Raw genomic sequence first — 56,674 nt, 5'->3', positions numbered from 1 at the left:
TAATGTGGGGTGAATTTGCCCCCTACTCGGTTAGTAGTATGCTCTCCTCACAAATGATGCCATTACCTAGAATAATTTAGTTGCTTAGCACATTTTGTCTTTTACCGTAGTCTTCTAAAACTCAGTCAGGAGTAGTATGGCTGATGCAAGTTCTTGAGCTCCTAGTAGCATTTTCTGAGGAGCATTGTAATTTAGTTGCTAAGCTAAGGGAAGTAATGTGGGGTGAATTTGCCCCCCTATTCAAATTAGCTTGGTTGATGGGCTGAAAAGAAAGGGACAAGCATGATTCACTTAAAGGCAGCTAACGATAATTTATATTAGCTGATTTTCTGAGGAGCATTGTAACTTAGTTGCTTAGCTGAGGGAAGTAATGTGGGGTGAAATTGCCCCTATTCAAATTAGCTTGGTTGCAGTGCAAAATCTTAAATACAGCTCAATCTATTCTCAACCAGATTAAGCATTCTTTTGTTTCTTCAAGTGGTTCCCACCACTATGATGGCATGGAAGTCTAAGTTCATCCTATGCTTTTGAACTAGTGGCTCTACTTTAAAATATGTTCAGATAAGGTGATATATTTGGCTCTTACAAAGTTATTCCGTTCTGTGATTGATATATGCTTCCCATCCGCATCTTAATAAATGGCCTGAACACGTTGTTCCAAACATGTAACTTAGGACTAATTAATTGAAAGGGGCCTTTATTTTTCACCGAGAAATCCAATTGATTTGCTACATGGAGATATTGCAATTAAGCTAAGGTTCAAGGTAGAATTTTGAACCCGAGAGAGAATGCTAGGCCAGTTAAGCTACGGTCTAAGGGAGAACTTTAAATTTCATGAAAACAGGGTTAGAGCTCTGCCCACGTAGAGGGTCTTTGCATTGTAATATAACGTTTTATAGAAGGGATTTAAATTCATACCCTCATGAATAAGAGAAGGGAACCTGAACCTCCTATGTACACAACATAGATCTTGCATCATAGACCAACATCCTCATTATTCACTCTTTACAACCCTTGTCATTGCCACCCTTATTGACTCTAGTTTATTCAACATACACCTCAATTAAATGAAGTAAACTGGCTACACCTTATTGGGCCCCAATTAAGGAAGGCCCTACAAGTCAATTATTAAGACCCATCCTATTTTATACCGTTTATTGTAAATGAGTCCTTTTTTAGGGTGCCCAGCTTTGTGAACCTAAGGTCAAGGTGGACAAATTTAGTTGTCTAAAATTTTCTTGGGTGATGTATGCTCGAGGAGCCATTGATCATGGCTTTAATTTTGCAGCCTTTGAAAGTCCTGCACAAGTCCTACTTAATCTATTATCAACTATATTGAGCCTCCTTTCCATAATCCTGTGGTTTTTTCATGTAATTACCAATCGTGGATGTGTAATTTGGTTCTACTTTTCTTTACTTGATTGCTCAGCTTTATCCCATATATTGGTGAAGCTATGTTACATGGCCTTATTTTTCTTAGGGCCTCGAGTTGAGCCATTGATCATTGCCTTTATCGTAGTCCTTGAAAGTCATAAGTTACACACGTTTAGGATTTGAATCAATCTATGCATGAGCACACCTACAAGCACCCCGTACATTCAGTATCATAGACTTGCTCCAAAATGGTAAGGGCCAAGAGATGTTCTCCATTTGTGTTGTGTTGCATAGGCATCTTTGTTATAGTGCCAATGGAGGAGGGAAGGTCCCCTCTTCCTCGTGGTTGCTTGCCTTGCTAGACCAATTGAGTTGTGAACCCAATTTGTTCCTCAAAGCAATTGTTATCTTTCTATCTCGAAAATGCAATTTAGAGGTGGATCCATAGTTCTCTTTCTAAATTCATATGAACAATTTGCACCAATAAGTTAGGCCCCTTCTAGAGCCACTTTGCCCCAGTAGAGCCTTTGCCTTCATTTCTTAGGTCAAGGAAGTAAGATCCCCTTATTCCCTGGACTATGGATCCATGCTTGAGGATGCTATGGATCTTAAGAAATTCCCTCTGTTATCTATCCATCTAATCCAATCTTCTATTTGTTGTTCTAAATGCTACATATATATACATAAAAAGCTAGACTATGTAATTTATTACCTAGAACAATAGTTCATCTTTCTTCGGACTTTGTGTCAAGAACTCGTTCAAATTGTTTTGTTCACCCTATTCCAACAAGTAAGTCAAGGCACCTAAAGATGGCACCTTTCTCAATTCAAATGATGCCAAGCTTATTGATCCACTTTGGTGTAGACTTTTGAGACAATTAGACCACATATCACATTTGTTATGGGACATACAAGAAATAATTTGTTATGGGGACATACTAGCTCAACTTAACCTCATTCCTATTTGTTTTGGTCCAGGGAGGCTAATTAACCTATGTTTGTGCATGGTTTAATATATTTTATGCATAGGTTAATCTTTTAAGCTTATGTCTAAGAGGGGTGCACACTATAGCAAGACGGGATTTAAACCCATAATCTTTTATTTCACACATTGGCTCTACCAGGAAGCTATATAGTAGAACATCCTTAAAGATAAATACAAAATTGTAAATGGTGCCTCCTTCCCGTCCATGTGCCTTCCTCTTCAATGCCCCCTTCATAAGTGGTCCCTCTCCCCCTCTTCAATCTCAACTCACATCCTTCTTTAATGCCCCCTAACTCCTTTATTCTTTAATCGACGCTCACTTATCCCTTGGTTTAATCATAGCCTTGCCATCTTCCTTTTCACCCCTCTTCTTTTTCCCACAACGAATTAATAGGAAATTTCATTTTTTCAATGTTATGGGGACATACTGGCATTAAAGTTGAGTCTCTTATTCATAACAAAGTGTTGGAACCATTACCAAACATGTGGGCTACAAAGTATGTACCAGATGACAGCTTAAGGCCTGTGATCTCAAGGGAAATTCAATGTGCAAACTTGCCTTCTATTTCAAAGTGGGAGATAATGCACCTTGTCTTACAAAGGTATATTTTTGTATCAACTTATTGAATTTAAACGACAAAAATACGAATTTGTACGATATATATCTTCTAGTCTTACAGAAGTGTACAATTATGTAAAATCTTGATAATTTTGTGTCCCCAAAAAGAAAGAAAAGGAAAGGGAGCTACTAGCACTTCTACTGGCTTAAGTAACCCTTATATAGTTATGTATTTTCACAGCTATTTAAATTATGTGGATATTAGTCTATTGGAACAAAACATAGCATAGTCATTGAAAGATGACTCATGGATATACTTTCAAGCTTCCTCCATAAGCTATTTGGTCTAATGGACTCATGGGACTCCCATCTCCTTTCTTTTTACCCATAGCTTTTTGATCTAATGGGACCTATGAAACTTACAACAAATGGCATTTCATAAAAAGTGATAGGATCCTTAATCTATACACATCCATATAGTTCTTATACATCCAACCATCCAAGAAATTGGAAGTTTAAAGAATCCACAAGTTCTAAAGGTTCAAAATCATGTCTTTAAAGATCTCTAGTCTAGCCACCATGGCTAAAGTCAACTCTAGGGTGGTAAAACATGATATAGCTTCCCTAATGGGGCACTTATATCTACGAATGATATGCCCATAGAGGAATTAAGCCGTGATCCTAGCTGAGTTATCTCATCAAGCCTTAACCTTTCGCACTTACTATTTATTCATACCTAAATGAATAGATACCCGAGTCCTTAGATTTGAGACACCTCCCGTGGTCATAGAACCCGAGATGGCAACATCCCTACCTTGTAAACCACTTCTTTTAACATTGTAACATCTAATTAAGGAATTGTAACCTCAAAATTCCCATGTGAATTTTACATATTTTACAAAAAGACGCTTGTTTTTCATAAGGCCTTTTGACAAAATACAAAAGAACCATGAATTTTGGAAAATTTTGTCACGAAAAAGAGGCATCATTAAATTTCCATGGAATTGGAAAATCGTAAAAAATACAACAATTTCACAAAACCATTACAATATAGACCTATGCATCCAATGCAAATAAAAGGGCCATGTCATAGCACATATCAAAATAGTTTTATATTGCTTCACATAACACACATATCAATGATCCTACGAAGAGTACTACTCATCCTTGGATCCTAGACCTTCAAATGCACTAGAGCCAAAGCTTTGTGAGGTAGAAGGTATAGATCCTTCCTCCTCCAAGCTATCCATAGGAACATTCTCTGAGTCAACCTGTGTAAGTTGATTTGTCTCACCCTTTCTTGCACTTTGATTCTTATTATCCCTTGATGAATTATGAACTTGGATGTACAAAACTTTGGAAAGACATTTCATGTGAATATTTAATGCACTATTTAAAACTAAAACTATATGATTAGGATTACTTCTTACATTTGGTGTTGTCAAAGAAACCTTGGGATCAGTTCATCATGATAGATCATGTAGCTAACATGCACTATTGTTGCCGATCGCTCCATCGCGCACTAGGCATTGTCTGAAGCCACTTAAGGGCTTGGTGATCTGTCTTAACCATGAAAGTCCATCCCTATAGGAAAGGCTTCCAATGGCTTAATGTTTGGATGACACCAAGGAGCTCTCTATCATAACTAAATAGTTCTTTTCGGCATCGTTAAACTTTCTGTTGTAATATGCCATGACCTATCTTCTTGCTATAAAACTACCCCGATGGCGACATTGCTAGCATCTGTGATTACCAGAAATGGACCATCCCGAGAGAGAGAGAGAGAGAGAGAGAGAGAGAGAGGGGGGGACGGAGGGAGGGGGGGGATTTAGAAAAAGGGGAAAAAATTAGGGGAAACCTATGAAGAAAGGGGGGCAAATTAGGAAAAATGGGGGGGAATAAGGGGAATAGGGGGAAAATAGAGGGGAATAGGGGGACATAGGGGAAAAAAAAGGTGGGAAATAGGGGAAATTAGGGTGAAATAGGTGGAAAAGGTAAGAAGGGAAAATTAGAGAAAAATTAGGGAAAATTGGGGAAGAAATAGGGGAAAACATAGGGAGAATTAGGGAGAACTAGGAAAAAAGAGGGAGGGGAGGATTAGGGAAAATTAGGAAAGAAGGGAAATTAGGAAAATTAGGAAAATTTTAGAAAAAATTAGGAGAAGTAGGGAGAAATAGGAAAATATTAGGGAAAATTAGGAGATCATGGAAAGAATTTTTTTTGGGGGAAAATAGGAGAAAGTGGGAAAATTAGGAAAAATTAGGAGAAAGAATTAGAAAGAAAATTAGGAAAAAAATAGGAAGAAGATAGGGAGAAAATTAGGCAAATTTGGGAGAGAAGGTGTACAATAGAGAGAGGGAATACAAGACAGGCCAGGGATAAGGTCAAAAAAACATTTTTCAAGAAGGTAAACAAAGTTAATTGCGTAAATGCAAAAGGGCTGAAAAGATTGTGTGCACATGCGTGCATGCGTGCGCACACGTGCGCGTGCGTGTGTGTACCCACCTTTACCTCAGTAAGATACATCACACTAGGTAAGGCAGTAGGTCATCACCTCATGTGATGACCTACTGTCTACCTGAAAGGGATTAAAGGACCTTTAAGTCCAAATTAAGGGTTGAGAGAGAGAAATGAGGCAGAAGTGAGAGTTTTAATAGTAAAAGTAAATGACTCAGAGTGAAGATTTAATGATAGAAATGCCAAGGAAGGGAAAGGAAAGAAGGGAGGGAAGGAAACAGAGGAAGTAGGCTGAATTGAGAATTGTTTGTTTTTGAAGAGGTGAAAGTCGTATAGTTTAGTGCGAGGGATAGTATTGCTCAAGCAATGAAGTGAGTCGAGGAAAAAAGAGCCATAATGACTTAAATGTACTATGTGCAACCATCTAGAGTTGCATGGAAAACATGACTATTTGTTTGAAGACTCGATGAAACCCTGTTTCATAGTGAAGTGAAAACAATTTTGGTAATGGAGACAAAAGAGTAAACCACTATAATTTTGGTAATGGACACAAAAGAGTAAACCACTATAATTTAACAAAATTCTCTCAACATGTAGGTGAAACCTTACAAAAAAACCAAGAGGGGAAATTTTCAAAAGATTTGTAGAATGTACAAACAAGTTTTGCTTTGATAAGTCGTAGTAGCAAGAATCACTTGTATTGAAGAGGGGAGTCTGCATACCTGCCACCATCCAACAAAAAAATGTGGTGAGAACCCACTTAAACCTTAGTTGGGAAGACATGTGTCATTAACAGCCCTCCCTTATTATTGGGGTTATAGCAGAAATAGAAGCTAAACTACAAACTTAATAAGCTCGATGTGTATTTATGATTGAAAGAAGATGAGTTAATTTGGAGTTAATATGGAGGGGAGGGGATTTGTAAAGGGTAGGTTAAAAAATGGAAAAGGGAGATATAAAATAGATAAGTGAGTGGGAGATATGTAATGAGAAAAAAAGGGGAATTTAGACAAGAACATGTGCATTTCCAAGTAATTAAAGGGATGAAGGGAAATTCAATTTTAATCATGAGAACATATGGGAGGGTATTTAATTTTTAGAACTTAATAAATAAATAAAAGGTTAGAGAGGAAAAATAGAACTAATAAATAAACGTTAGAGCTAATAAGAAAAAATTTAGTGGAATACAGAGGAAAAAGTATGTAAGTTTTAGAATTAATTAAAAAGAGCTACTAAAAAAGGACTAATAAAAAAAGGATGAGGTTAAAAAGAACTAATAAGAAAGGGCAAGAGCTTTAAAGAACTAACAAAAAAGTTAAAACTAATAAATAAAAGGTTAGTGGAAGAAGAGAGGGGGTTAGTGGAAGATGAGAGAAAAAAAATTAAAAAGGGGTGAAAGAAAGGGAGTTAAAACGGTAAAATTGTTTGGGAAAAAAATTAGTTGATTGTGAAAAAAGACAAATAGAAAGGAAAAAAAAAAGGGAGGGGGGGGGGAGAAACAACCTCCGAGTCAAAGATGAGTAGGTACAGGGTATGTGTGAAGGTCGAGGAGGTATGTGCGAAGTCCAAGGATGGAAGGCGGGATCCGCAATGAACTAGAGCTCAAGGTAGAAGGTGGATGAGAGGGTTGCAGCAGAGGTGTGGTAGTCTAAGACAATGCGATAGTTGACAATTGTCAGCAAAGGCATGGTTAGCAAGCAGACAACGTTAGTGAACAGAGGGAGCAGCATGCAAACGGCGTTATCGAACAAGTGAGAGTAGGGGCAGGGTGAGGGGATTTAAATAGGTGGGTGGGTAGCAGTATTGATAGTTGGTTCGGAGTGGGAGGGGTCAACCGAGAGTGGGAGGAAGTCAGTCGGTTGGGGTTAGAATTAGAGGCTGAAGGATGGGGGGTAGTTAGCAAGATTACTATACATAGATGGTTAGTTAGGGAAGGGGAGTTTTAAGTACATTTGGTTGGGGGGGGAGTTAGGGAGTCGGGGTCTTAGTCAGGAGGAAAGGTAAGGAAAGTCGAAGTTAGCTAGGTAGTCGGGGTTAGTTAGGGAGTAGCTTAGGGAGAGTGTAAATTAGGGAAGTAGCTGTGGGGGGGGGGGGGGGGGGAGAGGAGTAGAGAGAGAGAGAGGGGGTGAAGAGGGAAGAGTAGGAGGGGGGAGAGAAGAGTAGAGAGAGAGAGAGAGGGGGGGGGGGGAGAGGGGAATTTAGAAAAAAGGGGAAGAAATTAGGGGAAAACTAGGAAAAAAGGGGGGGGGGTTAGGAAACATAGGGGAAAAAGAAGGGGGAAATAGGGGAAATTAGAGTGAAATAGGGAAAAAAGGAAAGAAGGGAAAAATAGGGAGAAATAGGAAAAACTAAGGGGAAGAGAATTAGGGAAATTTGGAAAATAAGGATAAATTAAGAAAAAAACTAGGAAATTTTTAGAAAAAATTAAGAGTAATAGGGATGAAAAGAAAATCATTAGGGAAAATTAGGAGATTAGGAAAATAAAGAAAATTAGGGAAAAATAGGAGAAAATGGGTAAAGTTAATTTCGTAAGCATAAAAGCGCCAAAAGGGTTGTGTGTGTGTGTGTGTGTTTTATATTTAATAGTCCCATCAATAAATGAGCCATACAATTAATTCCATCATTTGCATGAAAAGTTATATATGAGACAAGGACAAAAATATTTGAGACATCTAAGATGAGAATTGCCACAGATTGAGAGTTTGCAACAATTCAAACAAAATGGAGAATTTATAATAATATTGAATTTAAAAAAGGAACACAAGATTGGATCAATGTTTTTGAATCCCATTAGGTAGTCTAAGTTTCAGGAAGACAGGTAACACCTATGCTCCTTGGCTTGTTATCACTTTACCTAGGAACAAGGACTTCCCTACAGATTCTATGAATGAATAAACAAAAAATTAATTAATGAGGGGTATCCACGTCCCTAATTTGTTTAAAAATTTTGAATTAGAGAACAAGAAAAAAAAGGGGGTCCTCCACAACTTATACTAAGGCATTAATAATGAGTAAATGAGTAAAAAAAAATAAAGCGATAATTGAAGATAGAAGGAAAATTTGAGAGCCTAAAAAATTACCCCAAAAAAGGGAAAACTTATAAAAACATGTGTACACACACATACACACGCACGCACACACGCATGCACACACACACACACACACACATGCACGCACGCACATATAATCGCATAAAAATTAAGAAGAAAGTAGGGGAGTAAAGGGTTAAGATCATTAAAATGCCTAAGAAAGTTAAAAAAGCATCAAATTATAAACATTTCTATGTGTAGATGGAAAACAACTAGATTTTAATAGAGGAACAAAAAGATAGACCTAATTAGAAAGGGAGTAACTATATATATATATATATATATATAAAAGAGAGCATGACAACATGAGAGTCAATAAGAAGAGGGTAGGCAAAACAAGTATAGAATAAGCATACGTATAATTGAATAAACTTAAAGATAAATATTTGATGATATATACAAAAATGAATATGTATACATGTTTATGCTTGTGTGTAAGTCCATACAAACTTATAAAAAATATATTAAAAGTGCATAAAAGGATAGGGTACGTGGTCAGATCCACACTTGAGAGTGCCATGCAAGGATAGCCTGAGTAGAGCATTGAGAAGGAGCCTGCCGACACGGAGTAGGCTAGCCAAGGAACAAACTAGGCACAAGATCACAAAGTGCAAATAGGATCTATACTTGGGGGAATACTGAAGTAGGGAGAGCACATGTAGAACCAAGGACACAATGAAGCAAGTTAGCACATGAAGTGCTGCTCGTGAAGAAATGAAAATTCCACGACAAAACTCACAGCAGCAAGGGCCGCTAAGGCAATACGGAAAGCTATGATCAAGGCAAAGCTAGTAGCTAGGATTGCGATGAGTCACACACAAAGAGAGGAGAAGAGAGTTAACATCAAGGTTGAAGAAGGTGGTTGTGAGAATGGAGAAAGAGGATACGAAGGAGGTCGTGAGACATTAGGAAAAAAGGGAGCTCATTTTGGGACCCTGTAAGAAACTTGTTAGCATATGCGAAGCAATATGATTCAAAAGATTTCTATCAAATATAAAAATTCCTTTCTATGATTAGACTTTATGCCAACACTATGAGCAACATCCAACTGGACAAGGATCTACATAGCCCTCAATTCATTTGTTAGTTATTCATTCCTACTCCAAGGACCCAGTGTTACAATGCAAAAACAAAGCACATTGAGGTGCACTAGCATTTCTTCAGATAGTCATAGTCTTCAATGGTAAGATAGATCATGTTCATGTTCCAACATAAGAACAAGTTGCATATATCTTCGCCAAACCAATTTCCCTTGACATTATTCTAAATTGTTTGCATCAGAATCAACTACATCTTAAGATGGTTATATACGTACAAACTTCCACTATATATATGCACGTACTTCAATTTTCTTCATCATTGTCTTAGTGGCCATAACCCAACACATTTATTCCTTAAACAATCCTAGAATATCTTTGTAGATTGCACTTTACTTATCTAGTGCAATTAAGAGGGGGTGTTGGAGATATTGTCAATTGCATAGCGCATAGAGGACTATGGAACAAACCCTAATTCTAACCTCTTAGGGTATGATGTTATATATTCTCATTGCTTGCATTTGGAATGTAGTGTATAGTTGGCTATACTATGGTGTGGACTCCTCTCTTGCTATAGGTCAAAATTTTCTCTTCACAAAAGGTCCTTAAAGAAGATATTTTAGCGGGGTTAAATTTTTTGAGCATCTTAAACATGACATTAAGGGATGTAACTTAACTAGACCCCCTTGAATTCTCATTGGAATGCACTCTTCCATATACAAATTACTATGGTCTAAATTATTTAAATTATTTAACGTTTAGTAATTACAAGAAATTATTATGTTTAAGATATTTAATCTTGAATTAATTACTTCTATGTGATTACACGCATATTAGTCGATGAAAGGAAATTTTAATAGGGAAAAAGAGAATTCACTCTATTGGCCTCCCATCAATGTACACTTGGGTACAACCTGATGGTCCAAAGCTATGCACCTTGATGAACGATGGATTGCCTTAGCATTTCAAATATTAGTACACAAATCTTAAATAGCAAGACTTACTTTTGTTAGCAAAACACCTAAATATATTTGTATCAATTGGCTAGGTAGCATTTTTCCATAACTCCTAGCCTTTTAAGGTTTGACTAGTAGAAGTCCCTTTGTCAATGTCTCTTCATGTAGAGTGGTGCTTCCTAGATGTAACATATGTATGATGACAAAACGTGAACTCCTTGATACAGAACTATTGCCAAGATTAATACTAGTAGAAACGTGAGTAAATTGGACATGGGAAAGAAAACAAATTGTTTCTAAAAGGTTTGGAATGGTTTGGACTTAACTAGAATGGTTTTTGTTTGAACACGTTTTGCTTTTATGAAAAGGGTTTAGGGTTTGACAAGTAACATGCACCTTAATCCAATTTCGATGTCAGACGAGTTGTAACGCATGTGACATGAAGTCACACATTGTATGTTCCCATGTACCAAGTATCAAGTATCATGTCATGTCACGTTAGTATGGGACAGTGAGACTTTTATACTACTAATACGTGAAACTTTTGCATTATGTGTAAAACATCATTTTATTCGATTGGTCAATATGGTTGGCCTTTGCACACTGACTTGAAGAGCCATTGGTGAACCAAGCCCAAGTCCTTAATAAAGCCAAAAAATAAGGACCTCTTTATTGTAGAAGAAACTATAACTATATTTGCCCTTAGGTTCCCTTCAGAGCGTATCAAGATCTTTCATTCCACCAAACTAACCACTCGTGTTGCTTGGAATATTAGCATACAATATATTGAATGTTCCACACCATTTAGAACATCCCAAAAACAAGGACAAGGGGAGGAAGGGGTGGGGATCCAACAAGCTGAATCCTTTGACACAAAGGAATCAGCAATGTATTCGGAAAAGGCAAACGCACATTCACCCTTCCCTAAATTGTGAGATTATATTATTTGACTTTAAGAGGACTTGTAACATCTTAACAAAGCCTCTTCATGCCTTTGGATTTAGGCTACGTTATATTGAAACAAAAGGACTCCTTGAATGCATCCGAAAGTGTTGACATACAAGAACAAACCTTACTAAGTCAACTTGCATATAAGGGCATCTAAGGCATTAAACGACGGCATTTCTAGCACATGATAATACGTAGAAAGCTCCACCTCGTTAGCAAACCTCCAAAATATCAAAGGCATATTATCAATTGTCCAACATTACTCATTTTGAGTACAATCATACAATCAAGTCCTAAAAGTGATACTAATGGAGCATCTCAACAGTCTTGTGAAGTGTATGATTTATTGGCAAGATAGTACAAGAAGAGCGCCAAGTGCTATAATAATGGAGCGAAAAATCTCCAAATGTAGAAAATATTACCTAGAGATCCTGAATAACAAGAGCAACAAAACTTGACAATCAGGTAATCTGTCACAATATTGAATAGCTCCAGTAGTTTCTGTGAAAAATTTTGCACAAATTTTGAAGGGAGAACCCTGACAGGTGTACAAAATCAGAAAACCAGCCCAAATTTAATGTTCTAGTCAATTCACTATTTGATCAGGTTGAAATTTGTAAGGGCGCGTATAAGCATGCATGTTACTGGTACAAGTTGCTGTAGAAAGGAGGGAAAGAGAGAGAGAGAGAGAGACACAGGATATTGAGTAATGTTCTGGAGATTCATCCCACACCTTGAAAGAGACAATATTAAAAATGTTCACTAGACCAGCTTTTCCCATAAGTTGGTATATCAAAATATTCTATGGTTTGACCCACTAAATTTATTTCACATTTACTGCCGACTCAAGTACAAGATCAAAGTACTTTGTCTTCCATATGGCTTCATACCTACAATGCCCCCTGTTCCCCTTAATGGCCCCTTCTCCAAAAACAAAACAAAACAAGACACGAGATGAAAAAAAGAGAAAAAGGACAATGTCTGGTTGGAATTAAAAAAGAGGCTAAATTGAATAGCCAACAATTTGGTAGCACAAATTGATTTGTATTCCCTGCTCGGCTCCAATGCAGTTCTTAATCGCCTTCCTCCGTCTCTTTCAGACAATTAATCTAGTACAATACAAATCTTGTAATGATGTACAAACACATGTTGCCATGTGATTTAAAATAGTGTGTTTGGTTCTGTTACCAAAAAGTGCCAGCTCACTGAGACTAGTCCATAATACACTCTGAAGAATTTACCCTGAAGCATTAGCTTCTGATGTCAAAGGAAAAAATGAGATTACTATTGACCTGAAGCATGGAGATGATCCTTTTGGGGCAAAGGTAAGGGTTTCACATTTGCAGATCCTTGAGATTCACTGTATGCAGAGCTACCTTTTTCAAGGGATACTGGTGCAGACTGTTCTACTCTCTTCTTAACATTGGAATGATTTTCAAATGAAGTGGACTCAGAATGTGATTTAGGTGGAAACATCTTCTCCAACTTCCTCAAAATTAATTCATAACTAGTAAATGTAATCACAGCAGCAGGAGTTGTCCTCATTAGGTTAGTTGCACAGCCACTGTAGAAGCCTGCAATGCCTTCTGCCCTGTAAATCTTCTTAATACAATCAATAACACCTTTGTATCGAACTTCTGCATACTTGGAATGGCTTTGTTCTTGCAATCTTGACCGTACCACCTGTAATTAAAGGACAGCCCGCTTCAGGGGCTTTCTCACAAACTCACTATTTAATAGGAATGATGAAAGACTGGGAGCAAGAATTCATATATTTACCTCATGAGGGTACGTTAATGTCGATGCTATGACCTTTGACAAGGAGGATGCAATAGCAACATCTCCCGTACCTAGCTTGTCTGGACTAGTTCGCTCTGTTTCCAAAAATACATGGTTTAGAGTTATTTTAAAGCGTATACAATTTTTGCATAGATATGCAAACCACCAGCAGATTTCACTTCCAAAACCTTAGTCACTGGGGATGCATACTAATTATACCTTAGCATTGCAAGTGCATATGCAAACACTTTTTTCTCTGCGCCAGAAATTCTGCTCAGGATTGCAAGAATTTATGCAAACACTTTTTCCCTGCGCCAGAAATTCTGCTAGAGTCGGTTTTGAGGACGCCTAACTACTCAAAGAGCTTCACTACACTTTCCAGGAAAGAGTATTCGCAAAAACATCAGTTGTAATATTACATAACACTAGCAGCTGTTAGATATAAAAGGAAAAAAAAAGAGAGAATATTCCCAACCGTAAAGGACTTAAAAATGCAGTCTTGCCAACTATCCCTGATTGTTGTAAGGATTACTAAGATTAAAGTGAATCTCCAAGTAACCAAACACTTGGACCAACGTGACACAAGATACACACATTCCACACTCCTCTTCAAAAGACTTTCTAAGGAATTTACTTGGAGGCTACTTTAACTGAAAAACTGCAATGAAGCCCAAGGAACAAACCTTCCTTGTTAAATTCCATGTTAATCCCTGTATAGTCTTGGCCCAGAAATAAACCAGTTGGTAGAAATCACTTCATCAACATCTCTATTTCAAATAGCTCATTGTCCGTTATTTGGAACGGTATGCTTTCGCAGTATCAGGGTCAAACACTTCGTGCAGATAGGTTAGGACCTAGGTGCACCTATATTAATTAGTTAGGTCTGATATGAGTAATTCATAACACGATGTTAATTTTAATGGAATCACACTTTTGCCACAATACGATGGCCACTCGTATGGGACATTTATGGACAAAATTACAGGTAGATAACAAAAGTCATATGTTTGTGTCCCTGGGATGCTACAAAAGCTTTTCAAAAGCTATGGAGTATGCCTTGGAGGCTCCCCTTTAAGCATCTGGATGATAAAAGCCTTGTATCAATGGACACGGGGAATTGATATTGTAAATCTTACAAAGAGTTCGTCACAGTTACCCAAGTTTTAGGAGACTTGAACTTACAATGGCTGGCCCAAAGCGAAGAACTCTGTTTGCTGGATTGATGATATAAAAAGTAGAATCGTTGCGCAAACAAACTATATGCTATATACCTAGATGAATACAGGAACATTCTCAAACTCATCCTCTAAAAACACAACATAGTGCAGGTCACAATTTCAATCACCAAGACACGTTTAGGACAGTCACAATTTTAATCACACTGGGATGGTTTAGGACACTATCATAGTTTCAACCACCGGGATGGTTTAGCCCGATGGTCTCAACTTCACATATTAGACAATAACAAGTATATTGCTTTTCATTTTTGAATTCCACAATTTAATAGCGGTATATGACCCGAATAGCAAGAAATTAAAATTAACAAATTTAAGTACTAAGAAACACAATAATTTCAACCAGCCCGCACAATTTAATAGCGGTATATGACCCGAATAGCAAGAAATTAAAATTAACAAATTTAAGTACTAAGAAACACAATAATTTCAACCACCGGGCTGGTCAATAACTAATGTCTATTCAACCACGCTGGTTCAGGACAATCACATAACTGGTGATTGAGCTGAAGCAGCCATGGTTGCATGATGTTCCAACCATTGGGCTGGTTTAGTAAAATAACAATATATTGGGTAAGGAAGAATCTGAGTATCCTATGATCTATTTTCACCTTAATTTTACTTCCGTACAGATAGTAGTGCCATTTCTTGAAAGCATGATAGATAGCCAGCATCTCCTGATCATTAACATCGAAATTTAGTCTCTAGCATCAAACTTCCTGCTTATTACCCCGTGTTCCTGCCTCAGAACAGCCCCCAATCCTTTGCCACTGGCATCTTCCTCCACAATGAAAGGACACGAAAAATTAGGGCATACCAAGACAGGTGCATGAGTGAGCGCAAATTTCAGATCTTCAAAGCTGCGTTGTGCTTCCCTTGACCACCCAAAAGCATCCTTCTTTAAGAGGTCAATAAGAGGAGCTTCCCTCTTGGAAAATTTGCGAATAAAGCGCTTGTAGGAGGAAGCAAGATCTAAAAATCCTCTCAACTGAGTGGGATTTTGTGGTTGTGGCCAATCTTTGATGCATTTCACCTTTGCACATAAAAGTGCATTTGCTGGCTTTTGCATAAAGCTGATGCATCCTCAAAATTTCCAGCACTTGCTTCACAGGCTTAATGTGCTCTTGTCTATCTTGCTGTAAGTGAGGATATCATCAAAGAAAACCAGCACGCCTCTGAAAAGAAGTGGCTGCAATATCTTGTTCATTAGTGCCTGGAAGGTGGCTGGTGCATTAGTCAATCCAAAAGGCATCACCTTGAATTCATACAAGCCCCATTCTGTGCAGCAGGCCGTCTTGTGCTCATCTCCTTCTTTCATGCTGATTTGATGGTAAGCAGACCTCAAATCTATCTTCGTGAAAAACTGAGCGCCCTTAAGTTCATCCAACAGGTCATCTATCCTGGGGATTGGAAACCTATTCTTGATAGTGGCCTTATTTAGATCCCTATAATCAATGCACATGCGGTATGATCCATCCTCCTCCTTCACCAAAAGAACCGAGGAGGCAAAAGGAGAAGTGCTACAAGAGATGAAGTTCTTCTCAAGCAATTCCCGCACCTGTACTGCCACTTCCTCTCACTCAACCTTAGAGAGACAATATGGGGCTTTGTTTATGGGCTTACTGCCAAGCTCTAGAATAATGGCATGATCCACATCCCTCTTGGGAGGCAATTGGGATGGCATACCAGCAAATACATCAGCAAACTCCGATAGCAACTGCTGTATATCACAATCCTCAACATGGGGAATGCTACCCCCCTGAGATACTGACACATTCGATGTGTAAAGGGAAAGCTCCTTCTTGAGCTCTCTGGCTAACTGCCTTGCTGAAATGACCTGCAATTTAGGAGTGGCAATGCCATGCAATGCTACAGTTCTAACCTTGTGACAAAGCAGAGTGATAGGGCATTTAAATCCATGCTGATTTTACCCAAAGATTTCAGCCAATTGCAGCCCAAGACAGCATCTATTGGGCCCATATCCAATGATAAGAGATCCCAAGCAAATTCATAATCCTCAGAGAGCTTGATCCTTGCATCTTGGCAACAAAATTTACTGACCAAAAACTGTCCATTTGCCACCTCTACTCTCAGCCCATGATCCATCTCAGTAGCAATCAGTCCCACCTTCTGTAAGGTCTTAGAATTGATGAAAGTATGAGTGCTACCGCTGTCCACAAGCATGTGAACAATCCTGCCATTAATTTGTCCTTTCAATCTGATAGTTTCAGCACTTTTGGCACCCATCAATGCATGAGAAGAGATAGCATAAATTGTTTGTTGCGCATCCCAATAGAACTCCTCGTCCACAGGAGCATTACCATTTGCATCCTCTTGCGCAAGAAAGGGCATAGCAACTTGATGCTCCACATGAAAGACTTTAGGCCAAGACTTTAAGCCAACGGCCTCGAGGGTTACATGTGGGCTGAATGTCATCGGATTGTTCCTCCTCCTACTACTCCTTTGTCTCATAGAGGTCCTTCTGTGTTTCAACCACTCCAAACAGTACACAACTCTGTTCCTCATTTTCTTCCATCTCCTTTTACTCAGGTCCCTGTACAAACCTTAACTTCTCAATCCCCATCGTCTTCTCACTCCTGTACAGTGCAATTCCAGTCTCTCCAGGAGAGTATTACTTTGCTGAAAACACACACTGCCACAACAGCACCAGCAGCACAAGGTCTTCGTGGCGAATTATTAGTTCCTGAATATACAGACGGGACAGTTGAAATAAGTCACACAACTTGAGAGCAAAGAACTCATTGGCGCCACTATTATCATTTTCTTCCATCTCCTTTTACTCACGTCCCTGTACAAACCTTCGCACCGCCTGGGGTGAAGCACCATCAAAATCTCAGAGGTTTGTATTAATATTGCTGATGAAGGCAATACGGGAGTTTATCTCCCTTTGTTTTCTCAGTCCGAGATCGAGTCCTTCACTCGGTCCGGTTATCAGTACATCCACTATGGATGTTTTGTTTTAGCTTCTGTCCAACGGAAGGCCCGAATAATCGGGTGTGACGGATCCAGCCATTCCGCAGCACTTTCAGCATCGTAAGGGAGTTGATCAGTCACTGTACAATCTGAGAGGAAGGAATTAGCAGGGAACATGAGAGTCGGAGGAAAGGTGGCTATTGCAAGGGAGGAGCAGCAGAGGAAGGAGGAAGGATATACTGGAAAGCAGGAAAAGAGGTAGAGGAAGAAACACTCGGGGGAGCAGCCAAGGCATTTGTAATCTTCTTGTCGAGGGCTGCAATGGCAAGTTGGAGATTATAAAGGGCCAGACGAACGTCATCCAAGTTGGCCTGCACTTCAATATTATGGGCATTGCACCAATTCATCTGTTGCTGTTCAACAGGAATCTGAGCACAGGGGGTTGTTGAATCAGCAATTGCAAAAGGAGAATAAACAACCTTACTGTCGGCGTTGATGCAATCTTCATAGCCAGTGGCTGTGGGCCAGCTCGTTGGAGTGAACATCATCATTGGCACCTTTGATGTGATCGCCTCAAAGTTGGAATGGGACTGAGGCCGATGGTTTACAGCAGTCTCCTGTCGATAAGGAAGACTGGCATCACCAGGAAACTGGGATGCAACAGTGCTAGTCACCCAGTCACGCACAGCGTCTTGTCGAGCAGAGCTTTCAGGGAGGCTGGCTGTATCGGACTGTGCTGGAGGCGTACTAGCAATCGAAAGATGCGAAGAAGCAGGAAATGCCAGGCGCATAACTTTCTTAGAGGAATTACCAGAGCGCCGCCGAACGATCGCTTTTGTGGGCGTATCTTCAATTTCATACGCTGCTTCTTGGTCAGCACTTTCTTGGATTATCTGTTGATAATCCATATCCCAGGCCGTGGGCATAGGAATGGCGTCGAACTTAAACCGCATCACCTCGGCGTTGGTGGAGCCATAAAGCACACATTCATCAGGAGCATGGATGTTGCGAGGGATGGGGTTGATTGTCGAAACCAAGTAATTTATACACCGAACATGAATGGCACAGTGTTCGGACTTTGGTTTCATCTGGAGGCCCTTGACATGCACGTACAGCCGGAGAGCTGTGGACAGATGAGGATCGGCAAGGGACATCTTGAAATTCGGGTAGACGACGGTATATACAGGTTCTTTGTTCAAAGAACCATGAACAAGGCCGATACGAGCTGCTTTCAGCGTGAGATGACGAGTGTCAACCAAGCTGACCATACAGGTGGCGTTGACGCCAGACCTGAATAGGGGCTCGATGGCTAAAACAAAACATCCATAGTGGATGTACTGATAACCGGACCGAGTGAAGGACTCGATCTCGGACTGAGAAAACAAAGGGAGATAAACTCCCGTATTGCCTTCATCAGCAATATTAATACAAACCTCCTTGATTCATGAGAGAAGGAAGAAAAACACTGGACTGTACAGAAGGAGAAGGCATATGAACAGGAGCGGATGAGACAGGAAGAGAATCAGGATCATCACTATCTTATCTGGCAAGCCAGACAGTGTCTATTCACTGTACACTTTAGGTTAGTTGCTGTACTATTATCATAGTGGCGCACAATACTGAGTGAGATGTTGGGCCCAGTAGGACGCACCTTCACGGGAGAGCATATCTGGGAGATAATTCAGGGCGCCCTTTTTCCACTCTACTGTGAAGTCATACATCGAGAAAAACTCTTGCCAGTGGGCAAGGCAGCCACGGCCAATCTGTTTATCAATTTTACGGGTACAGAAAGTCCGGAAATTCTGGCTGTCGGTGCGGACAAGGAAAGGCTTATTAAGAATGAACAATTCCAGTTTCTGGATAGCCTTTTTGACAGCTAATATTTCTTTCTCGATCGAGTGGTAATTGCGTTCAGCTCCTTGGAAGATACCAGAGCGGAAAGCACAGATACGTTCTTCCTTAGGGGCCACCTGTTCTAACAAGATTGCTCCCCAGAAATCATCCGAAGCATCTGTTTCAATAATTAATGTAGCATTTACAGATGGGATGGCTAACGGTGGTAAGGTGAGCAATTGTTTTTGAATATTGGCAAGAGCAGTGGTTTGCTCTGGGCCCCACAGAGGACCATCCTTGCGAAGGCAGAGTTGAAGAAGATAGCGGTCGCGGGCAAGATGCTGGTAGAATGGAGAGATGTAATTGAGACATCCGAGGAACCGCTGAAGCTGTTGACGATCACGAATTTCTGCCGGGAATGCTGCAAGGGCTTTAAGAACATGGTCCTGTAACTGTATAGCACCATTATGAATAATGACTCCAAGGAAATCAATAGAGGTACGGCCAATCTGGATCTTTGTGGGAGAGAGAACCAACCCATGTTGTTGGAGAAGATCATGGACGCGTTGGAGGTGTTTGAGATGCTGATGCGGATCTTTGCTATAGATAAGAATATCATCGATATAAACTAGACAAAACTCATGGATGGATGCAAAGATGGAATCCATGAATTTTTGAAATTCAACAGGGGCAGTTTTTAACCCAAATGGTAAGACTGTCCATTCGTAAAACCCCTGTGGAACGACAAATCCGATTTTTTGCTGATCTTCAGGGAGAAGACCGATTTGCCAGAAGCCAGCTTTGAGGTCAAGCTTGGAGAAGATTGTTGCTCCACTAATCTTCTGCATCAAGTACTCCTTATTAGGCAAAGGGTATGCAATGGAAAGGAGACACTTATTAAGAGGCTTGTAATTAATTACGAGCCGCTTTTTGCCGCGTTTCTGCTCGGAATGCTTATTGACGTAAAATGCTGCGGCGGCCCAGGCAGACTTGGATTCTCTGATGAGACCTTGCTGGAGGAGATCCGTGATTTCAGCTGTACATAAAAGTCGATCTTCATTGGTGAAGCCGTAAGGACTCTCTTTATAGGGTTTGGACCCTTCTTTGATGGGCAGGCCGATCTGATAATGAAACACATGCTTGAATGCCTGTGGAGACGTACTACTACAATTAGTTAGTAGTTGTTGTTCCATTTCAGCCAAAGTTTGGCAAACCAAAAGAGTGTGCGTGCGTTTACGCAAAGCTTTAGCTTGATCCTGTGCGACAAGGTCAGAAACCAGATCTTTTAATTCTTGCTCCGTAAGCAGAGACTGGGCATCCTGATGAGAAGGTGATCCCAGAGGAGAAATATGAGGACTGAACTCAGCAAGCTGCGGAGGAGAAGGTGTTGGTGTAGCACGATACTGCTCAGGGACAGAACAATATGGAGAAGCCTGATTGACGATTTGGAGATCTTCATCAAAGGGCTTTAAGACCTGCGAAACCTTTTCCCGAGCTGGAATCTGGATTAGGTGGTTATTAATTGTGAGTACCATAGTGTTAGTGGAAAACCCAAAAGGAAGGTGGCGATTCAAAAAATCTTTGCCAATAACGAGGTCAATTCCCTGAGATTCTAATTGGTAGAAACTGATCTCAGTAGGTTGATCACCTAAGGAGATAGAGATATTGGCCGCGTATCGTTTACATGCAATAGTGCCACCACCCATCGTGGACCCGTGCATTAGGTTAGCATCACCAAGAGGTTCCCAACAGTACGTTGGTAAGGCATTATACTTACAAATGTTAAAGCCAGAACCTGTATCTACAAGGGCAATGAGAGTATAAGGGGGAACTCCAGGGGGTCGTAGAAGCACAGACACCATCCAGGTCTTCATAGGATTATGTACGGGAAGTGCAGGGGTCTTGAAGCATTCCTGACACGAGAGCAGGACAGGTGGAGGCTGCCCAGAACAATGCTGAAGATGGTGCACTACTTTCTGGTCAAGAGAGTTCAGCGTAGAGGTTAAGTGAGTACACTGAGAAAGGATTGTGGCAGTGTGTGTTTTCAGCAAAGTAACACTCTCCTGGAGAGACTGGAATTGCACTGTACATGAGTGAGAAGACGATGGGGATTGAGAAGTTAAGGTTTGTACAGGGACCTGAGTAAAAGGAGATGGAAGAAAATGAGGAACAGAGTTCTGTACTGTTTGGAGTGGTTGAAACACAGAAGGACCTCTATGAGACAAAGGAGTAGTAGGAGGAGGAACAAAAGGAGGAGGGAAAGGAAAGATAGGCTGAGGTCTGGAGGGCCTAGGAGGAGGTGAAGGAGGAGGCTGCGGAAGATCAGAAATGTCCCATAAACCATTAGAACTGCCAGAGTCAGTATCCGAAGATAGCTCCAAATCAATGAAATTAGTATTGTTCATGAATGCACCGACTGTGAAATCAAGGGGAAGAGCAAGTTGGCAAGACAGACAATCAGGAGTGTCTGATTCAGAACATTCAAACAAAGATTCGTCGGTCACACCTTGCGAAACAACTTCCCATTGGTCGGGATCATTGATGAGGGAGAAAAAGCCCTTCAATTGCTTTTGCTGGCCGGATTTAGGTTGCTGTGGACACTCCTTTGCAAAATGGCCCCGTTTGCCGCAAATGAAACAGCCGGAAGTTTTGCTGGCATTGAAACGTCGTTTGCGTAAGAAACGTTGAGGGCGACGTTGGTAGCGGCTACGCCAATGAATTTTACGGAGGCGTGGAAATCGAGAAGAGCCGCACGAACATTGAGACTTTTGTTGTCGCCGTCGCCGAGAAGTAGATGTAGAGGCAAACTGGCGCTGATATGACTGGGGGCAGAAATCCTGGTTTCCCACAAATTGCTGACAAATGGCCGGTGATACCAGACTAATCTCTTTGATCTTATTTTTCATCGTGTATTCCGTACATTGTTTCCGGATATACACTTGCACTAGTTGAAAAAGATTGGCAAACGTGAAATCATCCACTGTCTTATGGACCTCAGTGGGCTGATTGTCCAAGTTGACAATCTTAGTCTGGGCATCAATAAGGGCATTGCATGCTTCACCGATCTTATGCGGAAGACTGAATAGATAGTGTCGTTTGGCAGACACATCTGCAAAGAGCCCACCACGGTAAACCAATTGTTGCGCATGGGCATTATATTGAGCCAGTTGAAATAAGTCACACAACTTGAGAGCAAAGAACTCATTGGCTGCTTGTGTGCGATCGTCAGTAAATGTGGGAAGAAATTGATTAGATATAGCAGCTATAAGTGCATCAGGAGCATTTGGCTGTTCATGGGCATCATGACTATCAAAAATACTTTCTTTGGAAGCTTCTGAGAGGACTTCCCACCAGTTAGCCAAAATGCCTGTGAAACCTTTGGTGGTTTCAACAGCAGCGTCACGAGAATTCCATTTGTAGACGGACACTAAGGACATCATATGGCCATAGAAAATCTTGAGCGTATCTTTTAATGCCATATGATGTCCTTAGTGTCCGTCTACAAATGGAATTCTCGTGACGCTGCTGTTGAAACCACCAAAGGTTTCACAGGCATTTTGGCTAACTGGTGGGAAGTCCTCTCAGAAGCTTCCAAAGAAAGTATTTTTGATAGTCATGATGCCCATGAACAGCCAAATGCTCCTGATGCACTTATAGCTGCTATATCTAATCAATTTCTTCCCACATTTACTGACGATCGCACACAAGCAGCCAATGAGTTCTTTGCTCTCAAGTTGTGTGACTTATTTCAACTGGCTCAATATAATGCCCATGCGCAACAATTGGTTTACCGTGGTGGGCTCTTTGCAGATGTGTCTGCCAAACGACACTATCTATTCAGTCTTCCGCATAAGATCGGTGAAGCATGCAATGCCCTTATTGATGCCCAGACTAAGATTGTCAACTTGGACAATCAGCCCACTGAGGTCCATAAGACAGTGGATGATTTCACGTTTGCCAATCTTTTTCAACTAGTGCAAGTGTATATCCGGAAACAATGTACGGAATACACGATGAAAAATAAGATCAAAGACATTAGTCTGGTATCACCGGCCATTTGTCAGCAATTTGTGGGAAACCAGGATTTCTGCCCCCAGTCATATCAGCGCCAGTTTGGCTCTACATCTACTTCTCGGCGACGGCGACAACAAAAGTCTCAATGTTCGTGCGGCTCTTCTCGAAAATTTCGTGCAATTCCGCCTCTATGCTTATCCTTCTATCAATTCCTCTGAGCCTGTGCCCTCCGTAAAATTCATTGGCGTAGCCGCTACCAACGTCGCCCTCAACGTTTCTTACGCAAACGACGTTTCAATGCCAGCAAAACTTCCGGCTGTTTCATTTGCGGCAAACGGGGCCATTTTGCAAAGGAGTGTCCACAGCAACCTAAAGCCGGCCAGCAAAAGCAATTGAAGGGCTTTTTTTCCCTCATCAATGATCCCGACCAATGGGAAGTTGTTTCGCAAGGTGTGACCGATGAATCTTTGTTTGAATGTTCTGAATCAGACACTCCTGATTGTCTGTCTTGCCAACTTGCTCTTCCCCTTGATTGCACAGTCGGTGCATTCATGAACAATACTAATTTCATTGATTTGGAGCTATCTTCCGATACTGACTCTGGCAGTTCTAATGGTTTATGGGACATTTCTGATCTTCCGCAGCCTCCTCCTTCACCTCCTCCTAGGCCCTCCAGACCTCAGCCTATCTTTCCTTTCCCTCCTCCTTTTGTTCCTCCTCCTACTACTCCTTTGTCTCATAGAGGTCCTTCTGTGTTTCAACCACTCCAAACAGTACAGAACTCTGTTCCTCATTTTCTTCCATCTCCTTTTACTCAGGTCCCTGTACAAACCTTAACTTCTCAATCCCCATCGTCTTCTCACTCCTGTACAGTGCAATTCCAGTCTCTCCAGGAGAGTATTACTTTGCTGAAAACACACACTGCCACAATCCTTTCTCAGTGTACTCACTTAACCTCTACGCTGAACTCTCTTGACCAGAAAGTAGTGCACCATCTTCAGCAATGTTCTGGGCAGCCTCCACCTGTCCTGCTCTCGTGTCAGGAATTCTTCAAGACCCCTGCACTTCCCGTACATAATCCTATGAAGACCTGGATGGTGTCTGTGCTTCTACGACCCCCTGGAGTTCCCCCTTATACTCTCATTGCCCTTGTAGATACAGGTTCTGGCTTTAACATTTGTAAGTATAATGCCTTACCAACGTACTGTTGGGAACCTCTTGGTGATGCTAACCTAATGCACGGGTCCACGATGGGTGGTGGCACTATTGCATGTAAACGATACGCGGCCAATATCTCTATCTCCTTAGGTGATCAACCTACTGAGATCAGTTTCTACCAATTAGAATCTCAGGGAATTGACCTCGTTATTGGCAAAGATTTTTTGAATCGCCACCTTCCTTTTGGGTTTTCCACTAACACTATGGTACTCACAATTAATAACCACCTAATCCAGATTCCAGCTCGGGAAAAGGTTTCGCAGGTCTTAAAGCCCTTTGATGAAGATCTCCAAATCGTCAATCAGGCTTCTCCATATTGTTCTGTCCCTGAGCAGTATCGTGCTACACCAACACCTTCTCCTCCGCAGCTTGCTGAGTTCAGTCCTCATATTTCTCCTCTGGGATCACCTTCTCATCAGGATGCCCAGTCTCTGCTTACGGAGCAAGAATTAAAAGATCTGGTTTCTGACCTTGTCGCACAGGATCAAGCTAAAGCTTTGCGTAAACGCACGCACACTCTTTTGGTTTGCCAAACTTTGGCTGAAATGGAACAACTACTAACTAATTGTAGTAGTACGTCTCCACAGGCATTCAAGCATGTGTTTCATTATCAGATCGGCCTGCCCATCAAAGAAGGGTCCAAACCCTATAAAGAGAGTCCTTACGGCTTCACCAATGAAGATCGACTTTTATGTACAGCTGAAATCACGGATCTCCTCCAGCAAGGTCTCATCAGAGAATCCAAGTCTGCCTGGGCCGCCGCAGCATTTTACGTCAATAAGCATTCCGAGCAGAAACGCGGCAAAAAGCGGCTCGTAATTAATTACAAGCCTCTTAATAAGTGTCTCCTTTCCATTGCATACCCTTTGCCTAATAAGGAGTACTTGATGCAGAAGATTAGTGGAGCAACAATCTTCTCCAAGCTTGACCTCAAAGCTGGCTTCTGGCAAATCGGTCTTCTCCCTGAAGATCAGCATAAAACCGGATTTGTCGTTCCACAGGGGTTTTACGAATGGACAGTCTTACCATTTGGGTTAAAAACTGCCCCTGTTGAATTTCAAAAATTCATGGATTCCATCTTTGCATCCATCCATGAGTTTTGTCTAGTTTATATCGATGATATTCTTATCTATAGCAAAGATCCGCATCAGCATCTCAAACACCTCCAACGCGTCCATGATCTTCTCCAACAACATGGGTTGGTTCTCTCTCCCACAAAGATCCAGATTGGCCGTACCTCTATTGATTTCCTTGGAGTCATTATTCATAATGGTGCTATACAGTTACAGGACCATGTTCTTAAAGCCCTTGCAGCATTCCCGGCAGAAATTCGTGATCGTCAACAGCTTCAGCGGTTCCTCGGATGTCTCAATTACATCTCTCCATTCTATCAGCATCTTGCCCGCGACTGCTATCTTCTTCAACTCTGCCTTCGCAAGGATGGTCCTCTGTGGGGCCCAGAGCAAACCACTGCTCTTGCCAATATTCAAAAACCATTGCTCACCTTACCACCGTTAGCCATCCCATCTGTAAATGCTACATTAATTATTGAAACAGATGCTTCGGATGATTTCTGGGGAGCAATCTTGTTAGAACAGGTGGCCCCTAAGGAAGAACGTATCTGTGCTTTCCGCTCTGGTATCTTCCAAGGAGCTGAACGCAATTACCACTCGATCGAGAAAGAAATATTAGCTGTCAAAAAGGCTATCCAGAAACTGGAATTGTTCATTCTTAATAAGCCTTTCCTTGTCCGCACCGACAGCCAGAATTTCCGGACTTTCTGTACCCGTAAAATTGATAAACAGATTGGCCGTGGCCGCCTTGCCCGCTGGCAAGAGTTTTTCTCGATATATGACTTCACAGTAGAATGGAAAAAGGGCGCCCTGAATTATCTCCCAGATATGCTCTCCCGTGAAGGTGCGCCCTACTGGGCCCAACATCCCACTCAGTATTGTGCGCCACTATGATAATAGTACAGCCACTAACCTAAAGTGTACAGTGAATAGACACTGTCTGGCTTGCCAGATAAGACCTTCACTTTTTCCAATCCACTAACGCACCCGGATTTGCCAAAAGGCGCCCCTGATTTGCAACAAGCACCTGGTATTGATCTCGCCCAAGATGTATATAAGGGACTGAAGTCCCTCATTCTCGGCAGAGTCTGCCTTGAGTCCTCTTGTATCATTTCCTCTCCTTCGGCAATCAAAGTCTTGCTCTCGAAGCTCTTGCTTCTATCCTAGTCTTCTTTCATGTTGTCTCTTGCCTCTGCTCTTGCTCTCGAAGGCTCTCCCATCCGGATCTATTATTCGCTTATGTTCGCCTCCTCTCGTAACTCCTTGTCTTGCCAGTCTCGCCGTGTTACTATCTATCCTCGTTATCTTCTGCTTATTGTCGTATCGTCTCTCCATTTCCACTTCTCCTTCCCTCTCGGTATCGTTATCGGTGACGAGTTCGTTTACCATATCTAAGTTGTTTACGGTCTGCCGTGTCAACAGAGAGGTTTTGCCATTTGGTATCAGAGCCTTGTTCCAGTTCCTTGTGTTTCACTCGAAGAGCGTCTGGGACCCTGTCGCTACCGCTCCCCTTAGGCCAGAGTTGCCGTGTGTTGGTTGAGCACTAGCGTGACGTGTGAAGACAGTTGCTTGTCCAAATCTTTGTTACACAATGGCCAAACTTATCCGCGCCATGTCTGCCCGTTTCACTACCCCTCGCTCCGCCTCTACCTCCACTGAGTTATCTGATTCCAAGCACTCTTGGAATCTTCCTCTGATAGATCCGGAGGATGTATATAAATTCTCTATGTTCCAATACAAGGCCCTGAGACACATCAAAATCTCAGAGGTTTGTATTAATATTGCTGATGAAGGCAATACGGGAGTTTATCTCCCTTTGTTTTCTCAGTCCGAGATTGAGTCCTTCACTCGGTCCGGTTATCAGTACATCCACTAACCATGAACAAGGCCGATACGAGCTGCTTTCAGCGTGAGATGACGAGTGTCAACCAAGCTGACCATACAGGTGGCGTTGACGCCAAGAGCGGAAAGCACAGATACGTTCTTCCTTAGAGGCCACCTGTTCTAACACTCCTTTGCAAAATGGCCCCGTTTGCCGCAAATGAAACAGCCGGAAGTTTTGCTGGCATTGAAACGTCGTTTGCGTAAGAAACGTTGAGGGCGACGTTGGTAGCGGCTACGCCAATGAATTTTACGGAGGCGTGGAAATCGAGAAGAGCCGCACGAACATTGAGACTTTTGTTGTCGCCGTCGCCGAGAAGTAGATGTAGAGGCAAACTGGCGCTGATATGACTCGGGGCAGAAATCCTGGTTTCTCACAAATTGCTGACAAATGGCCGGTGATACCAGACTAATCTCTTTGATCTTATGGCCATAGAAAATCTTGAGCGTATCTTTTAATGTCTGGGGTGAAGCACCATCAATATTGAGAACATACCCAGGGAAAGATTTGTGTTGAAGACGCATTCGTAATTCGCCTGCTTCATTGAGTGTCCCGTCTGTATATTCAGGAACTAATAATTCGCCACGAAGACCTTGTGCTGCTGGTGCTGAAGGAAACACGGTATTGCGGGGGCGAACATCGTGCATCATAGGCTCAACTTCTTGCTTAATACCTCCTTGATTCATGAGAGAAGGAAGAAAAACACTGGACTGTACAGAAGGAGAAGGCATATGAACAGGAGCGGATGAGACAGGAAGAGAATCAGGATCATCACTATCAGAGTCTGAAGGATTATGATCTGTAGGATCCTGTCCGACTGGTCCGGGGGCAGAATAAGGAAGCACAGGAAACGAACTCGTCACCGATAACGATACCGAGAGGGATGGAGAAGTGGAAATGGGGAGACGATACGACAATAAGCAGAAGATAACGAGGATAGATAGTAACACGGCCCCTGAGACACATCAAAATCTCAGAGGTTTGTATTAATATTGCTGATGAAAGCAATACGGGAGTTTATCTCCCTTTGTTTTCTCAGTCCGAGATTGAGTCCTTCACTCGGTCCGGTTATCAGTACATACACTATGGATGTTTTGTTTTAGCCATCGAGCCCCTATTCAGGTCTGGCGTCAACGCCACCTGTATGGTCAGCTTGGTTGACACTCGTCATCTCACGCTGAAAGCAGCTCGTATCGGCCTTGTTCATGGTTCTTTGAACAAAGAACCTGTATATACCGTCGTCTACCCGAATTTCAAGATGTCCCTTACATCCTTCCTCCTTCCTCTGCTGCTCCTCCCTTGCAATATACCTTTCCTCCGACTCTCATGTTCCCTGCTAATTCCTTCCTCTCAGATTGTACAGTGACTGATCAACTCCCTTACGATGCTGAACGTGCTGCGGAATGGCTGGATCCGTCACACCCGATTATTCGGGCCTTCTATGAAGAAGTCCTGACACGAGAGCAGGACAGGTGGAGGCTGCCCAGAACATTGCTGAAGATGGTGCACTACTTTCTGGTCAAGAGAGTTCAGCGTAGAGGTTAAGTGAGTACACTGAGAAAGGATTGTGGCAGTGTGTGTTTTCAGCAAAGTAATACTCTCCTGGAGAGACTGGAATTGCACTGTACAGGAGTGAGAAGACGATGGGGATTGAGAAGTTAAGGTTTGTACAGGGACCTGAGTAAAAGAAGATGGAAGAAAATGAGGAACAGAGTTCTGTACTGTTTGGAGTGGTTGAAACACAGAAGGACCTCTATGAGACAAAGGAGTAGTAGGAGGAGGAACAAAAGGAGGAGGGAAAGGAAAGATAGGCTGAGGTCTGGAGGGCCTAGGAGGAGGTGAAGGAGGAGGCTGCGGAAGATCAGAAATGTCCCATAAACCATTAGAACTGCCAGAGTCAGTATCGGAAGATAGCTCCAAATCAATGAAATTAGTATTGTTCATGAATGCACCGACTGTGAAATCAAGGGGAAGAGCAAGTTGGCAAGACAGACAATCAGGAGTGTCTGATTCAGAACATTCAAACAAAGATTTGTCGGTCACACCTTGCGAAACAACTTCCCATTGGTCGGGATCATTGATGAGGGAGAAAAAGCCCTTCAATTGCTTTTGCTGGCCGGATTTAGGTTGCTGTGGACACTCCTTTGCAAAATGGCCCCGTTTGCCGCAAATGAAACAGCCGAAAGTTTTGCTGGCATTGAAACGTCGTTTGCGTAAGAAACGTTGAGGGCGACGTTGGTAGCGGCTACGCCAATGAATTTTACGGAGGCGTGGAAATCGAGAAGAGCCGCACAAACATTGAGACTTTTGTTGTCGCCGTCGCCGAGAAGTAGATGTAGAGGCAAACTGGCGCTGATATGACTGGGGGCAGAAATCCTGGTTTCCCACAAATTGCTGACAAATGGCCGGTGATACCAGACTAATCTCTTTGATCTTATTTTTCATCGTGTATTCCGTACATTGTTTCCGGATATACACTTGCACTAGTTGAAAAAGATTGGCAAACGTGAAATCATCCACTGTCTTATGGACCTCAGTGGGCCGATTGTCCAAGTTGACAATCTTAGTCTGGGCATCAATAAGGGCATTGCATGCTTCACCGATCTTATGCGGAAGACTGAATAGATAGTGTCGTTTGGCAGACACATCTGCAAAGAGCCCACCACGGTAAACCAATTGTTGCGCATGGGCATTATATTGAGCCAGTTGAAATAAGTCACACAACTTGAGAGCAAAGAACTCATTGGCTGCTTGTGTGCGATCGTCAGTAAATGTGGGAAGAAACTGATTAGATATAGCAGCTATAAGTGCATCAGGAGCATTTGGCTGTTCATGGGCATCATGACTATCAAAAATACTTTCTTTGGAAGCTTCTGAGAGGACTTCCCACCAGTTAGCCAAAATGCCTGTGAAACCTTTGGTGGTTTCAACAGCAGCGTCACGAGAATTCCATTTGTAGACGGACACTAAGGACATCATATGGCCATAGAAAATCTTGAGCGTATCTTTTAATGCCTGGGACGAAGCACCATCAATATTGAGAACATACCCAGGGAAAGATTTGTGTTGAAGACGCATTCGTAATTCGCCTGCTTCATTGAGTGTCCCGTCTGTATATTCAGGAACTAATAATTCGCCACGAAGACCTTGTGCTGCTGGTGCTGAAGGAAACACGGTATTGCGGGGGCGAACATCTTGCATCATAGGCTTAACTTCTTGCTTAATACCTCCTTGATTCATGAGAGAAGGAAGAAAAACACTGGACTGTACAGAAGGAGAAGGCATATGAACAGGAGCGGATGAGACAGGAAGAGAATCAGGATCATCACTATCAGAGTCTGAAGGATTATGATCTGTAGGATCCTGTCCGACTGGTCCGGGGGCAGAATAAGGAAGCACAGGAAAGAAAAGATCAGGCTGCAGAGGAATAACTCCTCCAAGGGGAGGCTGTATAGCGGCCCGATCGGAATTGTCAGCTTCTGTCCAACGGAAGGCCCGAATAATCGGGTGTGACGGATCCAGCCATTCCGCAGCACGTTCAGCATCGTAAGGGAGTTGATCAGTCACTGTACAATCTGATAGGAAGGAATTAGCAGGGAACATGAGAGTCGGAGGAAAGGTATATTGCAAGGGAGGAGCAGCAGAGGAAGGAGGAAGGATATACTGGAAAGCAGGAAAAGAGGTAGAGGAAGAAACACTCGGGGGAGCAGCCAAGGCATTTGTAATCTTCTTGTCGAGGGCTGCAATGGCAAGTTGGAGGTTATAAAGGGCCAGACGAACGTCATCCAAGTTGGCCTGCACTTCAATATTATGGGCATTGCACCAATTCATCTGTTGCTGTTCAACAGGAATCTGAGCACAGGGGGTTGTTGAATCAGCAATTGCAAAAGGAGAATAAACAACCTTCCTGTTTGCTAAAACCATCGGCATGCATATTATGTTCATTAGCACCACCGGGATCAAAGGGGAAATCAGCCCCCTTCGTGGCTCCAACATTTGGAGCTTCTTCCACGATTTGTGCACCCTTTGAACCATCATGAGTGGCATCCAAAGTCTTAGAAGCATCGATCAAATCCTCATGATCCAATATGTCAATAATCATGCTGAGTTTTGCAGTACCACTGTTACGCATTTTGCAAACTTCCCGATGCTCACGAGTCCACTTCTCACCACTTAAAGCATAAGTTTGCGCTCTTTCCGCTGTCCATAATACCCCTGGTGTGTTGTTTAAATGCTGATTCATGTCCAACACTTGGCCTAGCTCCTGGCTTAGCATCAAATGACCTGTATGGCTTAGCATATGGCATCTTGCTGCCTATAACTGTGGTAAACCTTGGAAATGATGCTGCTGCTGATTTTCTTTCATTCCAATCAGTCACCTTAGGCTTCTTCTTAGCCTCATTTGCATTCTCATATGCGCTGCCCACTGTCATCTTATATTTGCTGGCATATTTGGGCTCATATACCTCTGCCAATTGGGCTGCACGCTCAATTGTTTGAGGGTTATGTGCCTTCACGTCTGCAGCAAGTGAAGGACTTAACCCATGGATGAAACGCAGCCGCTTTCCTTTTTCAGATACGTCCTGCACAAACAGGGAAAGCCTCCAAGAGCGCTGCAAGTACTCTTGGACCGTACCGCTCTGCGACAAGGCATAAAATTCAGCCAAGTATTGATCAAAGACAAGTGGAGATACAAATGTAGTGACCATCAATTCTTTGAAACCCCTCCAAGTGGTTGGTCTCTGAGGCGAATCCCTCATGTATTGCCACCATGTGTGGGCATAGTCCTGCATATGCATACCTACAAAAATGATGCGCTCCTCCTCAGACTTGGGGTAGAAGCGGAAATAGCCTTCCACATTCGTGAGCCACTCCTCCAACTCACTGGGAGTGTGAGTGTCTCCTTTTTGTCCTTGATATCCTTGGCTGCATAATTCTTGTGCGTGTAACCTCCAGAAGTGCGGCATCATCACGATTGAGGTTCACATAATCAGAGAAGGACATCTCAAGTTTGATGACCTCAGGTAGGGGCTTGTATGCACGCAAAGAATCTGCCAACATGTCATCAAAAGTAACTGGCTGCCCACCACTAACTCCCTACTCCGTAGCTGTTGCTGCCATCTGATGCACTGCCTGCATCTAGCTATATGTGCTTGCTGGTGGAGCGATGCATGCATGAACCCTGGGCTGGGTCTCTCTGCCAAATGCATCTCTCCGAAATGATGGCATACCAAAGGGCTAAGAAGAGGACTGACCTCTCTCCCAGGGGAGTGGGCTACCATATAAACCAAAGCCAGCTCTAGGCATACTTGCTGGTGCGGTTAAAGGAGCACTAACCGTATGCACACCAACGGGCCGGCCCAAAAGAGACAGCTCAACCTGCATAGATGCAAAAAGCTGTGAACCAAAAGATGGCCTGACATCTTGCATGAAGGTGCTATGTGGTACAAAAAATGCATCACCTAAGTCCAGATAATCCCCATGCTAGGGTACATGCAATGGTCCAGAAGATTGATGCTCATAGGCACGGCGGGCATCTGCCATAAAACCTCTACGTGGAGCAGACAAAACATCATGACTGTCTGAGTGGTCCCCTTGCTGGGGTGCAGGCTGCTTACCCTTATCCTACATAGCAATGGCAAACGTGATCTGCTGACCAATCTGCAGTCCCATCTAGGCAAGAGTGGTATCTTACATAGCCATGGCTGTGGTAAGCTGTTGGCTGAATTCCTGTCCTATCTGGCGGAAAGCACCCTGGAGCATAGAGGAAAGGGCATCCAAAAACTGTGTTTGCACTACTTGCGCTTCTCGGGATGCAAGAGAGAGAGGCTAAGTAGAAGGAACCTCTGTACCACCAGTGGATGCATCCACTGTGGCAGGCACTTGCTCATACTAAGCAGCCTCATCACTGTCATGCAATATATCACGAGGGGCACGCTTCGGTGGCATGGTGACTGGCCCTGGAGAGAGGAGCTCGAATGTAGGCAAGGAGAAATGGATAGCAAAATCATGCATAATGAGCACCTGAGATAGTGCGTGGAAACATGAAATGTCGATGGAGAGGCTCAGAAGGAAGGTCGTCAAAGAAGCTCGAAAAGGGGCTTGAATGAGCCACAATAGGGCTGTGGAGAGCCCCTAAAAGGGCTGGAAAATTCTGAGTTCTTTTCTTTTCTTTTCTTTTCTTTTTTCCTTTTTCTTTTTGGGAGGGAGGGGGGGTCCCTAAGTCACCTAGGACACTTAGGACTCCTAACCTCAAGACTAGTAAGACAATTACGACACTGACTTAGTCTAACCTAACCCTCCTTTTAACCCTAGTTAGAACTAACCTAACCTAGGTTTAAACTAACCGTCCACGCCCACCTGCAAAACTTGAGACTAAGGTTTTGTTGTGAGACTAACAATAGTTAGCGGTTTGGTTGGTTGGTTAGGTTAGATTAGGTTTAGTTAGGTCTAACTAGTTTGTGGGTTGGGTTAGTTTGGTTAGGTTAAGGTTTATCGCGACGGACGGCTCAGGACTTGTGACAAAAAGGCAGCTAAAAGAGACAGAAGGTGCAGGTCTCAGTGATGACGGCGACTCACAACTGCGAGGACTCACAACTGGCAGGACAATTCACAGAGCGGTGACTTGCAGGACAGGCTCAAGGCTCACGGAACGGCTGAATGGTGCGCTGAACAAGATTAGTCACCAAATGACTGGCTGTGCTGCCGTTTAGTTCTCGATTGGTTCGATCCTTTGGATCGTCCAAGTTGCCTCCAACGTATTTCTTTGCATCAAACGTTTTGGCTGCAACTAAATACGTTACAGCAGCCAGTTCCTGAAGCTATCAGTTCGTGCGCTCTCTCTCCATCACACGACTGATGGCTATTGGAGGTTGCTTTTTTTATCTGTCGGTATGAACGCTTCTCTAGGTTGGCGAAATTGGAAAGCAACCAGAAGCTTGGGGCTGGTTGTCAGCGTGAGCTTGTGCGTTGTCCTCCAACTACAGTGAGTCGGAGCAAGGAAATGTAAGGAAGACAGAGGTGCCAGGGTTGGAGCTCTGATACCAATGTAGAAAAGTGGGTAGGGGCAGATTTAGAGAAAGGGGGATAGACTAGAAGAAGGGGAGAGAGATACGGGAAGAAGGGAGGAGAAGCGGTAGGAGAGAGAGAATGAGGTAGGAAAGAGAGGGAGAGAATGAGAGGGAGTAGGGAAGAGTGAGAGTGAGCATAGGCAAGGAGGAGGAAGGGAGAGTAGACAGGATTAGATGTCACATCAAAAAGTACATAGCAGGTGGTGGATGGAGACTTAGATAGTCCCTCCACATTTCCCACCTAAAGGACCTCTGAATTGGCCCTTTTAACCCTTCATTACATCTAGTCTCTCCCAAACAAGCATCTAAATCTATTTGAAGTTTGGGGCCTCAATCACATTTGCTAGAATGAATTGGGGACCAATAGATGGCAATTTATAAACTAATAATGATCATTTAAGGCCTGTGTAACGACAAACCCAAAAACTTCCCCCTAAAGCCCTGTCAAATATAACAAGCATCAGCCCCACATTTTCATTCAATATGTTTTCAGTCATCTGTACCATTGCTGACAGCTAGACATGCAGCTCTAGCTTTCAGCTCTTTAGCACTTTTATATCTTAGCCTACTCTCTGTTCCAATTCCAGTTTTCTGTGCAGGCTAGCGTTGCACCCAAAATCTCCCGTCACCTCCTGTTAAATCAGTCATCGAAACTATGTTCTTTGCATCTGCTTCGTTTTTTCTCTGCCTGCTGCTGATCCTAGTTCCAAGAACGAACTTAATCTTTGCTGTTGCTGCTCCCAAAGACAGGAAACCTATTTTTAGCTTGTGGGGAAGCACCAAGATGATGGGCAAGCTCATGTTATCACAAAGGCAACTTTTAAACCCCACACTGTCTTCATCTCTCTGCAATTGCTTCTCAAGTTAAGCGACCAATTCAGTGGGATGCCTAATACCCTAGCATAGAGGCCCTTTTATAGGGCTGGAGTGGCCGGGATTCAGGCTGACCTGAAACCTAATTAGGACAGGTGACCCATATTGGACCTCATCAGCAGCCAACTGGGTCTGCAGCAGATGTGACACCCTGTACCCTAACCTGACCATAACCTGACCTGGTCATGATTAACCCGACCTGGTTAGGTGGAACTGACCTGCTGGTTGGTTGCCCTAACAGGCCTGCCAACCTGTTTTCAGCAGAGTATCACCTACAGGTGGGTCAGTAATCTCCAACAAGGACTTGAGATATTCGCAAGGCCCTATGCACACCATTATTCTGGAGTACTCTCTATTCAGATATTTCAACCAGAACTAGTTGAAAACCGATTGGAACATGCACATAAAACAGTGTGTCAACTTTTATATCACTTCTCACACACTAAATATCCACCTGACTCCAGAAATCGGCCCTGAACTAAAATATACCTTTCTAAGACTAGAACATATCCAATCATAAAGTCCAAAACACTACCAACAAAATAAAAGAAAATGAAAGAGAAGAAAAAGGAGGTAACAAAATTTTGAAAAACAAAAGAAAGACATACTTAGCACGTAAAGCAACACTTGTGTCGTCATCAGTGCCCAAGCATAAGCAGCTATCCAGGGTTTCTAAAGACCCGCAGAGCCTCTTGGGCAAACCCAATGCTTACTAGAATACGCCACATAAATAAAAGAGAAAGAAAACAAGAAAAAAAGAAGGTGACTAAGCAAAAATAAACAAGCAAATCAAGAAACAAAACTTCCAAAAAACAGGAATAAAATCTCTCTCTCTCTCTCTCTCTCACACATCTACAAATGAAAGAAAGAAATAACAGAAGGAATGCATTATGTATTATGTACTGCTTCCTACAACGATGCAAAAATTACATTCCTAACTTAGAAAGCACATGCATACTACATCAAACTCTCTTTTGAAACTTATAATCATTCCTGAGCTAAAAAACCTGAAGCCAAACTGCACATATAAGTCTCTCGTCAACAGCTCTAACAACTAGCTCATGACTGATGCTTAGAGTCATTCAATTGATAATTGCGAGTCACGAATCAAAAATCCTATCAGGGAAATCAGATTCAACAAAAAGAGGACAAAAGGGGATAGCAAAATCATTCAGGAATAGTAGACAGTGCTTCAAATCTGGTTTCACAAAGGTTATACTCCGAGTAAATTGTAATGCTTCATGAAACAGCAGAAAGTTTGAGGAGTTAAAAGAGCTTACTTTTCTTGGCAAGATATTCTTTCAAGGATTCATACACTGGAAATTGAACCGCCACATGACTAATCCCTGCCAATGCTGGTACAATCCCACTGCCCACAAGAGATTATTGTAACACAGAATTACCACTTTGAGACCATACAATACAAAACTCTTACCACATAACAAATTCAAGTACAAAAAGCATTCTATACATTGCACACACCTGTAAAGGCCGCGTATGCCCTCCTCAACATATATCCGTTGAAGAGCACCAACAGTGCTTGTGTAAGGCACATGCCCAGGCCTAAGTTGCTGTGTCTGCAAGGCAGAAACTGTATTATCTCCTAGGATAGAAAAAAATAAAAAACAAGCAAGACTAGCACTCGAGTGTCATTGATCAAAAAAGATAGGCAAATCACTAAATAAGAAGGCTCATAGAAAACGACTGCACATTCTCCTCATCCAAGAAACAACTGTGAAGACAAGTCTCCCAAACAATTTCTTTGAAAACAATATTTCACTTGTGACTCAACATACTGGCAAGACAGCCATCAACACATTATTGCCCAAACACACATTTATAAGCATATTATACATACTAGAGCTCATAATTTGACACAGGAAAGTCAGATTTCAAAATAAACCAACCGAAAAAAATTTCCAAAATTTCCATAGAAACATCAAAATCCCATGTAAATTCAGGTTGCATGTACGAAATAGGTGAAACCATTACTAATGGCATACCAAACTTAGGCCAGCAACTTAGGAAACTTCATTTTTATCCTTGAGATACAAGGGGTGGATAGTCTGAAATATTACTGTCATGTTAATGTCGCTGTCATCACTGGGAGGACCAGCTCATCAAGGGCACTCTCCCTCGAAAAACCACCCTCGCTTGGGTCTCAATAGGTCAATGATGCATGCCATGCATATGCAGACCCAGCGAAGGCACATCAAATGGTGATTCATCATAACATCTAAAGAGACTTACTCTTCATGGTACCGGAGTACCAATTCTATCTAGACTGAAAACAATTTTTAAGATTTTAGATTTTTCGATTGCACACAATTCTGCAGTACGTTATGAGAAATTTGGAAAAGCCATCACCAATCTTGTAAGAAATCAGATCGTGACATCCCCTCCCACTCAAAATAAGACCCTGGTGGAGATAATGAACTGATGTAGAAAATATCACTGTAAATTCTGAAAATACTGTTGTAAAATATCAGGGTACTGCTGTAAGTCTTCATCAGATTGCCAAGTAGCGTCGGAGTCGTCCAGATCTCGAGCATTCATGACTGGCTGAGTAAAGATATACTTTAGAGAGTGATGGTCTATCTTAGCCACAGAGTCGGCTCCCATGAGATAATGTTTCCAAGAGAGATAAGCATGTACAACGGCAAGAAACTCCTTATCATAAACCGGGTATCGGGTTTGGATATCAGAATGTTTATGGCTGTCAAAAGCAATAACTCTGCCTTCTTGCATCAAGACTGCTCCTGTAGCGATGTCGGAAGTGCCGGTCATGACCTCAAACGGAAGGTTTGGGTCAGCAATAGCCATAACTGGTGTGGTAGTGAGTGCTTGCTTGAGTTGTTGGAAACTATACTCTGTTTCGGGAAGCCACTGAAAAACTGCTGTGCTTTTCAATAATTCGGACATAGGAGCTGCGATTTCGGAAAACTGATAGACCTTTGTATGGTAGAAGTTTGCCAATCCGAGAAAAGAGCGCACATCATGAACATTCTTAGGAGTAGGCCAGTTTTGGATTACCTCGACCTTCTTGGGATCCACAGAGATGCCTTGAGCGGAAATAACATGTCCCAAATATTCGAGTTGGGTCTTGAAGAACTCACTCTTCTCAATGTTGATGTAGAGAGAATTTGCGCGGAGAACTTTAAAAACTTCGTAAAGATATTTGCACTCATGTAGGGATCTGCTGAAAACGAGAATGTCATCGAGGTAAACGATGATGAACTTATCGAGGAAAGGCCTAAAGATGTCGTCCATGAGTGTCATGAATGTGGTCCGGGCATTGTTTAACCCAAAAGGCATGACCAAACATTCATAGTATCCATACTTTGTTCGAAAAGGTGTCTTGTACTCATCGCCTTCTCGTATGCGTATTGGATGATAACCTGAATGAAGATCAATCTTTGAGAATTGTGTTGCATGTAGAAGTTGATCGAAGAGGTCACCGATGCGAGGCAATGGATACTTGTTTTTGATAGTGAGCTTGTTGAGGGCTCGGTAGTCGATGCAGAGGCGCATTGACTTATTCTTTTTTTCCACAAGTAGGACAGAAGATCCGAAAGGGCTACGACTGGGCCGAATGTGACCTTTGTCGAGTAGTTCGGTGACCTGTCTTTGGATTTCTTCATTTTGAGTGTAAGAAACCCGATAAGGAGGTTTCAACGGTGGATTACAGCCGGGAATAAGTTCGATTGGGTGATCCACTGGTCGTCGAGGTGGTAACTGCTTTGGCAATTCCTGTGGAAAAATATCCAGGTACGGCTGGAAAAAAGGTTGGTTGAGGTATTCAGGAGAATCCTTTGTTGGTGTCTCCTCAACTGCCGTAACCAACAGAAGTGAAGTCTTTACTTGACGTTTACGAACCCACTTCTTTACTTGTAGGACAGAGGCAACTGGGGATGAAGGAGAGTCCTTAGAACCAGTTAGCTCAATAAGTTTTCCCTGGTGGACAAACTGGATAGTATGGCTGCGAAAACTGATTGATGGATCATAGTCGTAGAGCCACTGTTGTCCAAGTATGACATCGTACCGAGAAAGAGGCATGATGTCGAAGTTCAACTTGTCCGTATAGTGTTGGATGCGAAAAGACAAGTTTTTGATCCTGGTGTTGCACAAGAAAGTAGTTCCATTTGCGAGTTCAATCTGATAGTCCATGAGACTAGGACTGGTGGTCAACCGAAGTTTGTCGACCATAGAACTAGCGAGGAAGTTATGAGAACAGCCACTGTCGATGAGGATAGTGACCGTTGTTCCACGAATCGATCCTTGAACACAAAGTACTTGAGTGGCCAAGGAAGGTTGGGGGTTGCTAGCAAGGCTCAGGTGGATGGTATTTGCCATTCGAATAGCTTTGCCTTTCTTGTCTTGTGCTGGGGTAGCATCTTCTCTTTGGGAAGTGCGAGGTTCCATATTGGAATTTTGCTTTGGTCGCTTGGGACAATCGAACCATCTATGGTCGCCTATACAAATGGTACAAAGTTCTTTTGTGCTAGAGTTGTTCTTCTTGTCAGTGGCCACACCTTTATGTTGGGGATGTGGGTAATGACTTTGTGAAGAAGAAGAGGCGCGATCCTTGGAGGAGTGCTTCTGTTGGAATCCAGCATATGATTTCTGAGTCTTCTGGGGATCTAGAGACTGTCGCTGACCTTGATTACCGGAGTTTTTTCAAAACCTAGTGTTATCTTGAGGGCGAGCACCTTTGGCCATAGGAGAGTTCTGTGTGCGATTAGCACTCTGCTTCCCTGTGTTTTGGAAATCTGTAATGCGCTGTGCGTAAGCAATAGCGCCAACTGTGGTGGTGATGTTTGCTTTAAGAACATCAATGCGTAACGAGGGATTTAGGCCTGAGTTGAAAGCATGAAGGCGATCATCCTCAGTTAAAACATCAATCTCCAGCACCAATGTGGTGAACCGAGAGATGTAGGAAGACAGGGAGCCCGTTTGCTCCAACTGTCGGAGTTTTGAACGTGCTTGGAAGTCCGCATTGGCAGGTATGAACTGCTTACGGAGCACGTGTTCAAAACGTTCCCATGTTAACACACTTTTGCCCTCCTTTAAGCATCTTTGCCACCATAGAAAAGTTGTATCCTTGAGGAGGGAGGCTGCCAAGACGATCTTTTTGCCTTCAGTGAGGTCAACAGTATCAAAATACATGCGCATTTTTGCGAGCCATCAGTCAACTGTTCGGCGATTGCGTTGACCAGTGTAGGCTTCCGGAAGTTTGATGTCAAGTCTTTTAGTTTTAGAAGCTTAAAGTAAACGGTAGAGGGCACGTAGTTCAGTGTTTTCTACCTCTAGTAGAAATGAATCCGCATGGTCGTTTGGTTGCGTCACGTCATCCTCTGTATGTGTGGTACTGCGAGACTCTTGAAGTTGTTGAACTTTCTGGACCAAGTCGGAGATACTGTCCTGAAGCTAGGAAATTTGAAGTTGCACTAGTGTTTTGCCTTGTACGTTGACTTCAGGGGTCTTTTTTGGACTTGAGTCTTTGATCTCTGGAGAGGCTTCACGCGAGCGTTGCGACATATCGGAGATCCCTGTGAGAAAAGCGCGAACTTGCGCTCTAGTTTGTACCATTCCTGGAAGAAGATTCGGGCTGCTCCCTGAGGTTGCTCATGTTGGAGGGGGCAAGCGAGGCAGGATGGAACCACCCGTGGAAATCTGGTAAAGGAGGTCATGTCTGTGGTAACAGTGGTGATGCCGAAAGTGGCGTTACTGCTCGTGAGAGGACTGGAGTAGGTTGCAGAGTCCACAGATCTGAGAAGGGATAAGGAGCTGCTGTCGGAAGTGGAGGATATCCTGGAGGAGTGCCTTCAGAGTGTAAATACTGTCTTAGAGAAGGTACAACCTGTAGAGGAGGATATCTGGGAGCTGAAGGAGGTCGAGAGTACCCTGGAGATGCCGAAGGTGAGGGGTAAAATTCTCTCCAAAAATGGACAGCAAACTCTTGAGGAATATCGGGTTCTGGGTATCTTCGTGTCTCGTAGAACACAACCTGTACTGTGCTGAGGAAGTAATGTAACTGAGGTGCCTCACGCAGAAGGTCTAGGATGTGGTCCAAATCACTAGGAGGGCACGTGACACAGAAAACCCACGATTCAAAAGCTCCGAAATGGGCTGGTTGTGCAATCTGAACACGATATTGTGTGGTAGATGATCCCTGAGGTGTCCTTAAAATGCCGGGTGAATTACCAGGGGTTTCCATGCTTTAAGGGAGATTCTTTCATTTGCTGTAATTGGAGAATGACAAGAGAATCCTTAAAAGCGGGATGGAAAGACTCCACTTGGCAATGATTTAATCTGCCAAATTGTTGCGTAGAAGAGGCTTGCAGATTTCTGTCCGGAGGTCCATGTTGCAATGGGTGGCGAGGAGCAGATCTGCACAAACATCACCACCACAGCTGGCGCTATTGCTTATGCAGAGCGCATTACAGATTTCCAAAACACAGGGAAACGGAGTGCTAATCGCACACAGAACTCTCCTATGGCCAAAGGTGCTCACCCTCAAGATAACACCAAGTTTCGAAAAAACTCTGGTCATCAAGGTCAGCGACAGTCTCAAGATCCCCAGAAGACTCAGAAATCATATGCTGGATTTCAACAGAAGCACTCCTCCAAGGATCGCGCCTCTTCTTCTTCACAAAGTCATTACCGACATCCCCAACATAAAGGTGCGGCCACTGACAAGAAGAACAACTCCAGCACAAAAGGAACTTTATACCATCTGTACAGGCGACTATAGATGGTTCGATTGTCCCAAGCAACCGAAGCAAAATTCCAATATGGAACCTCGCACTTCCCAAAGAGAAGATGCTACCCCAGCACAAGACAAGAAAGGCAAAGCTGTTTGAATGGCAAATACCATCCACCTGAGCCTTACCAGCAACCCCCAACCTTCCCTGGCCACTCAAGTACTTTGTGTTCAAGGATCGATTCGTGGAACAACGGTCACTATCCTCATCGACAGTGGTTGTTCTCATAACTTCCTCGCTAGTTCTATGGTCGACAAACTTTGGTTGACCACCAGTCCTAGTCTCATGGACTATCAGATTGAACTCGCAAATGGAACTACTTTCTTGTGCAACACCAGGATCAAAAACTTGTCTTTTCGCATCCAACACTATACGGACAAGTTGAACTTCGACATCATGCCTCTTTCTCGGTAAGATGTCATACTTAGACAACAGTGGCTCTACGACTATGATCCATCAATCAGTTTTCACAGCCATACTATCCAGTTTGTCCACCAGGGAAAACTTATTGAGCTAACTGGTTCTAGGGACTCTCCTTCATCTCCAGTTGCCTCTGCCCTACAAGTAAAGAAGTGGGTTCGTAAACGTCAAGTAAAGACTTCACTTCTGTTGGTTACGGCAATCGAGGAGACACCAACAAAGGATCCTCCTGAATACCTCAACCAACCTTTTTTCCAGCCGTACCTGGATATTTTTCCACAGGAATTGCCAAAGCAGTTACCACCTGGACGACCAGTGGATCACCCAATCAAACTTATTCCCAGCTGCAAATCCGTACGGAACGTCAAAGGGTGAGCCCCTTTTTCGTTGGTGGCTGCCTAGGTTGAGTGGTTGCCCAAAAATTAAATGGTGGGTTTAATTAATCCTAGGGTAGCTAGGGTAAACCTAAGGTTTGGGGCTGGGTTTTCCATTTTAACCCCTCTAGGTACCCTTTTATAGGTGCTTGGTGCCTAAAAGGTGTGCCTATTCGAAGGAGTGTGACCCTTGGAATAGGTGCACCTTTTCATGAAGGGGTGTGTCCATGTTTTTAAAAGGGGTGTCCCTGCATGAATAGGTGTGTCCTTTTGTCCACGATGGGGTGTGTCCCTTGAGTGAGGAGTCGAGACTCTTCATCAAAAGGTGTGTCCGATGGTGGAAAAGGTGCGTCCCTTGGTGTTGGGACAGTCCAAGCACCTGAAAAGACACGATTTTTGTCGTGTCCATTCACATCAACTCGTGATGTGTGGGAGATGGAGAGGCCATAGATGACTTTAGGTAGGGTTGGCGCAAAAAATTTTTACACTCATCCTCTCCATCTCTTCCATGCACAATGTGCACGGATATCCTTCTAGCGGAAAAGATATATAAGATCGGCGCTAGAAGGTGGGGGGCATTTCCTACAAGCAGGAGTGAATTTTGCTCTGATACCACTGTAAGAAATCCTAGATTTACTATATTTAGAAATGTGCTAAGGAACAAAAAGGAGTCTAAGATAGCAGAGAACAAGGAATAATTGTATTGCTTGAATGTCTGTAGGGTATCTGTTGTGTCATCCATACAATTGGGCCTCTCTTATATAGAGAGTGAAGAGTCACACATGAAAAGGTGTGTACTACAAAGGGTATGTGCATGAAGAGGTGTGTACCCCTTGTGAAGGGTGTGACCCTTGATGAAAGGGTACATTACAATAGAAATGTCTCTTCAATAGAATGTCTCTTGTGAAGGGTTGTGCCTCATAGGAAGTATCCCGTCGAAAGGGCAAGAGTTGTGCCTCATAGGAAGTGTCCCGTCGAAAGGGCATACCCTTCCACAAGTGTCCATTCATCAAACCATCCATAAGTCTAGAAATAGAGAAAGGAATACGTCACAGATCATGACAAATCTCCACTCCTAAAGATGGCTCGCCATTCGCCTAAAATGCTTCAGATTGCAAAGAAATACAATGGGCTGGCAAGACGCAACTAAACAGTTTCCACAAGACTATCCTTAAACAATGTAAGTCAAAAACTCTTTTTTGTCAACAATTGTATTCCATAAAGTACTATGCTCATGCACTACTGTTTCATTCACTTATGCACAATATTCCAAAAACATTTTTGCTTAGTTTCCTGCAAATGATATATGATATGATATGAACTAATTTCTCTGATTTGGCATTTGTACAAGCAAAAAACCCATTGACAGCCTTTCACGAAACATATAACATGATGTGTAAACACGTATCATGCATAAAATATCATCAGTCATGGTGCTCCGAATTCCAAACTTGCAAATTTGCTCCATTGAAGCCCTGAACTTCAAGCAGGGTAATAGGGGCGAGCAGAGACAAAGCGAATTCAAGCCATTTTCAAGAACCAAATATGAAGAACATTTTAGTGCTTGATTAGAGTACTGTTTGGGAGGAAGAGGGAAGGGGGGAAGGGAGGGAGGTTGTTTATAGAATGAATGGTTGATCATAAGTAGTCAATGGCAGTATCCATCCACTCTAAGAATCTTAGCAGCCAAAATATATTGCACAGATTTGTTCTACTTTGTCGAGCAACCTTAAAACTGGTCATGCTTCTACATCATTATTCCTTTCATACCAAGGGACTTACCTGCAATCTGGTCTTAACAACCCAAAGAGAGTTGGTCACTACATTTGTAGCAGCTCCAGCTCCAGCCGCTGCCAAGATGTTGGCACCCACTGATATTTTTGTGATTTTAATCTGGTGACCATGTTCTGCAAAAGGATGCGATATTGTAGTTCAGACTGTAGCATTAAACATGACAAACATGGGACCAAGTTACCTTTTGCAACATTACTTCATACCACAGTCAAATGTGACCGAAGGTTCTTGCTCTTCACTCGACCCAAAAGACAATAAAAAATAAAGAACTGACAGTGCAGATCCTCCATAAGCTAGAATATATCCAATCTCATAAGTCAACATTTTCAAATAGTTTTTTAAAAAAACAATGAAAGACAGGGAGGGAGGAGAGATTAAAAGAGAAGGGAGCTTAGAAAACCCATAAAGCAATGCTAAAAAGTAAAAACTTTGAGCAGTGAGAAGACTCACAAGGATAATAACAATAAGGGACTAGAGCAAAACGCTACATTCTTATTATAATCAAAAGGAACTGGCTAAAAGGGCTCGCTTTTGGCTATTGGATAATTACAATAAGAGAAACATTCTTAGGTTTTGAATGAGTTCTCCAAAACACAGGGTTCTTTTGACTAGCCATTTTACATATTCACAATTCAACTCACCAAACTAGAGAAAACAACATCAAGTAAATTAAAGAAGAAAAGAGTAGTAGAGAAAAAGAAAAAGACGATAAGTAAAGGAAGATGAGTCCAAAACAAATCAAACAAGAGAAAGAGAGACTTGTCCTTACCCACTCACTCGCAACACACAATTACACGCACAATATGTTTGAGGTACCCTTTCTGTTAGAAACTCACTGTGCCCACCTGTGAAACCCCGATTTGAGGGGACAAGGGGCAGTGAGAAGTAGGAGGACTGGGGAGAGAGAGAGACTCAGGCCGGCATCATAGGCAACCCGCACACGGGCTGGTTGCTGTCTGCAACAGCAAGAATAAAGGGGCTCTAGGCCTCACACAGAGGCACCAGAAGCAGCATTGACTGGCCGCCCAGGGCGCCCTTAAATAGGGGCCTGTGGCTGGCCAAGTCGGCCCAACCAGGGCCACCGACCAGGGCCAACCCTGGTCGGTTTTCTAGGGCCCATGTGGTTGGCCACTACACAGGGTACCGACCCTGCTGGTCGGTCAACTCAAGGGGCCTGGACAGTGCCTATAAAAGGCCCACTCCTCCATTCATTCCAGCATCCAGTGCAAGACTGAAAGCCCCTCTCCAAGGCTGTGTTCAGCACTCAGATCTGGAGCATTTGGTGAGAGAGAGAGTCCATCCATATTCTCCAGCACTTTGCTGTGTTTTGTACTACTCCCTTGGAGCTATTTTTCTGCCCACCATCTGGTGGATGAACCCTCAACAGGACCAAGACAAAGGCCGTCACGGACAAGACTCCATATGAGGCATTTTATGGTACTCATCTTCGCATTTTTGGTTCTAACGCATGGGTGCATGTGCACAAGGAAGACAGGACCAAGCTTGATTCCCGAAGCAGAAAATGTATCTTTATTGGGTATAGCGAAGAATCCAAGGCCTATTGACTCTTCAACCTAGTAAAGAAGCAGATCCTTATCAGTCGGGATGTTGTCTTTGAGGAAAAGGAACCTGAGGAGCCTCAGACTGAGGAGGAGGAGATAGTTCAACCCCCGAACCCACCCTACCCCAGGTTGACCATCCAAGAGGTGGCGAAATTGGAAGCTGATGTTCCATAAGGTACTGAGGAAGAGCAGGATGTTCCAGAAGCAGTTCCAGTTCCTCCTCCCACTGAGAAGCATAAGAGATTGCCCCAATGGTACCTACGGACATTGGAAGACTCTCGGATCACCGAAATACCTGAGAGCAGCAGTTCCGGATTGCGACGGTCCCAACGTCTTCAGAAGACCCCATCCGTGAATTTTGAGTTGGTGGCTCAGCTTGAAGAGCCAAGGACCTTCGTGGAGGCGAAGGACCATCCAGAATGGCAGGCTGCCATGCAGGTAGAGATGGATGCTATCCTGAAGAACTTAGTGGCCAGGCCCCTGCGACGGAAAGTCATCGGTACTAAGCGGGTATACAAACTTAAATAAAATCAGACCGCAACTTGGATAAGTATAAAGCAAGGTTAGTGGTCAAAGGTTTTGCTCAAACTGAAGGCATGGATTTTGATTAAACTTTTGCTCCCACAGCTCGCATGGTTACTATCCGGACAGTGATTGCCCTTGCTGCCCAATTCCAGTGGCCTATTTTTCAAATGGACGTGAAGTCCGCATTCCTTAATGGAACCCTGGAGGAGGAGGTATACGTAGAGCAGCCACCGGCTTTCAAGATCCAGGGTCCCCATTAAAGGTCTGTAGGTTAAAGAAAGCACTATACGAGCTGAAACAGGCCCCCAAAGCCTGGTACCAAATGATTGATGTATTCTTTTAGAAGATAGGGCTAAGTTGGAGCCCTTCTGAGGCAAACCTCTACTTGTTCATTGAGAAGGGGTTGCGATTGGTACTCATCCTCTATGTTGATGATCTTATCTTAACAGGTGCCATGTCAAGAAGATTTCTCAAGTCAAGGACCTACTCATGTCTGAGTTTGAGACTTGGGTTATTACACTACTACCTTGGGATAGAAGTAAAGCAGGCCAAAGACAGGATCTTCATTTCGCAGGAGAAATATTGCAGAGAACTTCTGTTTAGATGGAGGATTGCAGGACAGCAGTAACTCCAATGGAGGTCGGGCTGAACCTAAGTGTTCACGACACATCTCAGCCGGTCGATACTCCTTTGTACCAACGATTGGTAGGAAGTTTGCTTTACCTTACCAATACTCGACCTGATATTTGTTATGCAGTTGGGCTATTATGCCAGTTCTCTGCTTCTCCCAGGAAGAGTCATTGGGATGCAGGTTTACGGGTGCTGAGGTATCTAAAGGGTACTTGCACCTACGGGATCACCTATACCAAAGGCATCGAACTAGGCGGGTTCTGTGACAGTGATTGGGCAAGTGATGCTGACATTAGGAGATCAACAACAGGGTATTGTTTTTTACTTGCATCTAATGCCATCTCTTAGCTAAGTAAGAAGCAACCCACAGTAGCCCTTTCATCTACAGAGGCAGAGTAGAGAGCCGCGTGTACAGCAACTTGTGAGACACTGTGGTTGAGGTGGATTCTGGAGGACATGGACGTGTGTCAGGAGAGCGCAACAGTGCTGATGTGAGACAATCAGAGTTGCATAGCCATTGCCAAGAATCCAGTGCACCATGCGCACACCAAGCACATTGAAGTTCATTACCACTTTGTTCGAGAACTCATCATCGACGACGTGATCGAGCTCATGTATTGCCCGACCGCCAACAACTTGTCCAACCTCTTCACGAAGGCACTCCCTCGCACCTCATCAAACGTATGGGGATTGGCCCACAGTTGTGACATTGAGGGGGGGTGTTAGAAACTCACTGTGCCCACCTGTGAGCCCCCGATTTGAGGGGACAAGGGGCAGTGAGAGGTAGGAGGGCTAGGGAGAGAGAGAGAGAGACTCAGGCCGGCATAATAGGCAACCAGCACACGGGCTGGTTGCTGTCTGCAACAGCAGGAATAAAGGGGCTCTAGGCCTCACACAGAGGCACCAAGAGCAGCATTGACTGGCTGCCCAGGGCGCCCTTAAATAGGGGCCTGTGGCTGGCCAAGTCGGCCCAACCAAGGCCACCGACCAGGGCCAACCCTGGTCGGTTTTCTAGGGCCCATGTGGTCGGCCACTAGACAGGGTACCGACCATGTTGGTCGATCAACTCAAGGGGTCTGGGCAGTGCCTATAAAAGGCCCACTCCTCCATTCATTCCAGCATCCAGTGCAAGACTGAAAGCCCCTCTCCAAGGCTGTGTTCAGCACTCAGATCTGGAGCAGTTGGTGAGAGAGAGAGTCCATCAATATTCTCCAGCACTTTGCTGTGTTTTGTACTGCTCCCTTGGAGCTATTTTTCTGCCCACCATCTAGTGGATGAATATACTCTCTTTCTCTCTCCGTCCATATTTATTTCTAAGAGAGTGTTTGTTGCATCTGTGATCATCTATCTGAGTTGAGTGTGTGTAAGAGTTGAAGAGATCTTGGGTGGAGGTTTGAGTGATTCATTCCCTCTTGATTTTTAACACTTTCCCCAAGATTGGGCATATTATGATATTCACACAAGTCCTCAAGCCCTCAAATGCCCATCAGTTCAACCACTGCATTTTGGCATCATATTCAAGTCACTATCATAATTCTATAAGTTAACCAATTGATATCGGAATTAAGTACTGTTCTCACCATTGGGTTTCTACCCTACATTTTCTATCTCTTCATTTCCTATCTCTGCATGAAGGCACACCTATGGAACTGGAAAATGAGAACGTTTATGTACACCATGCTTGTGCAAACCGTGATCCTCTATGGATGCCCAACTGAGATCTCCAGAACCTATTAAAATATCACATAAATGCTTTCTCATAGGAGAACTACAGGCCAAGGTACAGTCATCCCATCTTACTGGCTGAGACTGGTATGATACTTCTCGAAGGGGAAGCATTGTGCCAACACACAGTACTGTTCTCACCATTGGGTTTCTACTCTACATTTTCTATCTCTTCATTTCCTATCTCTGCATGAAGGCACACCTATGGAACTGGAAAATGAGAACATTTATGTACACCATGCTTGTGCAAACCGTGATCCTCTATGGATGCCCAACTGAGATCTCCAGAACCTATTAAAACATCACATAAATGCTTTCTCATAGGAGAACTACGGGTCGAGGTACAGTCATCCCATCTTACTGGCTGAGACTGGTATGATATTTCTCGAAGGGGAAGCATTGTGCCAACACACAGTAGGGAGGGGCCTATAAATAGGTCCCCAGTCCCTACAGTCAGACTCCACCAGCCCAATCTGAATCACTGTAAGCATTAACTGCAAGTGACCCCCCTTTGAAAATAATAATATGTATGACTGTGTGCCCTGCAAATAACAGAATACATGCTTAACCGCTTTCCAATATTGCGTCCTTGGGCTGTGCGTATATCTGCTCAACTGTAACACTATAAACTGAATATCAGGTCTCGTATTACACAAATAAATGAGGCATCCCATTGCTTGACTATAAATAGTGGTATCAAAAGGCTCACTGCCATCATGCATAGACAATTTAAGCCCCAGTCCCATCGATGTGGAGATGGACTTACAATCCTGAATTCTGAACCTCTTAACTGTCTGAATATTTGGGCAGTATTAACACTATCCCCATATCAGTCTGCATGAACTTGCAACAACCCCAAGTCTTTCTTCTCAAATGTAGACAGTAATTCAGCTTTAAAATCTGCAACTTTTTCTCCCCAGTTGAGAATTAGTGAATTTTTTTATATAGCTTTGTAAGACTAGAATAAGTCCAATCATACAAATTTAGAATTTGTGTTGTTCTAAAGATCAAAAATATAAGATTAGCTGTTGGGGCTTCTACACCCGCGTAAGATAAAACGATGTAGTTGAACAGCTGATCACCACTTGGACGAAAATTCAAAGAATTTGCATGTCCGCTAAGGCGATAGAAAAATATACCTTTGTAAGACTAGAATAAGTCCAATCATACAAATTTAGAATTTTTGTTGTTCTAAAGATCAAAAATATAAGATTAGCTGTCACGACTTCTGCACCCGCGCAAGATAAAACGATGTAGTTGAACAGCTGATCACCACTTGGACGAAAATTCAAAGAATTTGCATGTCCGCTAAGGCGATAGAAAACTATACCTTTGTAAGACTAGAATAAGTCCAATCATACAAATTTAGAATTTTTGTTGTTCTAAAGATCAAAAATATAAGATTAGCTATTGGGGCTTCTGCACCCGCGTAAGATAAAACGATGTAGTTGAACAACTGATCACCACTTAAACGAAAATTCAAAGAATTTGCATGTCCGCTAAGGCGATAGAAAAATATACCTTTGTAAGACTAGAATAAGTCCAATCATACAAATTTAGAATTTTTGTTGTTCTAAAGATCAAAAATATAAGATTAGCTGTTGGGGCTTCTGCATCCGCGTAAGATAAAACGATGTAGTTGAACAACTGATCACCACTTGGACGAAAATTCAAAGAATTTGCATGTCTGCTAAGGCGATAGAAAAATATATCTTTGTAAGACTAGAATAAGTCCAATCATACAAATTTAGAATTTTTGTTGTTCTAAAGATCAAAAATATAAGATTAGCTATTGGGGCTTCTGCACCCGCGTAAGATAAAACGATGTAGTTGAACAGCTGATCACCACTTGGACGAAAATTCAAAGAATTTGCATGTCCGCTAAGGCGATAGAAAAATATACCTTTGTAAGACTAGAATAAGTCCAATCAATTTAGAATTTTTGTTGTTCTAAAGATAAAAAATATAAGATTAGCTGTTGGGGCTTCTACACCCACGTAAGATAAAACGATGTAGTTAAACAGCTGATCACCACTTGGACGAAAATTCAAAGAATTTGCATGTCCGCTAAGGCGATAGAAAAATATACCTTTGTAAGACTAGAATAATATACCTTTGTAAGACTAGAATAAGTCCAATCATACAAATTTAGAATTTTTGTTGTTCTAAAGATCAAAAATATAAGATTAGCTGTTGGGGCTTCTGCACCCGCATAAGATAAAACGATGTAGTTGAACAGCTGATCACCACTTGGACGAAAATTCAAAGAATTTGCATGTCCGCTGAGGCGATAGAAAAATATACCTTTGTAAAACTAGAATAAGTCCAATCATACAAATTTAAAATTTTTGTTGTTCTAAAGATCAAAAATATAAGATTAGCTGTTGGGGCTTCTACACCGGCGTAAGATAAAACGATGTTGTTGAATTTGCCTAATGGTAAGAAGGCAATCGGTATAAAATGGGTGCATAAGCTAAAAAGGAAGTCCGATCGTACCCATTGATCAGTACAAGTCACAATTGGTTGTCAAAGGCTATGCTACAAAAAAGGGCATAGATTATGAGGAAACCTTTGCACATCAGTTGGACATAAAAACTACCTTTCTTAACGGGGATCTGCTCCAGAACATGTATATGTCAATCAGCGCATTTGACTTTGTGATGCTTTGTCAAGAGAATAAATTAGGCAAGTTGAGGAAGGCCTTGTACAGTTTATAACAATCCGCAGGCTTGATATGCAAAAATTGATGCATACTTGACCAGTCAGGGTCTATGCAGCAGTCCAGCTCAGAGCACCCTCTACGTTAAACATAATAAAGAGGATTTGCTCCTTGGCATCCTTCACGTGGATGACATGCTGCTCACTGGCACCATTCAAGAAAACTTACAGTCTATATTTGGAATGACAGACTTGAGTTTCTGCACTATTATTTGGGGATTCAGTTTAGCATAGTGTTGATACTGTAAAAATATAAATTTCAGGACTGTATCCCCATCTCCACACTCATGAAACCAGGGCCTAAATTGTCTGGGGCACTTTTCCCCTTTTTTTCCCTAGCCACAATAAGTGGTTGAGTTAGTAATATACTTCATTCAAAAGCACAAACATATGGACACTGCCTTTACTTTCTTTCTTGTCAGCAGATTTATAACAATTAAGCTGAAGCAACTCAGTGGTTTAAGCATTACTTTTCGCTCAAGAATCACTTGCTTTGTACACCAAGGAATACAAAGGATGAATGGCAAAACAGCTTTGCAAGGTATGTATGCTACATAAGCAATGGACAAGGAAAATTAATGCAGGGAAGAGTAATAACAAGCATTAGAAAGTTACTTACCATCAGTGATAACTTCTTCTGTTTGCAAACGGCTTTTCAAATGCCCATAGACTGTAAAGTAAACCTGCATCCACATGCCACAAATCATACACCTAGATGAATCCAGGAACATTCCCAAACTCATCCTCTAAAAACACAACATAGTGCAGTTTCAATCTCACAATAGTCACTCATAAGATTGAAAACCATAAACTCCATCACGCATAGAAGGGACTAGCTACTATGACATCCCCACTGATGTCATCAACGCCCAACAGTGGGTGTAGACCATAGTATAAAAATATGCTCTAACACATACAAATCCACACACCCACACATACTTGAGCATCCATTTATACAAAGTCTTTGTACTGAGTTTCTGTCCGCACTCCGGAGGTGAAGGGCAGACTCAGCCATGACGAAGGCTAGCACTAAAGGAGAAGGCTAATCAAAAAGGGCCACAAATCATATTTGAATCACAGATCTGGGAATACAAATTTAGAAGTATGGCTATGGACGTGACATAAAAATAGTTTGCATGAACAAGAACACTACTTACCATATAGCCTACAGTCTAACTGCATACTCCACACAATCACATCAATCACTTAACCACTAAAAATTGACCTTCGACATCGTAGTGTACAACCCCCCCCATGGGGACACGCACACATGTGTACGGTTGTGTAATATACATATGTCAGAGCGTGCACATGGCCACATACAGATATTTGACACACATAACCATATACATATATCTGCATCAGACAATGAATCACTGAATCGATGTTTAATTATGTGATTGTTTACACCCTGCCCTGCCCCTCTCTCTCTCTCTCTCTCTCTCTCTCTCTCTCTCTCTCTCTCACACGCGCACAGTGCCCTTTAGCACAAAAAATAGTTCAAATACACGTGCTGTCACTTCCATCCTACTCTATTGCATACTAATATGTATCGACTACATACATATAGTAACATGGCCTGCATCCTGGCAAACAATGAAGCATGCAACAACCAATCAGCTTCAAGCCACCAACTGGGCTTCCCCCTCCTTAAATCCACTTTTAAGGGATGAAGAGTCCAAACAACTTCATACGCCTCAGGTGAAAGCAGTGAAAGGGGCACTCTCACAGTGAAGGGAGTAGCCTTGCTTTTTTAGTCCAAGCACAATTGCTCTTTTTGGGGGTAATAGTGTCCTTAAACTGTTTCAAGGTTTTGCAAAGGCGTTTCTGTCCCAAATATTTAAAAAAGGACTTATCCTCCGCCTCCCAAAAACCTCCTACAATGCCCCATTAAGAGAAAGGGGCTCCTTTTTAAAAGACATTGATCTACTTCTTTCTTCTTAGTAAAAGGTTCTGTAAAGGAGAATCCAACAAAACAAGAACAAACATATATGCCTCCCTAAAGATAAGGAGAATACATTGGAAAGAGGGAGATAAGAAGAAGACAGAAGGGGGGGGGGAGAGGAGGAGAACCCCCCAAAAGAACCCTTCCCCAAAACTAAAAAACATCCAGGAAGAAAACGTATGCACTTCAATGCCATGATTGGATCAAGTCAAGCCACAAGCAAAGTTACAATTGCAAGCAAGAAGCTCAGAAAATAAACGAGCAGGAACCTATGATCCACAAATGCTGTAAAGATAATTAAGGTGAATTATCAATACTTCCTCTGGGTAATCCTTTCGCAAGAACCTCAGTTAGTGTGACTTTATACATCATGCTAAAGGAGGTTATGTGATCAGTGATTCAGAGGGCAAGCTGATTCAGAAGGAGGGAGTACAATAGTTACCCCAGTTCATACTTCTTGCTCCCAATAAACTACAAATTAGTGCCCGGCGGCACTCATGCTCTCTAGTTTCCCGTTGCAGTAACGTATTTTCAAGTATCACGAAAATTTAATTTCAAAAAAAGTATCGAGCAATTTTTTCCAGAAAGCAGAGATGCCCTTAGGAAATACCATTATCATATCCTGTACAATATCCCAGAATAAAAGTTGATCGTAAAATCCAAGCATTGACAAAGAAAACATACACGACATACTGCTTAACAAACCTGTATTGCTGTGACGTTCAACTAAAGGAAAACATCAGCCATGACAAGAACAAATGTATGGAAACAAAGAAAACAAGAACTATAGAAGAAAGGGCGTTGAGCTTACTGCCCAATTTGGAAGCAATGCAAAAATGGTTGGTGATAAACCACGATATAAACCCCTGATGCCCTCATCTCTCAAAATCTGCCTCAACGTGCCTACAACGATGCCTCCTGCATCAGACAATCACGTCAAATCATTTGGGGACCAAAAGAGGCATAATTAGCATCGAATCTCAATTGCAACGGAATTAGCTTTGTAACAGAGCATGGCCTACTGGTCTTCAGTTATAACAGCTTGAGATCATATATGCAAAGTATAAAACCCTGAGCTTCCAAGGTTTCCCTTCTCCAGGCAAGGGTAGAAACACTAAGATTCACAATTTCATTTACCTTTCTTTATAACGTATAGCCCTGAGGACATTATTATCGATCAAACTCTAACGTTTCCAAAAAAGGCTTGAACAATCCATTCCACAAATATGTTGCAAACAACAATCAATGGCATTCATATGCGTCATTAGCATACATGAATAGAACCTAGTGACTGAAACCGGTGTTCATGCAATGTACACTCATGCGTGGATCGTTGTGCAAAGTCCCACTCGATTCACCAGAATTAAGCACGGGATTTAGCAGAGAAAAGAAGCTGAGTTAAGCAGAACTTTCCAATAAATACTAACTCAAGATATAGCAACTTCACCCAATGTACGAGACACACATTGTATGACTGCCTCTATTAATGGAAACGATATTGCATCTAAACAATAACAGACGCTTTTTCTGGGGGCAGGGGGTGCGGGAGCAAATTCTGCCCGTTACGAGGATGACAAAATGACAAAGCTAGGTATGGTCCACCGTCGTTTCACTTGTAACGTATTGCTATCTTTCTTAGCTCTTAACCTTATTTGCCTACACCACTCGAATACTACAGATTTGGCAGCACAAGATTACCCTGGATGCTTGAACAATATGCTCATAGATGGCCGCACATCAAATTTAATAGACCTCTCATGCCTCGTAGATATAAAGATCAATCCAGAAACATGCCGACAATCATAATGTAAAAGTAAATATCAAAACGACTACAAGGACAGTCGGCCATCTGTCGCATGCACAAATCTACTCATACATAAGCATAACTGCCGCCGTACCTTGAACGCCTGCATGAGCTCCGCCAGAGTTTCCATACACTTGCAAACGTGTCTTCACAACATCTAGTGGGCAGACAAAAGTGGCAGCAATGGCACCTATAATCGAAGCAAACCTGAGTTACAATTTTCATGAAAGAACGAATTCCAACAATTCAATGTCAGCTGTAAAGCTTGTCGCGGTCTAATTCTAATCGATGATCTCTTCTCTACAAATTTCCTTCTATGGAAGTCGGCGGACAAGTAAATGGCAGCACCACTACACTTATTTGTTTGCCGCTTTCGTCATTGAGAGAACAGAGGAAATTCAGGGAACAACCTGCCCCAGCTCCTGCGACCGCGTGGAAAATCTGGGTGCGGTGTCGTTCAACCATGTCTTCGATCCACTTCGGCATGATCGCGTTATCCGTCAGTGCATAGGAGAGGAAAAAGAGAAAAGAGAATTTGCAAGCAAAGGCAGAATGGACAACGGATACTGGAGAGCGAGCCTCCGACGGAAAAAGAGGCACGCAGAAAGGGAGAAATCATGACAGAGGCAATAAAACTTACTGAATTCAAGCATTCAGAGGCGGGCGAAGGGAAGGAAGAGGGGAAGGGAGGGAAGGAGGTGGGGGGAGGCAATGCATGGGAAGGGAGAAAATGGGAGGAGGAGGAGAGAGTGGATCGGGGGAGGGATTGGGGGGGGGGTTAGGGGAGGGGGGAAGGAGCCATGGGAGCTGAGGAAGGGAGAAGGGGAATAAGGCTGTGTGCTGCAGAAGCTATGGAGATGAAGAAGATAATGAAGAAGAAGAAGAAAACGAAGAAGATGAAGAAGATGAAGAAGCAGAAGAAGAAAATGAAAATGAAGAGGAAGAAGCAGAACAGAGGACACCACAGCCTGTTTTACACGTAAGCTCCCATTTTGCTTTTTTATTTTCTTTATTTTTTTCTCTTGTATTTAGAATCCCCCCTTTCTCCCATTTTTCGTATTTTACAATCTTTACCCCCCCCCTTTAAAACCCTAAAA

General features: G+C 42.7%; 1 protein-coding gene across 3 annotated transcripts; it reads right to left on the bottom strand.

Moving 5' to 3' along the window:
- Window positions 1-12,390: 12,390 nt before the first annotated feature.
- Window positions 12,391-56,344, bottom strand: NDT1 (NAD+ transporter 1). Of its 3 annotated transcripts, none has more exons than XM_087380225.1 (10): window positions 56,218-56,344; window positions 55,988-56,044; window positions 55,672-55,767; window positions 54,585-54,691; window positions 52,448-52,511; window positions 44,657-44,781; window positions 36,799-36,893; window positions 36,597-36,685; window positions 13,185-13,279; window positions 12,391-13,088 (listed from the first exon to the last, which is right to left on the bottom strand). In XM_087380225.1, the coding sequence occupies exons 1-10, from the start codon at window positions 56,228-56,230 to the stop codon at window positions 12,690-12,692; spliced, it is 1,140 nt and encodes a 379-aa protein (XP_087236351.1). In that variant the 5' UTR covers window positions 56,231-56,344; the 3' UTR covers window positions 12,391-12,689. The 3 variants fall into 3 exon arrangements, with proteins under 3 accessions (XP_087236351.1, XP_087236352.1, XP_087236350.1); XM_087380226.1 differs by having other exon boundaries at window positions 55,988-56,054; window positions 56,218-56,338; XM_087380224.1 differs by lacking the exon at window positions 56,218-56,344 and having other exon boundaries at window positions 55,988-56,211.
- Window positions 56,345-56,674: the final 330 nt, after the last annotated feature.

The sequence above is a fragment of the Dipteris shenzhenensis genome, chromosome 10 (genome assembly GCF_047967505.1).
Source record: "Dipteris shenzhenensis isolate YYH24624 ecotype China chromosome 10, Dip_SZ_1.0, whole genome shotgun sequence".
NCBI lineage: Eukaryota > Viridiplantae > Streptophyta > Polypodiopsida > Gleicheniales > Dipteridaceae > Dipteris > Dipteris shenzhenensis.
Note: the sequence above shows the minus strand (reverse complement) of the source record. Positions and strands in the feature narration are given on the sequence as shown.

What these genes read in the sequence shown, in the direction of transcription:
- NDT1 (XM_087380224.1), bottom strand. Translation starts at nt 56,063, where the DNA reads ATGCCGAAGTGGATCGAAGACATGGTTGAACGACACCGCACCCAGATT. An exon ending in GGCATACGCGGCCTTTACAG is followed by an intron (nt 36,686 to 36,798) that starts GTGTGTGCAATG and finishes TCTTGTGGGCAG; the next exon opens with TGGGATTGTACCAGCATTGG. An exon ending in CATTAACGTACCCTCATGAG is followed by an intron (nt 13,089 to 13,184) that starts GTAAATATATGA and finishes CTTTAATTACAG; the next exon opens with GTGGTACGGTCAAGATTGCA.